General features: G+C 36.9%; 2 protein-coding genes across 3 annotated transcripts; both read left to right on the top strand.

The window, feature by feature from the left end:
* The first annotated feature begins 19,185 nt into the window (after window positions 1-19,185).
* On the top strand, window positions 19,186-20,432 carry LOC122604309 (protein ALP1-like). Its single transcript, XM_043777196.1, has 2 exons — window positions 19,186-19,878; window positions 20,412-20,432. Exons 1-2 carry the CDS (start codon window positions 19,186-19,188, stop codon window positions 20,430-20,432), a joined length of 714 nt encoding a protein of 237 aa, XP_043633131.1.
* A 2,350-nt stretch (window positions 20,433-22,782) lies between these two features.
* On the top strand, window positions 22,783-39,557 carry LOC122605457 (probable transcription factor PosF21). Of its 2 annotated transcripts, none has more exons than XM_043778410.1 (5): window positions 22,783-22,974; window positions 23,196-23,878; window positions 34,886-35,018; window positions 37,323-37,407; window positions 38,983-39,557. In XM_043778410.1, exons 2-5 carry the CDS (start codon window positions 23,247-23,249, stop codon window positions 39,342-39,344), a joined length of 1,212 nt encoding a protein of 403 aa, XP_043634345.1. In that variant the 5' UTR covers window positions 22,783-22,974; window positions 23,196-23,246; the 3' UTR covers window positions 39,345-39,557. The 2 variants fall into 2 exon arrangements, with proteins under 2 accessions (XP_043634345.1, XP_043634344.1); XM_043778409.1 differs by having other exon boundaries at window positions 23,188-23,878.
* The last annotated feature ends 32,532 nt before the right edge of the window (window positions 39,558-72,089 follow it).

The following is a 72,089-nucleotide window of genomic DNA, read 5'->3' as shown; positions in this document are numbered from 1 at the left end:
TTTTATAAACATTGGGTAATTAATTTCTTAAGGATTTATTATCGAAAATACCGATAATTGAACTTGAATCTGTTTTGTAAATGGCAACAAATCCTTCACAAAACATACACCAATCGGCTTTCAGGTCGATGCTAGAAAGAGAAAACTTTCTGAAACCAATTTCAATGACTGTTTTTGTCAATAGAGAATTGTTCTAAGAGTTGAAAAGAAAACCGATGTCATTGAAACTCAGATACCGCTATTCCTAATGCGAATGCCACTGCTTTGCAGTTGGAAGCATAAAATACTCGGTACAATAGACATATTGAGGTTGCTTATTTGATGTTAGAAGCATGTCTCCTGAGCTTCAAAAAGCAATTCGGATTGCAACTGCAAGTGATATGATCAAATAACTCAAGTCTATGTACGGAAAACAAGTTGGAGTTGAATTACTTTAGCTAATTAAGTCACTCCATAACTTGAACACGAGTATGGGAAACCGGTAAATGCTCATGTACTCAAGATGAAGAGTCACTTTGAGCATTATGGAAAGGATTAAACTATGTGTATCTTCTGTCAATTCTTATTGGTATAAGAGATAATTGCAGATTTGCATAGTTGGACTTCATATCAAGTTGATTGAGTATGAAGAAAACCTTCCAAGAAATCTGAGATACCTCAAGTTCTTATGATCAAGGGGGGAATGGTTTAGAAAGCAAAACAACCGTAAAGCTAAAGGCAAGAACTTAGGTAAGAGGAAACAAAGTGTTTAGTCTCAAAACCTTAAAATACCCTTTGGAAAAAGGAGCATACGGCTAAAGACCAGGCTTGTCATCACTATGCTATAGTGAGACACTGGAAGATGAATTGTCCTAAGTATCTAGCTGAGTTGAACAAGAAGAAGAAGCAAGTTGGTTTAACCAGTTCTTCAAGTATCTTCTTAACTGAATTATAAGTGTTGATGAGATTCAAATGATAATTCAATAGCAAAAGAGTCAAGTTAACTTGGACTCTATCTTTACATGGTCATCTTGTTTAATTTTTGTCAAGAAACGCATTTAAAGACTTCAATGTGAAGATATCTTACAAATCAAGTGATGAATCATTTGATAAATGCGTGTCTTCGGCATTATAAGTAGCAAGAAACGCATTAAAAGTCTTCAATGTGAAGAGATCTTACAAATCAAATGATGAATTGTTTGATAAATGTGTGTCTTTCGAATTACCGTTAGCAAGAAAAGCATTGAAAACTTCAACGTGAAGGGATCTTACAATCAAATGATGAATCATTTGAAAAATGCATATCTTGTATTTTCGGCATTATAACAAGAATACCCTTTCCGCATAAAACCGGAGAGGGCTAAGGAACTACTTGGACTAATACATATCGATGTATGTAGCCCTTTTAGACATATGTCAAGGAAAAATGCTAGCTACTTCATTATTCTACGGATGATTTCAGTCGTTATGGTTATGTTTACTTGCTTAAACATAAACATGAAGTCTTTGAAACATTCAAAGAGTTTAAAAATGAAGTAGAAAATCAACTCGGTAAAACCATCAAGATACTTCGTTCGGATCGAGGTGGTGAATACTTAAGCCAAGAGTTTAAGGATTATCTTAAAGCATGTGGAATTGTCCAACAGCTTACTCCTTCATATATTCCTCAGCATAATGGAGTATCTGAAAGGAGAAATCGAACCTTGCTAGACATGGTGAGATCAATGATGACCCGTACAACTCTCCCATTTTCGTTTTGGGATTATGCTCTAGAGACTGCTGTACGCATTCTCAATATGGTTCCAACCAAGAAGGTTGACAAGACACTGTACGAATTATGGCATGGTGATGTCCCTAATTTGTCTTACTTAAGAGTCTGGGGATGTGAAGCAGTTGTGAAGCGCGATACGCCTGACAAACTTGAACCCAGGACTACTAAGTGCATCTTTGTCGGATACCCTAAGGAAACGATGGGTTACGACTTCTATGATCCCGCCAAAAACACTGTCCGTGTTACTCGATATGCTGAGTTCTTTGAAAAGAAGTTAGTTCAAGAGAACAGTGGGAGGGTTGTAGAACTTGATGAGACTCAAGATTAAGATGTGCCACCTTCTGAAGATACTAGCAATCATCAACTTGGGGGGGAAATGTTCAAAGTGATGAACCTCAAGTCGATGATAATGAAGCGATTCCACTTCGTAGGTCCGAAAGGACTAGACGTCCTACCAAAAGACTATGTCTGATGGTAGAAGAAGACGTTGTTGGAGATCTCGATGAGCCTCCGAATTTCAATGTTGCATTATCAGATCCGGAATCTGACAAATGGCTTGAAGCTGCGAAGGTGGAAATGAAATCCATGAAAGACAATCAAGTCTGGAGCTTGGTTGATCTTCCACAAAAAGCTCAAACTGTTGGGTGTAAGTGGATCTTCAAGAAGAAGACGGACATGGATAGAAATGTACACACCTATAAAGCTCGTCTCGTGGCGAAAGGTTATACTCAACATTTCGGTGTTGATTATGATGAAACCTTTTCTCCAGTTGCGGACATTAGAGCTATTAGGATTCTCTTAGCCATAGCTGCGTACTATGACTTTGAGATATGGCAAATGGATGTTAAGACTGCCTTCTTAAATGGTTACTTGGATGAAGAAGTCTATATGAATCAACCGGAAGGTTTTATTGATCCAAAACATCCCAACAAAGTATGCAAGCTTCAAAGGTCCATTTATGGACTAAAGCAAGCATCAAGAAGTTGGAATAAGCGGTTTGATGAAGAAATCAAAAATTTGGTTTTGTTCAAAATCCCGATGAGCCATGTGTATATCGCAAAGCTAGTGGAAGTAATGTTACTTTCCTTGTCTTATATGTCGATGACATATTAATCATAGGAAAACACATTCCAATGTTGCAAGATGTTAAATCTCATCTTGGAAAGTGTTTTGCCATGAAAGATTTAGGAGAAGCGGCATTTATTCTTGGAATCAAGATCTACCGAGATAAATCAAAGCGGTTGTTTAGATTAAGTCAAAGTGCTTATATTGATAAGGTCACTCATGCAAAGACTTAACTTATCTAGCAAGAACAGTGCTTCTACACCTAGTGACGTGGAGCGTATGAGTAGAATTCCTTATGCTTCGGCTGTGGGATCTATTATGTATGCGATAAGATGCACTAGACCTGATATTGCGTTCGCGCAAAATATAGTTAGCCACTATCAGCAAAATCCTGGATAGGATCATTGAATTGCTGTAAAGAATATTCTTAAGTACATATGTGCTACTAAAGAGTTATTCTTGGTGTATGGAAGAAATCCTGATCCAGAATTCAAAGTGAATAGATACTGTGATGTTGGATTTTAGACTGATAAATGTGATTCAAAATACCAGTTGGGATACGTCTTCATTGTTTAAATGAAGGCACGGTGGAATGCTATGAGCTAAAAACCACAGTTTCCGTATCTGCAACAGAATCTGAGTACATTGCCGCCTCAGAAGCCGCAATGGAAGCAGTCTGGATAAGGAATTTCACTAGCGGGCTTGACGTGATCCCCTCGAGTGACTTAACCAATGATATGTACTGTGATAATACTGGTGCATTAATCATTGCCAACGAACCCGGAGTTCAGAAAGGTGCCAGACATTATTACTCAAAGTTCACACAGATTTTAACTTAGCTGATCCTTTCACAAAAGCTTTGTCTAGGCCCAAGCTTGAAAGGCATGCCGAGGGCATAGGACTTAAATTAGCTAGTTATTTCATGTAAATCTGTTGTTCGGTATTTGGATAAGGGATGTTAAACAATTTATATTTTCCATAATGAAATAAAGTATTTGATATGTTTGATTTCATTCAATATTAAATTGTGTCCTATATTTGCATGTTTAATCCTTCAATATTTCATTTAATATTTTATATATTATTAAATATTCTAAATTGTCCATTGTCGATTAATTATATGGGAATATAATTAAACGAAGACAAATGTGAGTGATTGGTTATACTATTGGAATATGTAATGGATGGATCCCACCAAACTCACATGATATCCATAGCGGATGCATATCGGACTACCCCACTAACGAATTATCACTTTATGGATCATCGTCATTAAGTGAAATTCGCAAATGGTTACTCTTATTGATCCTTTGACTTGAGATACAAGTAGGTCAGCATATATGAATCGCACTTATTAGATATAGTTCTAACTCACCTGAATAAGGGGGTACATAAATGGTTATTTTCAGAAAGTGTCGTGAAGTATGATGACTGACACGTGTAGTCAATACATGATTTGTTCCTTCAATTTAAAAGTTGAAGTATGATACCGTTTGACGCCCTCATGAGGACTAATTAAAGATGTTTGCATGGCCGTGCCTAAATAAATCCAGATTGTTCTTGATTATATTTGGTAATCATTAATTAGTTATAGAATGAGAAACATAATCGTTAAATTATGAAATGACCTTGATCCATATTCATATTTAAACTATACTTAAATATTTTCAGGAGCATTGGCATGTTGCTAGACGCTTACCAATGTTATTACCTTCATTCGTTACGAGCTCAAGTAGGAGCTGTTAGAATATGATCACGTAAAATGAACGTATGTCCGAAAAGTATTTAAGCCTACGGGGTCACACCTCAACGTGAATGTAACTGTAATTAATTGATATATTAAATGTAATTTATTAATTAATTAGATCACGAAAAACTAACGGTTACTAGTTAACGGCGTTAGTTAAAGGAGGATTAAATGTGAAATTAGGAAATTAGTGTTGGACCTTAATTACCTAGTAAGGGGGCCAGTTTTAAGAGGCCTTTTAGGGGCTTTGATTAACTTGGTCACCAAGTCATTAAAACCCTAATTATTCCCTATAAATACAGGGTTTAATTCAAGGGTTTTATTCATTCATTCACATAAGAAAATATCTCTTTTTTCCTCCCTTCTATTTGGCCGAAAATTCTCTAAGAGATTTTCGTTTTGTGCCATTCGATTCTCCATGTGCAACTTGCATAAATAATGCTTTGCATTAATTGTGGTTGATGTATTTTGTGAACAACAAAAGGTTTACGGTTCAAAGGGGTTTCGACATTAGGGAGATAAACACAACGGGTTTGTGAGTTCGAGATCAAGTACTAACATACATACGTTCCAACGTTGAGTGTGCAATCGTAGAGAGGTTAATTTAAACCTTGTTCTTGTTTTAATATCTCCATTATAAAGTACATATTCTATACTTTGGTTAATTAATTAAACTGCATAGATCTTGTTTTCCGTTGCATGCTTTGTGATTTGATTTGATTTGATAATAGTTATATAACCCAGCATTACCCACTCTTCCTCTCTCTCTCACGTTCATATACACACTCACACAACACTCTTCTTATTTTCTCTCTATTTCCAACACACACACACACATGCAAACTCTCCCTTCTCTATGCATATTCTTGGCAGAATTTTTCAGGCCAAAAACACCCCAAAATACCACTTTCAATCATCAAATAAACAAGAGATCATCTCTATAATGTAAGGAACAAATCTATGGAAGGTTGGAGCATGGATGAGGCTCCAAAATCAGCCCCCAACGGCCTCAAATTCGTGACCAGGAGGCTGTCTAAACAGCCCTGGTTCTTCTCCATTTACGGCTCGAATAAGGAAGAAAACAAGAACATAAATTAATCTAATCTATATTCATAATAAGGGTTTATAAAGGATTAATCAAGGGTTGATTCAAGTAAGGTTTAAGGGTTATTTCAAGCTTGGATTAAGGGTTATTTGGAGCATATGGGTCACAAAAATCTGCACTAAAATCATCTTCAAAACTGAGTTCAAGAAGGGTATAACTCATCATCTCTTTGTTTAATCTATATTGTTTTGCTTATACTAAAAGATCTTTATCAAAAACCATGTTTTTCTTCTTGATTTAAACTCAATGAAGGCAAGGTTGATAGATCCTTATCTCACATGTTCATGCATGTAAAGATCTAAAGAAAGGATTCAAGGATTCAACACAAATAAGATCCAAGAGTTGTTGTTGTAAGATTTGTTGCTAAATGGGGTTATGGATATGATTAAAACTGATTTTTAATGAAATAAATACCCATATATTCTGGGATTTTTTATAAAAATGGTGTTTCTAAAAAGAAGATTTAAGTTTGTAGCTTGATTATGTTTAAAAAGGGTAGATCTTGTCATGCATGTACATGATTTGTGTTAGATTAGCTTGTTAAGAGTTGGATTTGAGATGGATCTTTGAATGATAATCTTATATATTCTTGGATGTTAAATACATGATAATAATCTGGATTTAAAGGAAATATTACAAGAAATATGGATTTGATATGAATCAAGGCAAAACTATGTCCAAAATCACAACTGGAAATCACCAAGAACTAAGTTATTCATTTTGTTGAGTGAAAGTTCAAGTATAGATGATGATTGATGATTTTGAAATTTATAATAATCTGTATATTGATGTTAAGATAATACAAAAGGAGTGTTAATCTTGTAAGTGATAAATTAGGGTGTTAATTAAGCAAAAAAGGCCATTGCTTGGTTGTTTTAATCAAAATACACTCTGACAGAATCAGTTTTCTATCTTGGGACGGATAAACTGGGCATTTGCGAGCCGTTTTAAGAAAATCTTTCAAAATAAACGTTGTAGACAAATGAGTTAAGTTTAATCTCCAACTGGAAGCACTCAAATATCCTGAACCAAATGAAAGATTGATTTTCTACTGAAACTGGTCAAAAACTGTAATTTGGTATGAATATTTTACAAACTTTAACAATGTTTATCTCTTAATCCATAAGGTTCTAGGAGGTCATACTTGGTGGAAAGTAATTTCAATGTATCTTGAACTTAAAAAAAAATCATGGGATTTTTCTAACAATCTAAAAAACAAAAAGAACTTTTATAAAACTTCTGATGTCGCAAGCAGTGCCCATTCGGGATATTTTGTGTTTGGATAATTTTGAAGGACACCAAAAATCATCTAAAATTCACCAAAAATTCAAAAAAATACTAGATACATATAAGTCACTGTGTAAAAATCTTTAAGGTCCAAATAATTCAGCTTGACCCCAAAATAGTAGCCAACATTTCATAAAAATCTGAATTAAAAACAGAAAATTTAAAAGGAAACTAACCATTTGTATAATGGGCTAAAAGGTGCACTAAAGACCATAATGGGCTAACCCGGCCCAAATACTAAACCCATAGAACCATAAATCAGTAGGCCCACTTGGCCCAACAAACCATAAAGTCCAATAACCAATATAACCCATTAAGCACATAACCCAAATAAGGTTAAACCCAATAACTAAATTAAGCCCAAGTCACTTAAAAACCCATCACATTTTGGCCCAATTGATAATGGCCCATAACACTTAAAAGAATTTCATGAGATAAGTGTAATCAAAATAAAACAAAGATAATTAAGTGAGATGGGCATAGGTAATTATGTTAACCAAGCTATATATTGATATCATAAATGCTAATTCGCGCTAAAATTGGTTACACAACAAATGATGAATAAGGATAACATAACTTAATATGGCATTTCTATATGATAACCTAATATATCAAGTGAAACCACAAATGAAGCCAAGTTATCGAAAATCTAACGACTTATAACTATGCATGTAATGAAAGTAACCTTTCTCACCATAAATCTCTACAACCAAAACGATGTGAATGATAGCAATATACTTGGATCCCACAATTTATAGCAAAATAATGAAAGTGGCATTTCTAGGTAATGGCTTAAGATAGGAACTTATGTATATTAGTCCTCTCGTAGGGATAGTCTTGGCTTTGAAATGTGGATGAGGACCATGATGGAATATATGATCAAGGAAGCAAGAAATGGGAAGTACCCATTTTAGATAAATAGATATAATGCTCGGCATATCAAGGTGAGTCATAGCCCCCTTTCAAACTATTTTATATGTTTTACTTTCGGGGTGAAAAACATGATAAATAAAATTGTTTTCTTTTATGAAATGATATTTTGAAAGGATGTTTATGATAAGGAATATATGTTGTATGTTCAATGTGATCTATGTTATATGATGAGCTTGAGTACTATCAAAGTCTAGTCCCCGCTACATTACTATTAACTCATTGAGGCCTGTAGTTAGAGAGTTGCGCAACTAGGATTCGTCCCCTCACTCACATCAGCGGTGACAGGTTGTTTGGCCGCCTACGTGGCCGCCTTCAACGGTGTCGGTCGTGGGGTGCTCTAATCTACTTATTATTTAGTCGTCTCCATGACACGACTCCTTTATTATTAATTATTGCACATGATTGACAGCATGTGCCTTTATATCATAATCTATCGGGGCAAGTTATTATTATCATTATTTGGACGTGAAAGGGTCTTAGTAGTGGCTCAAGCATTTAATCATCAAATTATGCCTTTGGCTAAATGGGAAATTTATATTATTCATGGATGGATATTATGTTTTAACATACGGTTTGGGTATTGGACCCTATATGGAATTTTGAAAGTTGTTGAAATTGGTGACATTGAAATATTGATAACCGAATGATTTTGGTATGATATATGATTAATCGATATATATACTTTTTCTCTCGTGATGATTTGACAAATGAGAACTTTGTAAGTTACCATGTATTTTTCCAAGTCTTGAAATGACATCATGGTATTTGGAAAACTTGATATTTGGAGATGAGAATTCTGCCGGACATATGGTTTGGGTATGTTAATATCTAATAACCTGTTTTCTAAGTGTTGAAAATGTTTAGGCAGTGAGATTTACTTAGAAACCTATGCACTCATGTTTGTGCACCGGATCACGCTAAGGATGGATGGGGGAGGTTTGTGGCTCTGATTATTAGCGATTCCCTGAAGGTAGAGTGTAAGCCTCTTTACGCCAATCAAAGCCGGAGTGTTATATGTATTTCTCATCTCATCCCGTCTCCTTTATATAGGACGGAGAGTTCTTAGGGTGGAAAAACTCCCTTGTAGATAGGTTTTCCCCGTTTTTAGGAATAGATTTAACTTCCTAAATTAGTTGGAACCGATCGTCCTTATTCTAGGGAAGAAGAGATTTAGGTAATCCTTTCTTTATTTGAGTATTATTTCCAGTTGGGCGCCTTTCACACACAGGTTCTTTCGTAGCGCTGCGGGTTAACACTTGTTTGTTTGGCAGGCCCTTTGTAGCGTAGTGTGGATACGCCATCAAGCCCCCCCCCCCAGTCCAAGGGGATGATTCTTGCCAAATGGTCATTCCCTTGGACTATTCTAAATTTTGGTGTCTACCAGGGGTTATATGGAAAATTGTCTGAATCCTAATTAATCTTTGATTTGAAAGGTGTTAATCAGTATTTTAAAAGTGGTAGTTCGGCGCGTATCTCAAGGCACGATTTCGATGGTCCTGATTAGCATGCAACCTTCCATATAAAGCCGATTTTTATCTTCATTTAGATTTTATTTTCGACTTTCCACTTTTTTTATTTTTCAAAACAAAATCCCTTTTTTCCTAGGGTTTTTTCCGACCTTGTCATCTCCGGTCATCGCAGTAGGTACATCATTCCTTCCCTTTAATTCTTATTTTTGTTCATCGTTTCTCTGTTCTGATGTCGAAAGAGGGCATAAAAGTTACTGAGTCCACCATTATCCGATCAAAGCTAACTGCTTTTGTCGATAAGTTTTTCCCTGGTAAAATATCTCTGTTTAAAATACCGTCAGACGGTGACACCGTTTTGACCCCTCCTGATGGGTATGTAGGTTTTTATTTTGCAGTCAATATCTGAAGGCAATGTTAGGTACCCTTTTTCTGCTTTCATGCTTGAAGTCCTTGACTTTTTTGAAATCCATATTTCTACCATCACTCCTTTAGGGTTGTCTAGGATTATTGCCTTTGAGGTGATGTGTAGGGCATATGGCGGAGAGCCGTTATTAGATTTGTTTAGGTACTTTGTTCAAACTTGCCCCTCTGGTGACTGGGCTACAGTGGGCAATCGCTCTAAGGCGGGATGTTTTAAGAGGGGTGGGTTGGATATTCGTGACTGGAAAAGTCAATTTGTGTTCATGAGATCATCGTTAATCCCTAAGGAATACGAGTCTGTCACCGATAAAAAGTTACTGTGTGTCCATGCCAAATATGACAACCCTTTCCTAGACTATGCCGTTGATGCATTGTATCGAGAAATTCGGTTGCATCCCATAACAGTTGTAGCATATCCTGATTTTGTTTTGTATAAAGCCAAACTGATACCATCTCTGCCTGGTGGTGTGAATATTGATGGTAAGTATCGCATCATCCTTTTTACCTCTTTTTTGTTAATACTTTAGTTTTTGATATCTGTTTTTGCAGATATGACTTTTAAAAAGTTTGTAAGGAAAGGAGTGAAGGAGGTTATTGTTGTGCCTCGCATTGAAGGGCAGAGAAGTAGTACTGCTGATGCGCCTTCCCAAAATGCAGGATCTTCTGGCATCCATAACGACAATCCTAAGGTGCAAAGTGCTGCAAACCCACCAATCCTGAATGTGGATTATTCTGATGTTGAAGTTCTTGAAGTGTCTGCTACTGATAAGAAGAAGAAGAAGTCAGCCCCAAGTGCAAGTGTCCCTTAGTCTGTTGCAGGTCGATTGAAAAGAAGGAAAGTAGGCGATGAAGCAAAGGATGCTGAGTTCCGTAAGCCCTCTTCCCCTAAGACTGGTATCTACTTTTCTGTATCCTACTTCATTATCATTTTACTCTGTCAATAGCTATGTATTATTTAGTGGCTTCATTCTCCTGACATGCTTGTATTTTCCCAAAATTCTTGCTTGGTTTTTCTCTTTTTGCAGCTTTGCATGATCAAGAAATTCTGAATTGGTTGAATGGTGATAATATGAATGCTGAGGATGTTAAGAAAATTGACAACATGGACAACGAGACCTTCCTGAAGGTTTTCAAAAAGGATCGCCAGTTCCATGCTTACCTTGATGCTGTTGCTGCTAGGCGTTTTACCAGAATGGCTATTGATCTGAGGTCTAAAAGTTTGGAGGTGCATTCGTTGACAGCCACTATTGAAGATTTGAAAGCCAGGGAAGCCAGGTTCGTGACCACTGTTGAAGCATCCGATTTGGTTCAGAATTTGAAACAGCAGCTGAACATGTTGAAGGCAGATGCCGTTGTCCATGAAGAATCTTTGGCCAAACTCCAAAAAGAAATCGATCAAGAAAAGGAAAATAACAGTTTGCTGCGTAATCAGGTTGATTTGCTGAAGGTTGACAGAGCAAGGGTAGTGACCGAGGTGATCCCGTATGTGAGCAAGTCCTTGCTTTATAGTGATGAGGTTGGGCAGCTTCTGGGTGATTTCACCTCTGCTGAGAGGGCTGATGAGAGGTCCACTGTGTTGGAGGAGTTCTCAGCCGAGGGGAAGTGTGACCTGACATGCAGGGGTGATTTTGTCCCCAATGCCTCTCATGAGCTGGAGGTAGCTGATCACAAATGGAAGGAAGCTGTTATTCCATTCTTGGAGAAAGTTGTTGCTGACCCTCATGCTGCTGTTGAAGACTTGCTTAAGATTGTCCCTGATGTGATTCAACCGGAAGACAATGAAGGACCCCAGTGATCAGGCCTGCGTGCCTTGGTATTTGGCGTATGTGCCAACTCAGACAATTTCATTTTTAACTATGGTGCCTGTGGATTTGAAACAATTATCATCTTTCTACAGTCTTATATGGCTGTGTTTATGGATATTTTGTGCAGCTCCTATATTGCTGCAGTTGTGAATATAACGCAGGGTGGTTATGACTGATGTCTACAGTTTTTTGCGTAACTGTTTGCAGCAGATTGGGTTTGCGTTGTACTATCTGCGAACCGCTGTGTGGTGTGACATACCATTTTTGTATGGTTTGAGAGCCATTTGCTTTTATATAATTTTTCATGAAAGAAAAATTTTCTTATATGGTTTAGAAACCATTTTTATTTTTACATGGTCTAGGAACCAAAACCCTTTTTTATCGGTAAGCAAATTATATATTGCTATAAATGGTTTGGGAACCACCTATGCGTAGCAAGGTACTTTATGCTATGTGCGGTTTGAGAACTGTCTTAGCATGCTTTACATGTCAACGTCCGTTGTGGCGGACGTTTGCAAATTTCCCCGGAGATTTTTTATGCATTTATGGGTGTCCCCATTTTTTCATCGTATATGAATTAATGTCGTATCTCTTTATCCTTGTATGTTTTTTAAATTTATGCGCAAATCTATGCACTTCCATTTAAATACGAGGAGAGATACACAAATAAAAGGAACATAAGCCTTTATTTAATAACACATTTGAGATTACATACCATACCCTCTAGGCTTTTCAAAATAAAAGATAATGATTAAAAAGATTTTCCCTTACTAAAATTGCCTTGTCTTTGGTAGGTGGTTTAGTATCCATCCATGCGGCCTAGGTAAGGTCCTTCGCTCCATGTCAGGTAATGTGGCCCATCCTGGCCTTCTTCAGATAGCTATTTGTTCTTTGTTACTAAGGTTCCGATGCCTCTGTCCGATTGGTACTTGATCATGCCATGGATGACAGATGGGATCATTTCAAATTTTTGTATCCCAAGTCTTCCTAGGATCGCCTGGAATGAGGAAGTCCCATTGACTACCAGAAAACTAATTTTCTCAGTTCACTTCCACCTTCCCTCTCCAATAGTCATCTTAACCGATAGCTTTCCCCATGGGGTTACCTGTCCCATTGTACTGAAGCGTCTGTCCTCTTGAGGTTCATTCGTGACACAAGGTGTAACTTCCAGAACGCTTCTTCGTATAGCACATTACATTCACTCCCTGTGTCTACCATTATCTCCTTAACTTTTGATATTTCCAAAAGGGCAGTGATTACCAGTGGGTCACGGAAGACCTTGTATGTCGAAGGAAATGAAATATTGCTTACATCGCCCCGGTACATCTTTGGGAGCGGGCGCTTTTCCACAGGTTTTTTCTTCAAAATAGCATAGATAGTTTTTTCTGGGCCTTTTTTCTTTTCTCCTTGTTCATCCTCCTTTTTGGGGTTTTGTTGCCTCACACTTTTAACCAGGTGTGCCAGCTTTCCTTCACTAATAGCTTCTTCTATGGCATTCTTTAGCTGCCAGCAGGTGTTAGTATCGTGACCGTAGTCCTGGTGGAACTCACAGTATTTGGAAGTGTCTCGTCTGCTCCTTGGGTTCAATCGGGGTGGTGTGGAGAAACTCTTTGCTACGCTTTCGGTGAGCAGGATTTCTTTTGGGGTCTTATTCAGTTCTGGTAGAATAGTCTTGTGGAATCCCCTATCTTCCTTTTGGTACGGGCTATATTTAGGTTTTTCTCTATCATTTCCCCATTTCCCCTTTTTTGCCAAAGCGTCTTTGTCATGTGGGGGACTATTGCCCCCTTTAGAAGCTATTTCCCTCGCATCTAAGAATACATGTGTTCTCTTTTGGACTTGCTCATAAGTATTTGGAAGATCCCTATATAGGAACTCTACCAGTGGTTTGTGTCGAAGGCCGTGAATTAGTCCTGATATCCTTTGGGACTCAGCGAGGTCTACTATATCCTCTGTCTCCCTGGTAAACCTGTCGATGAACGATCTACAGCTTTCCGTCTCTCTTTGTCTTATCCCGTGGGCTGCCACGTGGATTTTCTTGTGTTTCTTCTACTAACTGAATCGGGCTCTGAATTTTTCCTTGAGGTCGTCGAAGCTAACAATTGACCCTTTCGTCACGCTCTTTAACCATTCTCTGTCATCCCCTTCGAAGGCGTACCTAAACATTTGGCACGCAATGGGTACGTTCCATGCTTTCATCTCTGCCACCCCCTCGAATGCTTCCAGGAAATCATCCGGGTCGCTTTTTCCTTTGTAGGTCCTAAGGTGGGAAGGGTATTTCAAGTCTGTTGGGAGGGGGTAACTTTGTATCCAAGCGACGAAGGGTGAGTTTTCGACGCTCCCTCCAACCATGCTGAGTTCTAGGGCATTTTGGTACGTTGTGGCCCCCCAGTTCTGGGGCCCATATGGTCTTGGAATTGGTGCCGACCCGAAGGTCTGCGTTGCAAATTGGGGTGCAAAATACTGATGTAAGGGCCCCACCGCCTGATTGCCATATGGCTGGGGATGATATTGTGGGCCGCTCGTGTTTCCATAACCCTGCCCCGCGTATCCTTAGTTATATAAGCCTTGATACGTTTGGTCCAAAGGTCCTGTGATGGTTAGCCCCTGAGGTCTCTGATAGGTGTAACCCGGAGGTTCCTGGTAGGTTTGGCCCGAAGGTCCTGTGTTTGCTCCCGAAGGGATGTTATGACTTCGAGGCGTACCCCGTGATGGGCCATTGTTGTTATCTCTGGGATTTTCCGTAGTGTGCTGCGGGTTTCGATCTGGAACGGGCTGTCCCCTAGGTACTTCGGGACGTTGATCCTCAGGTCCTGTACCCCTAGTGTGGGTGTCGTCTCGAATCCTTCCTTCTGGGGGCAAGTCCCTGTGTTCGGGGCCCTCGGGCCTTCCTCCTTCTAGGTGACTTCGAGGATCTTGGCGTGAGAGGCCCCCGCTACCTAGGTCAAAGCCGTATTCGGCTCCGGTTCGAGATCTTGAATTTCTAGGATATCTCCGAAGTTCTCTTGGTGGAGTTTCTGCATCATAATCGTCATCTGTCTCACCATCAAAATCTAGCACCCTGCTGGTGCAGCCCAATGCTTCGGTTCTCCTAAGATGGCTAATAGTTTGTCGGATATGACCGTAATTTCTGATGATATAATCAAGGTCAAACAACATTGGGTTTCTTGTCGGGAATCCCTGTGAAAATCTACCGCGGCCTTCGGGTGTTTGGGTAGTGCGCTCTGTGCCGCCTTCAACGAGGGAGCCTGTTTGTCCATTACGCCAGCAGGTGTTGCAATTGCTGGTCCAGAAATGGATGGGGTGTTCCTAACAGGTTTGTTTCCAGTCGATCGCTGAACTTGTGATTCGAAACCTGGTGGTACGTCAGCCATTTTCCTAGCCTTGATTCGGTACAAGAAAGAACAGGTTTATGTGGTGTTTTTTTTTTCAGGATCAAAATGCGGGGTCCCACAGATGGCGCCAATGTTTGTGCACCGGATCACGCTAGGGATGGATGGGGGAGGTTTGTGGCTCTGATTATTAGCGATTCCCTGAAGGTAGAGTGTAAGCCTCTTTACGCCAATCAAAGCCGGAGTGTTATATGTATTTCTCATCTCGTCCCGTCTCCTTTATATAGGACGGAGAGTTCATAGGGTGGAAAAACTCCCTTGTAGATAGGTTTTCCCCGTTTTTAGGAATAGATTTAACTTCCTAAATTAGTTGGAACCGATCGTCCTTATTCTAGGGAAGAATAGATTTAGGTAATCTCTTCTTTATTTGAGTATTATTTCCAGCTGGGCGCCTTTCACACACAGGTTCTTTCGTAGCGCTACGGGTTAGCACTTGTTTGTTTGGCAGGCCCTACGTAGCGTAGTGTGGATACGCCATCAACTCACCAACTACGTTTTCGTAGTTGACACTTTTTCTTCATGCTTTTCAGGAAATAAGCTTAAGCTTTGAGGATTTATATGCTTAATGATTATTTGCATTGCACTTTGGAATCAAAGATCAAACCTTGTGATGGGCAATGGAATCCGTCTTGATCATTGTAGTATACTACTTCATGTGCTTGTTATTTGTTTCGTGAACTTAATACTCAATTACGGTGGACGCATTTGTACTTGGAAATTGGTTTACATGCTTCTACATTTGTAAATTCTTTTATCAAATAAAACTATGGTGAATGTTATTTATAATCCTTTGTTTTGAATACTCGACTTTCTGTACATCTTATTGTTCCGCCTTAGTTCGGGTGTTACAGCTGATGAGTTGTGACGCATGTTTGTTGACATATCCAGTGACATCATGCTCAAACAAAACGAATAAGCTCGAACCAGTGGCATCCTGAACTCGCACCTGAAGCTTAATCTTGGAATTCAATAGGTGAACATTAACTATATACAGAGGCAACAAAGATTAGTAGTCTAAGTTCAAACTAAATAAAGTAAATAACTTGTAACATGGTTTTACTTGGGATAAACATCAGTGATCACCCCGCATTTAGCGCATTCAAACCTTGCAACACCCTCATTACTTGAATTCTCATCTACCAATTCATAAAGACGTTCAACCTTTTTCGAGCACTTTGAGCACACATGATAGTACCAGCCATTTTCGGCCTGAATCCTAATAACGGTGGCCACCACAATACAACCAGTAGCCTGGCCGATGTATACAAGAATTAACCAAGACAAAATATGAACACAATGAGGAGTACGCAGGTTATAACTGAAGTTTGGTAAGGGTATATAAACCTAAATTTAGTGCATCAGATATAACATATATCATATGTTAGTTGTGACATGTATTTTCTGAATTGAAATTGTATCTTGGAAAGCATAATTTAAAGCAATGATCACATAATAACCTAAAATGCAGGTTCCTATGAGGCTACAAGATGTTTAAGACAAATCTTTTAGTGTCACTAAAATGAACTGCATCAAGCAATTATTAAAGAAAAAAAAACACACATTCTGACCAACTCATCAAATCTCATGTCACTAAAAATGCCACACGACGTTTCACATTCATCTGACAACAGGTTCCTCCTAGGACAATAGGTTCCTAGGAGGCTATGATGGCACTATAAGTGTTTGAAAACCACATTTCAATGTTTATTACATAACCAAGGTGGCTCGGTATAATATCGTTTACCCAGGATAACCTATATGGCTATACCAAGCCGGTAACCAGGATTTCAGAACTCTCAAGGTCAAAATTTTCTTAAAAAAGTTAAGAGACTCCCAAATAAAACCGATCCCTAAATTTTACTACGCAAACTGTTAGACCCAGAACCTAATGGATCATGTGAAGACACTAAAGTTGACATATATAATAAGGTGCAACCGCTCAAGGCTATTGTCACAACAGAAAGCATGTTAGTACCTCTTTGATGTCATCAAGCTCATCAATGCTCTTCACTTCAAAACGTTGCTAGTAGTCTCCTAGATTGGAGTAAACGGTGCTTGCAGACAGTATCCTATCTTCTGCTGGTTCAACATTGACAATGAGCAACCTAAGAATATACATATGTCATGAGTACGCATACATATATAAGATGAACAATGAATATTATACATGTATGATGTAATCTTAAAACTATAGTGCAATTTATACATGTATTTCAAACTGTCATATATATTATTAAAACCACAACATTAATTGTTGGGAAAATAAATTATACCTTTCCTTAAACTCTGTAAAGGCAGGTAAATCAGCATTAATCCACACTTTGCAGCCAAACAAGGAATTTGAGATTTGTGTCTCGTCTGTCAAGGGAAAGAATAATTAAGTACAATAAAGACAGGTTTGAACAGAGTGGGGTGATCAGTCAGTCACTTACTTTCCCGTTCACCGATCTTAGCAAACTGGACCAGCATGAAGATACGTCCATCCTCCCTATTTGGATCCGCCAAAAAGTTGTCCAAAGTTGTGGAATGCTCATCCCACAGAGCACAGTTCAACTTCATTCCGCTGATAGAAAAAAGGAAACATATAAACTCCTACTTTGTGTTCTTATATATGAAACATAGTTGCATCCAGTTTTAAAAAAATAAATACAACATATAATAAATAGCACACGTACCCCTCATTTTGTAACTGGAGATTTTTGACATGCCTTTCCTTTCCTTTCGTGGTCATAACCTTGGTATCCTCGCAATGAATAATTTCGCCAATGACATCTGAAATAGTTTTCTTATATCAACGTATTATCAATAAAAAGAGCATAAGATAAGAGATTAGTTTGTACGTACCAAAGGAATACACAGGTTCGATGTTCTTTGTCAGAATATCATCAAAAGATAGCAGGTGAAATGACTGATCCAGACCAGCCTAGTCGTTAGACAATCTAACACTGGTGTTAGGGTAGAAATTGATCTTGCACGGATGCCTTGTGAGTAGAAACCTCCCCTTATTCTCCCCTACCCCAAAGTTTGAGATAACACGTACCCCTCCTTCCTCTAGTAAGGCAAAAAACTTCGGAATCAACTTATGTTTGACCGTAGCCTGGATCCTTGATCCCTGCATTGTTAATAAAAACCATTTTCATATAATAATTGAAACAACAAATTTATAAAAATATTTTTTTTATTTTTGATATTAATATTACCTGCTCGTCAATCAACACCATGTCAATACTTAAGACCACATGAGGATTGTTGGTGAAAGTTTATTTCCACAGCCTTATGATCTTCACTTTCAATTTCCATGGTTGGTCTTCACCATTGATTTCACTGACGAGTGACATGTTTTCAGCAGCCATAGGAGTTATTGCTTTTAATATCAAAAAGAAATATAGAAGTCGTAATGAGGATGATTTGCAAAAATGTCAGTATATATATAGGAGTTTAACCTAAACTTATCAAAAAGTTAGTTACAATGAATTTAACTCAAAAAACAGATATATGAAAAAAAAAATTTTAAATACAGATAATGATAATAATATAATATAAATCTTGAATATTTTGAAATCTGTAACTAATTAATCTGACTTTTAGATAAAAAAATTTTTAAAATACAGATAATGTAATGATAATAGTATAAATATAAATATAAATATAAATCTTGAATATTTTGAAATCTGTAACTAATTATCTAATAAAATTTTTTTTAATTGGACCCAAAAAGTATAAATCTTTAATATCTGAACCTTGCGTGATATCATTGTTTTGAATCCATGTTTTCTAAAACTCCTCAATTTATAAATCAACAACATTAATAAATCAACTAAATTTATATCATCGCACCTTAATATAACAGTTTTTATGAATCAATAAAATTTATATCATCCCAAAATTTTATTTCATCCATAATATAGATAGATACAGATAGATTGACATACCTAATCGAATAAAACATGCACCTTTAATTCTGTTCGTCACTGATCGAGATCCGAATTGATGTTCTCACTGAATGATCCGAATTTAATATTAGGTAATTCATTAAAAAGTTTGTTTATTGTCATGTTTATAGAAATTCAAAATCTGGATCTAAAAGAAAATAAGAGAAAAGAATAAGAGGTGATAAGAATAAGAAAAAAATTGAAAAGAAAAGAGATTTAGGAAGGGTAGATAAAACTCGGTTTGTGTGGGGGGGTTTTTGAAACATACGGGCCAGCTGCCATGTGGCAGATTGTTGAAGGGGGCTTTTTTTGGGATCCTGTTTTATTAGGAAAAGGGATTTTCGGTTTAATAAATGTGTTTATAGGGAGTCTTGATTGTACACACTGGGCTTGGGATAATTGTCCAGTAGCTTGGCGTGGTCAGTACATGCGAGGTGAGCATCATGGGCCGACGATATCACTTGAAGCAGTTACGTCACAGGATTGTTGGATTTGGCACGCATACTTTGGTGTTGCCGGTTCAAACAACGAACTTAATGTGTTGAACCAATCTCCTTTGTTCAATCTTTTTGAAGACGTCACAGCACCGTTAGTTCCTTTCACTGTAAATGGAACCGAATATCAGTACCCGTATTATCTCGTGGATGGGATCTACCCAAGATATGCGATGTTTGTGAAAACGATTTCTCATCCAACCGGTGAGAAAAGGATTCGATATGCTAAGGCACAGGAGGCTGCAAGGAAGGATGTGGAGCGAGCTTTTGGTATTATCAAAAAAATATGGAAAATACTTAGAGAACCGGCACGACAAATGGAAGAAACCCTCATCCGTAAGATCATGTATGGGTGTTGTATTCTTCACAACATGATTTTAAAAGACAAGGACCACGCTATAAATCCTGATTACATTCCAGATCCCCCCGTTGCGCCACAACTATCAGATGAACGTCTGGCAGAGATACATAACCCAATCGTTCACGAAGATCTTAAGATGGATCTCATTGACCATATTCATCGCACATTCATCCCGGGCATCGATCGCTAGTTCATTTATGTATTGTGTTGTCGTTTCGTTTAATATTGTAGTTTGATGTTTTATTTTGCTGTTTGTTTTATTTTTAATATTGTATTAGTTTTAATTATTAAATAAAATGTTTTAATTTTAAAAATAAATAGATAAAAAATTAAATAGAAAAGGGTGGGGAGGGGAGGGGAGGGGTGGCGAGGTGCTCCTAGCATTAGGGGAGGGGAGTGGAGGAGAAGAAAAATCGGGGAGGGGGGGGGGGGCTTATAAATAAATTGATCAATATTATATGTCAATCCGTAGTATTTATTTATAATTTCAAAATATATATAAAAAAGAAACCTTAATTCATAGTTGGAGAAGTATGAACCCTTAGATCAAGTTCAACTTTTAATTAGAGTCATTTAGATCAAATGATGATGTCATATACCTGATTTAACTTTTTTGATTTAATTTTAATTATTATTATTTTCTTATTCAAGTTTTTAGATAGTAATAACTAATGTTTTTATTTAATGATATAGTTATGGAAACTAATATTTTTATATTTTACGTCATTGTTTATCTTTAAAATTAATTTCTAATTTTTTAACAATAAAATTTTCTTTTTTAATGTAATACGTTTTTATTAAGTTATATTTTTGTATAGGATTTTTATTATATTACGAATAAAATTTGGTTACAAGGTTTTTGTATAAGACTTTTATCATATATCGTTTTTATTAAATCAATGTTTTGGACTAAAAAATAAATATGGAGTCTATAATAAGCTATCACAAATATATATCACAAAAATAATTGTATAAAAATTGCAATGATACCAAGCGTAATTTTAACATAGATTAAAATAACATGCAATATATATATATATATATATATCTATACTGTTTATTAAAGAAAATACCCCATGTTGAAAGTTACACTGGAGGAAATGTCTAAAATGCCCTTCCATGTAATATTTTCATTTACCACCCTTAAACTATACTATTTATTATAAAAAATACCCCCATGTTGAAAGTTACATGAGGGAAAATATCTAAAATGTCCTTCAATGTAATATTTTCATCTACCACCCTTAAGATATGTAATATTTTTACTTAGCACTAAAATATTTTTTCTTACACTATCCCTTAACATTAATGATTAAGTTATATTATCAATCCTTTATTTTTTAAAATGTCCCCATTAATAATCTACATCAATCGACGTCTCATCTACCACAAATAGTCGCATCTACCACCACATCCTCGCCGCCACGACTACCGCCGCATTGCGCGGGTAACGTGCTAGTATATATATATATATAATTAAGTTCAGGGCCGGATTTGAGAGTGTTTAACACTCACAAACAAACAGGGGCTAGTTTTGTTTAAAGGCCCAAAAGTTCATTTATTTGTTTGCTAATATTAAATATTCATATTATAATATCCGACGATTACAGTTAGATATTATGTTTCTGTTTGAAGTTTCTCTTTATGAAAAAGATATTTGTTTATAACGAGATAATACTTAAATGATATCGATAAGCTTTTAAATATGTTTTTTTTTTATTTTAGTATAGAAGAACTTGTCCATATAAAATTCGGTTAGTTTGTTTGCATATGTTATCACTATTATGAGCTTAACAAATATAAATAAACAAAAAGATTTCCACAATACCTTTCATTTAGTATAATTTTTATTTTATTAAAGATCCTTATATTTATTGGACCTATACAATTCATGAGACGACCCTGATTAAGTTGCTTAACAATTTTATTGTATAACTAAATTATTCGAGAAAGACGTTAAAATACAAGTACAATGACAATACAGACACATTTGGATGAATGAAATACATCTAAAGAAACAAAAACCTTGCTCAGCAAAACCTCTAATAAATGATGTATTCATTTTTCAACTGTCTGATCACTGTTAACCGAAATTTAAATGACCACTAATGTAACTTCATGTTTTTTTAGTGGTTTAATTCTTATTTGATTAAATATTTTTTAACTTATGATATTATAAAACATATCATTAGTTATATATGTTTTTCACGTATTACGCTGATAATAATCTAGTATGATGGATACAAACAAAACTTTTTTAAATAAGTTGGCAAAAAAATTATATGAATAATTTTATATATTATCATTATTTGATTAGTTGTATCACATATCAACTATCATTAATCCACATCATATTGATCACCTATCACACCAAAAAAGAATTTCTTAATATAATTAATTTGTTTACTAATTTATTCAATCTCTTCTCTATAAAATTTAAAAAAAACATAGCTCTAATAACTTATTCATCAAACACGATAACTACCATATATTAGTGGATAAATATACAAACAAAATATACAAACAAAATCAAAGAACCCATCTTGTGAAATTCTTTTACCAAACTTATGAGCTAGGCCATCCGGAGCAAGGCGTTATTTTACCTTTTTTTTTGTCAAGAAGCCTTATAAAGCCATGTACATTGCCTCAAGGGGCTTTATTGATTAAAAAAAAAATACTCCAGACGTGTTTTACAAGACGCTTAAAAAAAAGAAACGTTGTGCAAGATTCCAAACGGTTACATGCAAGATTCCAAAGTTTTGTTAAACAAAACATAAAACAAAAAAATAAAAAATACATGTTTGGCCCACAAAAAGGGCATTATGAAGAAGCCTTGCTCCATGTGAATATGGGAAAAAACCCCTTAATGACTAAATTAACATTTGTCAAAAGATGCTTCTAGAAAGGGCTGCCAAAAAAGCCGGCGACCCTGACTCTTCTAGTTTTTATTTTAAAAAGTTAGGGTTTAAATTTAATAAGTGTCTGGAAGGGCTTTATGATGAAGCATTTCTCCTGCTAGCCTAAATCATATTGTTACAATTTTCATTACGTGTAGCATTTGACTCCCATGTGACCGAGTAGCTATACCCACGGAACCTTTTCTTACAATCTTCTTTTCTCTGTCTCTCACATATTCTTTTGAAAATCGAGTTTCAATACAACAGAGATCTACAATTACATTACATTAAATTACAATACCCATCACACATTCTATGTAAGTTTCTTTACCATTATTTTGTATTTTTATGACATTCAAGAATTCTTGCTTAATGATGTTAATCTTTCTTTCCATTTTAAGTCCAGTTAGATCTTTTACTTGTTTTCCTTCACTTGTATATATCTTTTTTACGTACTAATAGTTATCAACTTACTAATTATTTACCGGTTTTGGATTGGATTGAAGTATTTCTTATTGGGTTTTTTTTAGGGTTTCAGTTTGAAGATAAAAGTAAGAATTTTTGCTGAAATTTGAGTTAGGGTTTGGATATGGAGAAAGAGAAGTGTTTGAACCCAAGTGGGAGTTTACTTCCGCCTTCGGGTAGGCATTTGGTGAAATCGGAGCCATTAGGGTCAACTACGTTGCCTCCCATTGGACCAACTGGCACTATTGAACCCAGTCGATTTGTTGCTGGTCTTGGAATGAATTCTGATACGGGTCGTTTTAGTCATGACGTTAGCAGAATGCCTGATAACCCACCTAGGAATATGGGCCATCGACGGGCTCATTCTGAGATTTTGACTCTACCGGATGATATAAGCTTCGATAGTGATCTTGGTGTTGTTGGTGGGTTTGAAGGACCTTCTTTTTCCGATGAGACTGAAGAAGATTTGTTTTCCATGTATCTTGATATGGATAAGTTTAACACTTCATCAGCAACGTCTGCATTTCAAGCAGGTGAACCATCTGGTGTCCAGGTTTCAGCTGCTGATTTGATGCCTGGGCCTGAGAGCTCAAATGATAGGCCTAGAGTTAGGCATCAGCACAGTCAGTCAATGGATGGGTCTACTACAATCAAACCAGAAATGCTGGAAGAGTCACCCGCTGCTGATGCTAAGAAAGCTATGTCTGCTGCCAAGATTGCTGAGCTTGCTCTTGTTGACCCGAAGAGGGCAAAAAGGTACAAATTGGATGCTTTTTACTTTTGATATTTATACTAATTAAGTACATTCTATTTTATATTTGCCATGTTATTTTTTAGGGCTAATTAGTTTTAAAGGTATGGAAGAGTGCCATTTTTATTATTCTGAGTGCGAGCGGTTTTTTTCCCCCCGCATATAGTGGGTGTTATCGTGACGAATCAAATATTTATATAGTGACTAAAGCCGCTATCCGGTTTTAGTCAGTTGGTGGTTGTCTGTGTAGGCAAGGTGTTTCTAGAGCCTGGACATCTGACTCTCGCTTCACCAAAAAAGGGCGGGATGCCGGGATGAAGTTAGAGTTGACTAGCTTTGTCATTTAATCAAATAAGATATAACTACAAATTAGCATCCTATTTATTTTCCTTTTCAGTGAAAATCAAATAACAATAACAACTGCAAATTCATTCATTCTCATTTTTCTGTAACCCAATTTAATATCTTCAAAATTCAATCGTCAAATTCAATTGCTATAACGCAATCCATTGAAGTCATTTCAACAAAAATCCAGCCCCTATAAATTCAATTCCAAATCTACTTTTCTTAATGACATACAAACATCAATTTGAAGTTAATAAACAAGAAATCTGGAAAAATAAATAATATAATCTTTTATTTTTTATCAAGAACAAAAAAGTAATATATGGTAGATATATATAATCTATGGCGTAGTGACTGCGGTGTGTGTGTGTGTGTGTGTGTGAGAGAGAGAGAGTGACAGCGGCTGCCGGAGGTGTGGTGGTGGAGATGGCCGACACTTTGTAAAATTTGTACAAAATACAAGCAAAAGAGAAGATTGGTTTTGATGGGTTGTGGGGATGATTTTCGTGATGTTTTGGGGTGTACCCTGTTTTTCCGGGGCGGCGGTTGACAGTGGCGGAGAGAGGGAATTGTAAAACTGAATGTTTGTATTTGTGCAAAGTAGTAAGAGAATGAGACCATATGCATCTTATCTTCTTTTCTCTTTTTATTTAATTCCTTATTTATTTATAAAGAGAGGCCAAGTAGATTCTTAGGTGGCATGTCCACATGTACCAAACCGCTTAACGTGGCGTAAAACAACTATCTAGTATTTTTTATACTCAAAATAGACGGTTTTTGTCATGATATAACCCATATTATTGGGAAAAAAAAAGAATGGTACTTATATTAGTAAATACGTCACTTCAGTACCTTTAGAAATATTTAGCTGTATTTGTAATATTCTATAACTACAAGAAAGGAAAAAGTACGAGAAAGCATGTACATACCTGATAGTAAGGTGGTGAAATGTGCGGATAAGCTTACAAACCTAACTATTTAAATTAGATAAATGGGTAGGACATCTTGGGTTTATCGGAAGGGCACTGATAAACATAGCCCTCAGGGATATATCTAAGATGTTAGTGCATGCATATAAGGTTGTGCATTGGCTATCAATCCGTAAATAGAGAAGGTTGTTATGTTTATTGTGTTGGGTGTGAAGTCCCTTGCTTGGGCCTGTTTAATTAGGGCTAGTTTTCTAAATAAGCCTTAATTAAGGTCGGTTTTAATTAGGTTTCTTGGGGACCAAGATTAATCTACCCTAGCTGTTCTATATATATCTCTATATACATATATATTAATATATATATATATATATTCCTCTCTATAGTAGTTTCAATGATTGTACTGAGCATCAATAAAATTCACTAGTTGCGGCCATGGATTAAGTCACACTTTGTGTGAGATACCACGTTATATTCTCGTGTTTTTTATTTTCTTCTTTATTGCTCCGTTGTGCAACCTGATTTTCTGCGGACAGGTCTTGGGGTTATTAACAGTGCAATTAAGTTTGCATTGTTTATTAGATACGATTACTAACAAGTGGTACCAGAGCCACGGTTGCTGAGATTAGTTCGATTGAAATTCGATTTTTGCTGCTGATGTTCGAATTATTTTAATTCGATTGCTTCTGTTGCTGCTATTCGTGTTTTTTGATCTGTTCTGTTCTTGCTGCTGTATGCTGCTCTTATTAGGACTTGCTGATTGATGTTCAATTGTTGCTGCTGTTGAAATTATTTCAATTCGATTGCTGCTTCTGTTCGTTTTTTGATTTCATCTGTTCTGTTCTTGCTGCTGTAAGCTGCTTTTTTAGCACTCGCTGCTGTTTGCCTGTTTTCTTGTTCAGTCAGATCAGTTCTTGAGCTGGTTTGCAGCTGTTCTGCTGTTATTACATCACCAAACAGCGGCCGTTGTTTGCAGCCTATTGCTGCTGTCATCTGCTGCGGAGTGGAACTCGGATTAGGGTTCCCGTTTTGGGTTTTCTGGTGGTGTTGTCTGATTGTTTGGAAGATTATTTGGTTGTTCTTATTGGTTTTTCTTGTTTGATTCTTGTTGACGGGTGTTAATCAACTATGTTGAAGCCGGGTAACTTTGGTTATTTATTTTTCGTTTGCCATTATGGCTGAAGACGGGAAATTTGTTATTGAAAAGTTTGACGCTTCATATTATAGTTGGTGGAAGATGCTGATTGAAGCATTACTTGGTCAAAAGGATCTGGACATGGTACTTAGTGAAAAACTGGAGAAGATGTTTAAACAAGAGGAAGCCCTTTGGGATACGAAGGTTAATAAAGCCAAAGGGATTATTATACTAAATTGGACGAGAATCATAAGATATAATCAATATAAACAATAACTACATTAATGTTTTAAATGTTACATGAAATGTTTTAAATGTTACATGAACGTAAGACGTAATACATCTTAGTGGATAACTAGTTATTGTACCTGCGCGTTGCCGTGAAATACACTTTTTACATGACAAAGTTTTAGACCCAAATTTATGTCAAATATATGAACCCAAATTTAAAAAAGACAGCTAAACATGTAGCAATAACAATAAAAAATATGTAAAGAATAATAAGATGTATAAAGCATAAACAATAACTATATTAATGCTTTATATGTTACATGAACGTAAGACGTAATGATTATGAAAGTTATTATATGTTAAAAACATTATATATATAAAAAGACGGATGACAATAATCAAAACCAAATGTTTAAAAGTAAAACCATAACTGCATAAAAGTTGTTCGATGAAAACATGAGAACCTAAAAGTATAGTGTCAAGAAAATGAAAATGAAAATTTTGTTGTGAGGCAAAAGTTAAGAGATAGAAATTTTAAAGAGTTAAAATGAAAATTGGTAAAAATTATTATGTGCTATAAGAACTTGTACATCTGTATATTAGTATATACATAATATAATGGAATAATACACTATATTTTTTTATTCAGGTAATGGTTAGCCTCATGAAATTATATGACAACAACAAGCTCAATATGTCAAGTACAAGCCATGTAACTTTGAGTCACATTAGTTATATATATATGACATATATATGACATATATTAGGGATAATGACATCGGAGTGTAACCAACTATGACCAAAAGGTTATGTGATGTAACCCACTACTCGACTAGTTATGTAGTGTAACCACCTTTGTTTTTGAGTTATGTCATGTAAGTTACCAGCTACTTCAAGTTTTCATCCAGTTAAGCCAAAAATAAAGTTAGGAATAATGACACCGGAGTGTAACCAACTATGACCAAAAGGTTATGTAGTGCTATGACCAAAAGGTTATATAATGTAGTGAACTATTCGACTAGCTATGTAATGTAATCACCTTTGTAATTCCACTAACAAAAATAAAGTTATAGAATTATTCATTTCTTTTGCTCCTTTTATCATCTTCATTTCATCACACGGACTATGCAACACAACCCAAAATGAGAATCTAAACCCAAATATATTAACCCACCCGATTTATCATATCATCAATCAATATATCTTCTTCTATCTATCCCTATATATCTATATCTATATCCATATAAGTTTCTCCTTCATCGTCGTAGACAAATGGTTTCACCACACCGATTCATTCTATAATATTAATCACCACAGTATATGTTACATTATATATTTGATACTTAGGTTAAGGTTAGTTATGTTATTTTTCTATTATGCAAGGGGTGTTAGTGTAACGTGATTCTCTATATATGTGGATCGTATGAATAAAAGAAGGCACTATATTTGATCAGATCTTTCTTCTCTTATAAGATTCTTTTCTTTTCTCTGGTAAAACCCTATCAAGGGTATCAGAGCCATCGGATTTCCCCTCGTTACCATGACGAATACTCGCAATTAGAAGGTTGAGACTACACTCAAGAATCACGATAAGGCAATCTCAGAGATTCAAGCTTCAAGCTGCTCTCTCGGTGCTAATGAAGCAACAAGAACAATTAGCCAAACAGCAAGAAAAGATCTAAAGATCTTAAAGGTGTAGAATAAATCAGGTCAAGGCAGCGGCGACGGGTTTACATCGGGCTCTTTCTCCTCGAGTGGCGGTGCAGAGTCTAGGGGTAACCGAACCATACGGGTCGGGAAGATTGAATTTCCTAAGTTTTCGGGCGAAGATGTGGAGTCATGGGTACATCGTTGTCAACACTTTTTTGAGATTGACGAGACCCTAGATGGGATGAAGCTTAGACATGCTCTTATTCATCTGGAAGGAGATGCGATACAATGGCACAGGGCTTACATGCCTACACGCGGGGCAACTGTATCTGAAATCTCGTGGGAAGACTGTACGAGCAATTTCGACCCGTTTCTCTAATGCTATGTTTGAGGACCCTTTGGAAGAGATGGCTTTGCTCAATCAAACAGGTACACTTCAGGAACTCAACACTGCCTTTGATTCGCTACTAAATAAGGTAACTTTGAGTGAAACCCAAGCTGTTAGCCTCTATCTTAAAGCCCTTAAGCCCGAAATTAGGGGTCCTGTAAAGATGTTTAAACCCAAAACGTTACATGAGGCTTATGGGTTAGCAAAAGTTGAAGCCCTCAATAATGATAACTTAGATGTCAATTCGAAGATAGTAAAAACAGGGGGATCTTCCAAGACAAACCGTGACGCCGCCAAGGTTACACCCCCAACTAATGCTACTAAATTACCTCTTTTACCAACACCTCCCAATCGCATAGCAAGTGTGACCACCAAAAACACTGTTACCAATCCCCGACGTCTCTCAAGTATGGAACGTGAACTTAAGAGGTCAAAAGGGGAGTGCTTCTGGTGCACTGAAAAATTTGTACCAGGTCATAAGTGCAGTTCTAAACAACCGTTTCTCATTGAAGTGGAGGACGAGGACGATAGGGTTGAAGATGTACAAGTAGAAGTAGAGCAAAAGGAACCATTGATTTCTATACATGCGATGACAGGGTTGCTATCATTCTCCACAATGCGTATTCAAGGGGTGATGGGTACCCGACAGCTACACATTCTTATTGACTCTGGTTCCACGCATAACTTTATTGATGTCAAACTAGTAAAGAAGCTTCAATGTCCAATAAGTGATATTCCACTTATTCATGTTGGCGTGGCCAATGGTAAGCATCTTACTAGCAACCTAATTTGTAATGGTTTCCAATGGGCTATGCAAGGTCACTGGTTTACCACAGACTTTTTACTCGTTCCGTTGGATAATTATAATATGATTCTTGGTGTTCAGTGGCTTCTACCTCTTAATGATAGCATATGGAACTTTAAAAATATGACAATGGAATTTACTGTTGATGGTGTAGCTTGTATGTTGAAGGGTATACAAAATAATAAGTTTTCAATGTTTTCTTTAGAGAAAATGGGTTCCATGCTACAGAAGCAGTCGACTAATGGTGGGGTGTACTTATTTAGCATGCACCTAGCTAATAGCTCTATTAAATTTACAAGGGGATCAAGAATTCTGTCTGAAAAAGACAGTTCGGGTTGGCAATGTTTCATTAAAGAGTTTGAAGATGTGTTTCAGGTTCCCACATTGCTACCGCCCAAGAGACGGTTTGATCACAAAATCACACTTAAGGAGGGCACGAAAGCCATTAGCCAACGCCCTTACAAATATCCCACTGTACAAAAAGATATTATTGAGAAAACCGCCCAAGAGCTGTTAGACACAGGTATCATTCGTAACAGTAGGAGTGATTTTGCTGCCCCTGTTGTCCTAGTGAAAAAGGACGGACAATGGCGGATGTGTATGGATTACCGTCGGTTAAACGAGGCAACCATAAAGCATAAGTTTCCCATACCTCTAATTGAAGAACTATTGGATGAACTTGGAGGGGCAACAATCTTTTCAAAGTTGGATCTGCGATCAGGATATCATCAGGTCCGAATGAATCCCGAAGATATTCACAAAACGGCGTTCAGAACACACGAGGGTCATTATGAATTTTTAGTTATGCCGTTTGGCCTCACGAACGCTCCTTCTACCTTCCAAGCATTAATGAACCATGTATTTCGTCCACTATTAAGAAAGGGGGTACTTGTCTTTTTTGACGATATACTTGTCTATAGTCGTGATATGGGTCAACATGAGCAACATCTGAGAAAAGTTTTACTCTTCATGAGAGAACATCAGTTATTCGCAAAAGAATCTAAGTGTGTGTTCGGGGGTGAAGCTGTGGAATACTTGGGCCATATTATATCGAAAGACAGCGTGAAAACAGACCCATTAAAGAATGAGGCAATCCAAAATTGGCCGCCCCCAAAGACGCTTAAGCAATTACGTGGGTTTTTGGGTTTAAGAGGGTACTATAGGCGGTTCATACGCAGTTCATACGTTCCTTTGGCCTAATTGCAAAGCCGCTCACGGATCTATTAAAAAAGGATGCCTTTAGATGGAGCGGTGAGGCCCAAGCCGCCTTTGAACAACTCAAACACGCCCTTTTAGCAGCTCCAGATTTAGCTCTCCCTAATTTCTCAAAAGAGTTTATAGTAGAGACAGATGCATCGGGTTAGGGGTTAGGAGTGGTACTCATGCAAGAAAAACACCCTATTGCTTTCATCGGTAGGGCTCTCTCACCAAAACAACAAACCCTATGGGTCTTTGAAAAAGAACTTCTCGCTATTTTATTAGCTGTCAAACAATGGCATTATCTTATTGTGGGACACTTTATCATTCGTACTAATCAAAGGAGCCTGAAGCATCTTTTAACCCAAAAGGTTACTACACCATTGCAACACAAATGGTTGGCGAAGCTTATGGGTTACAGTTATTCCATTGAGTACAAGAAGGGTCAAGAAAACTTGGCGACTAATGCGTTGTCTCGAGTACACGGGACCACCTTATTCACCGTGTCTCTTTCTACCTTGGAACCGTTATTGTTACAGAAGGTGATTATGAGCCAAGAATCTAACTTAGATGTGCAACAGTTCGCAGATAAGATAAAAAAAATGGTAATGTAGTTAATGGCTATGCATGGAACGATAATTGGTTAACCAAAAAAATAAGATGGTGGTGGGTCGTGACTTGAAATTGAGAGAAGGAATAGTGAAGCTTTGTCATGAATCACTAATGGGGGGTCACACTCAGGGGTACACGCTACGGTTCAACGAGTAAAGGGAATGTTTTATTGGAAAGGAATCTCAAAAATGGTACGACAGTTGCTCTGAAAGTGTGATTTGTGTATGAGAGCCAAGCACGAAAATGTAGCTTCCCCGGGCCTCCGAAAGTGTGATTTGTGTATGAGAGCCAAGCACGAAAATGTAGCTTCCCCGGGCCTGTTACAACCCCTACCTATTCCTGACACCATCTTTACGGATATTTCCATGGATTTTATTGGTGGATTACCGAAAGCAAAGGGGAAGGATACGATTTTTGTGGTGGTTGACCGACTCACAAAGTATGGCCACTTTATGTTGCTTAGCCACCCATTCACAGCTAAGGATGTAGCGCAGGTGTTCCTGGATAATGTGTATAAATTACATGGGTGCCTGAACTCCATTGTTTCAAATAGAGATCCGGTTTTCCTTAGTGCTTTTTGGAAGGAGTTCATGTCTTTACAAAGCGTTGCCTTGAACCTTTCAACTTCGTACCACCCCCAGACAGATGGCCAAACAGAGGTGTGAATCGGTGTTTGGAAGGGTATCTTCGCTGCTTGATTATGGAGAGGCCCCACACTTGGGTTAAGTGGGTCTCGTTGGCGGAATGGTGGTATAACACCACATTTCATTCGTCGTTGGGGAAAACGCCATTTGAAGCTTTGTATGGTTATCCGCCACCCTTACATTTTCCTTACATACCGCGAGATGCCACTGTAGGAGAGGTAGATGAGCTCCTGCAAGAGAAGGAAGTTACCATCAGACTCTTGAAGGAATCACTACAAAAGGCTCAAAACCGCATGAGACAACAAGCTAACAAGCATCGTTGAGAGAGGTCGGTCGTTTGAACCAGGTACTTGGGTATATCTGAAGCTTCAACCTTATATGCAAAAAACACTGAGGGTGCACAAGCATTCAAAGCTGACACCAAAATATTTTGGCCAGTTTCTGGTTGAAAAGATTGGGCAGGTTGCTTACCGTCTAGACTTGCCAGATGAGTCCCAATTTCATTTTGTTTTCCATGTGTCTCTACTAAAACATGCAGAGGGTCCTCCTGAGAAGATTATTCCAGTACCGGTGGATTCGAGGTTCATTCTCTAACCAATGAAGGTGTTAGAAAAGAAAATGGTTAAAAGGGGAAGTCGGGCAGTAGTTAAGGTGTTGGTACAATGGAAGGGTCAATCGGTTTTGGACGTTTGGAGTACTATGATGAGTTTGAAGCTGCGATTCCCTCAATTGGAGGAGCTGATGAGCTTACTTCTTGAGGACAAGAAGTTGGTTAAGCAAGGAGTATTGTTACATTATTTATTTGATATTTAGGTTAAGGTTAGTTATGTTATTTTTCTATTATGCAAGGGGTGTTAGTGTAATGTGATTCTCTATATATGTGGATCGTATGAATAAAAGAAGGCACGATATTTGATCAGATCTTTCTTCTCTTATAAGCTTCTTTTCTTTTCTCTGGTAAAACCCTATCACTATACCCACACTATACCATGATCAAATAGATGGGTTTTGCTTTATTGGATTCCACAACTATTGTTAAAGATCCGAATGGCAATGGCTCAACGAAGGATACAAAAGCTCAAAAAAAGTCCGATCATGTCGAAGGAATGTGCTGATGTTCTTCAATGTTGCCGGAATCTGATGTTGTTCTTCACTATCGATGGAATCTGGTGTTGTTCTTCCCTCGATAAATATTCATCTTTTAATCTATCCATCTATACACAAATTTGATTTCTCAATAAAACCCACAAATCTTCGAACTTAAACTGATAGAAAAGAGAGGTCGCTTATTGCCGGAATCTTCAAAATCAAAACCGCTGCCACCATGATCAATGTGGTGTATTTGATAGAGAAAAGAGGTGTATATATATATTATTGTTTATATATAAATAATTAGAAAATATATATATTTTTAATATATGTGACACGTGGCCCTTTTTTAATAGAAAAAGAATAAAAATGAAAGTGGTAACCGACAACTTTTTTCCCATCCAGTTGCTTATATTATATAACCCAACAAACAAAGCTGGTTACAGTACATAGCTAGTCGAGTTTATATTACATAACCTTTTGGTCATAGTTGGTTACACTCGGGTGCCACTATCCCATAAAAATGAAATTGGTAACCGCAACTTGTTTTGTATCCGGTTGCTTACATTGCATAACCCAAAAAACAAAGTTGGTTACACTACATAGCTAGTCGAGTAGTTGGTTACATTACATAACCTTTTGGTCATAGTTGGTTACACTCTCGTGCCATTATCCCTATATATTACTAGCTATCATAGGTAACAAGAAAAACAGCGTTGCAAAAGTACTATCTAGTAATGGCAGTAATTTGCAGTGTAACCATGCCACCTATTTGTGGCTTCTTTATGTGATTATCTTCATGTCATGAATGATTGCTTAGTCGGTTGGTTGTACTCGATCACCCATGAGCAGAGATTGTGATAGCTTCCATTTTGCCAACCTTAGTGTCAAGAGTTTTAGGTGAACCGCCCTCACAATAAGATTGCAAAGAAAGTATGTAGAGGCAGCAACCAATAGATTCCCAACCACACTCCCTGCTGTTTGATTTGCTGGCTATTGGGAGCACCCATTCAACAATGTCGGGCCAGTTTTGAGAGAGTTCAATATTTGCTTCTTGCTTGATGTTGGTCCAAACCCTTAAAAGAGCAAGAACACTTAAAAATAAATGAGCATCTGAGTCGGGTTCAGCTTTGCATAGAGGGCAAGCACATAAGATTCATGTTATTTCAACCCCCTAAAATCCCAATGTCTTAATTTATCCTTACTTTTCAGCTTTCGCGCATGACCAACCACATGTGTAACGCGTGACGTGGTAACACGTGACAGCTCAACCTGCCTTAATGTGATCGAATCCCATAAAATGGCTTTTAAGAACCCGTTTTCATTAAAAGCCAAGTCACGTCAAAGTATTGCATCTTTGTTATTAGCCTGTATATTAGGAACTGGTATGTTAACAAGGAGAGGGAAGGTACCAGGCTTAGCCATATCCCTTCACCATTTCTAACCATGTCAGCCAATTTTGCATATAAGTACCGCATGCATTAAATGTCTTGGTATTATATATTGTCTTATGGGGCAATGAGAGTTCCAAGAGTCGAACCAAGCATGAGTATCACGGCCATTTCCAGTACAATGCCATATGTAGGGTGGATAGTGTGGCGCATTTGCCTTCATCAAAAGTTATGATGGTGAGAATGGCTTGTTTTGTGTGATCAGCCACGTGCCCACGTTACAGATAAACACGTTGCTCTTCATCAAGCTAGGAACAAGTCCCGAGGTTCTCTCGAACTTGTCTAAGGCATCCATAACCAGCTTAGCCGAACTAGCTTCACCCCTAGGATAATCCAATATATTGTATTTTGGTATCGTAGTTCATAACAAAATACATAACTACATATGCAACTTTAATATTTTTACTGTATCAGAATATATGTTTATGCATGTTTATCTAGGAGTGTTTACTATTTGAATGCTGTTGTTTGAAAATACTGCACTTTGACTTGTTTTTCCATATATATCCTCTAAAAATGTCTTTTGTCTTTTATATTAGGATATTGGCCAATAGGCAATCTGCTGCAAGGTCAAAGGAAAGAAAGATGAGATACATTGCGGAGCTTGAAAGGAAAGTTCAGACACTGCAAACTGAAGCAACATCGTTGTCTGCTCAGTTAACACTTTTACAGGTTTGTGAACTCTTGTCTCTTACTGAGTGTTGAGTCTCAAGTTCAAAAGATCTATTGGATTGTTGATTTACGTACGATTGGGTCGCTTTCGGTTATGTTTTAGATAAAGATTGAATGGGTTATTGATATGGACACAAGCTGAACACAGAAAAGAGGGACAAATAGTGGATAACACAAAGAAAATGGAAGTTGTATGATAGATAGATAACTAGATTCGAGTCTAGCAACTCCTAAACTGGATTAGAGTTCTAGCCACTCCTAATAAGTTCAAAAAACCAAACACAAAATAAGCCCTTCCCTAATGGTGGCTCACAGGCCTTATTATTAAAAAGAGTTAATTACTTAAATGGTACCTAACATTTACGCGATATTGCTGGTTTAATACCTTTTCTTTCGATGTTATGCGGATCATACCCTACGTTTCCAAAAATCCACTCGGACCATACTAGAACCTAACGCCGTTTGATGGCCGTTAAAAACCCCCCACGTGACTTGCACGTGAGGGGTAAAATTGTATTTTCGCGTTTCTAAATTACTGAAAGGGTACCTAACCTTTGCACAATATTGTTGGTTTCATACCTTATGTTTAGTTATTACTTTTTTAAAAAAATTTTTTGTATTTTTTTAATTTTGAAAGATGAATTTTGCTTTAAGCTTCGTGTCGCGATTCAAGAGCACGTCTAGTATACATTGTCTTTTTTGTTTCGAACGACATTAATTAATATATAAACAAATAAAATGCTAATCTTGGATTACCGGTATCGAATCTTGGAGGAGGCAATTCTGTTTCGAACGAGCTTTCTAGCGCGGACCCAGTTAAAACAACGTATGCTATGTTGGTCCATCAACAAACGAGTTTTTGAATGCTGAAATTATTACTATAGAGACCCGTTCTATTCACTAAGACACGAAACTTAAAGCGAAATTCACCTTTCAAAATTAAAAAAATACAAACATTTTTTAAAAGATATTAATAACTAAACATTAGGTAGCAATATCTTGCAAACCTTAGGTACCCTTTAAGTAATTTAGAAACGCGAAAATACATTTTTACCCCTCACGTGCAAGTCATGTTGGGGGGGGGGTTGGGTTTAACGGCCCTCAAACGGCGTTTGGTTCCCGTGGTCCGAGTGGAGTTTTGGAAACGTTGGGTATGATCCGTGTAATATCGAAATGAAAGGTATCAAACCAGTAATATCGCGCAAACATTAGGTATCATTTAAGTAATTAACTCTATTAAAAATAACCTAACTTGGTGGGAATGTAATGACTAACAATAAAATATCGGAATGTGACACTTACTACCCTTGACTTCTAATTCATATCATTACTCCCGCCCCAAAATACCTTGAGACAAGGTGTTGCTTTAAAAAGTTGGCTTCAGTGTTTCCAGGATTCCATGGTAGTCATCTTCGTAATGAACTTCACTTCCGATGCCTTTGCAACTATAACTCTTCTCTAATGGCCCTTGTTTTTGCTTCTCAAAAACATTTGTTGCAACATGTTTCGCATCAAAAATCTTTGTGGCTGTTACTTTTGGCACAAGTGAACAACCCGAAAGCATTGATTGTGACTTGTGAGACTTGCTACCACAAAAGCAGTCGCCTCGGGCTCTTTGCTGATTTCTTTTAAACCTTGCAAGACCAACGGAAAAAAATTTCCACCAATTTTTCTAGGACAACTATTTAGCAAGGCAACCTCAGTAATACATCATCAGTGTCTTCAATAAACCTATGCCCTAAATCTTCTGACATCGGCATGGTCGGTGTTGTTGGAGCCGTTTCCTCATCATATGGAGTAGCCATAAACTCATATGTACCAGTACCATATTCGTCACTTTCTTCTCAGTCGTAGGTGTGATAGGATCACCATTAAACTGAAAACAGTGAATCAGTGATAGGATCACCATTTAACTGAGTTCTCGTGAGAATATTTTCCTGGTCACTCCTATTCCCTGATTTCACCATTTGGACAGTTGACACCCTTAACTTCTAATCCATATCAGTTATATTCTAAAAGATCTGACAAAAAAAGTAACGGTGTCCTGTTTAAAAAAAGAAAGTAAACCAGTCAAATGCGTTTGACTGGGTCAAACAGGTCTAATTGTTCAAGTTCATTTAAATTTATTCAGTATAAATGTTATATGAACCGCCCATTTTGTCAACGCTATGATCATCACTAGTTCCATATTTTCATTATTAGCACATCTTAGCTAATTTTTTTTTTATCATGAATGAGTGGCCTGTATTGATTATTTGGTTTCTTCCAGACAATAAAAGTTTGCTTCTGATTTTTCAATTTTAGAGGGATACAAGCTGTTTGAATGCTGAAAACAGTGAACTGAGGCTGCGTTTACAAACCATGGAGCAACAGGTGCACTTGCAAGATGGTAAGTTTTACTTGATATTGCAACTGAATATCACAGATAAGCATCCCGGACTTTGATGTTGTGTGAATACCTAACTTACATTCATTTGTAGACCATACGTTTTCTTTTGCCTGGCTATGTCAACCTTGACATGAAGTTTCTCTTCACATAATCTAAAGTTCTATTCCTATAGGTTAACACAATATAAACTTTTTTTACTCCATGCCGAATTAACTGTTGAATCCTTTCTAGCAGTAGAAGGATACTGGACTACCTCGCTTCCAATTTTTTTATTTTTTATTTTTTTTTAGATTGGTGTTGATCACTTTGACAACAGTTCTTAATAGTCTTGGCTGCAATGTCATAATAATGTTTAGGCAAAAAAAAATGTTAGGGCTGAAATATTTATTGCTATAGAGGGCATGAAGTTAGATAACTAGTTTGGCCCTATTGGCGTAATATGATGAATGAACTGGCGGCAAAGATCAAAGCACCTTCCGACAACAAATCTCTCTAAATCTGAAGGAATAGCAAAATTATGAAGCAATGGTGAATGTATGGAAATAAGAGGATTGGATATGGCACAAGTCAAAATGTGTTGCTTATAGGTACATTTCAAAACGGACTGGGTTGATTAAAACACTGCTACTGGATGTTTAGGGCTAACCCATGTTATATTTATTGCCGCCAAGTATATTATTAGAATAATAGTAATTCAATATGCTAAATAGTAATCAAAAAAACATAAACCAAAACGACCCCATCCATAAGTAATGGCTATCATAAACTACTTGCTTTTTAACTTGTATTGAAACTCACGTTTTTGTGAGAAATCTGCTAGAGCGTAATTTCTTTTTTAGGGGTATTAAAATAAATTATTGCATGGTCTGCCGGAATCTGTTATTTGATTCTACGATATCAGTTTGGGTGGCAGATTTAGAACTTTTTTTGTGCGGAAATGAAGCTCTTGATGCAACATTAGTGAAATATTTGGCCTGCATTGTTATACCCTTACGCTGTATTCACATCTGTTATGTGAAGTATGTGGTTGTTAATACATCATACCCACTTATTTTTGTTTATCTTAAACGAGAATACTAAATTTACCAATGAAGATAATTTGATGAGCTTGTTGCTAGAACATTTGATGTTACCAGTAAACGAAATAGTCATACTTGTTTGACCAATTACATTAGAAGCTGGAAAAATGGACTGCTCAGGTGTGTTGTGTACCTTGTTGAAAGAGGTGAACTTTTGGTGCTGGTGGAAATGGGGTGACTAGAATACTTTTTGGTTGGTATATTTTCATTAAAGATTTGATCTGATAAGTGTCATTGAATGAATTATACTTTTTGACCAGAATGAGAGTAGATTGTAATTCTTTTGGCAATTCTTGACCCATATGGCCTATTATCCTTTTTACAACAAAATCATACCCTTAATCTGCCAATTGGATATTCAATACCCACTTGATAATATAATTTTATTTCCATTAAAAAACTAAAAAGAAAGAATGATTTAATTGTTTTCTTTTATCAGTTATTCAAATGTACATAACCCAACATGTTTTCTTGTTATTCTCATTGTGGCTTGTAGCTTTAAATGATGCACTGAAAGAAGAAATCCAACATCTTAAAGCCGTTACAGGGCAGAACCTTTCTAATGGTGGATCTTTGATGAACTTCCCTCCTTTTGGATCATCAAACCAGCAACAGCAGCAGTTTTACCCCCAAAGTCAAGCCATGAACACGATGTTAACTGCACAACAATTTCAGCAACTCCAAATTCAGTCCCATAAGCAGCAGCATCAGTTTCAGCAGCAACACCTTCACCAACTTCAGCAGCAGCAGCAGCAGCAGGAACAGCATTTGGCACAAACGACTGATCTGAAAGCAAGAAGCTCCATGAGCCTAAAAGAACATGGTTTGGATGTCAACCCCCATGGGTCCAAGGATTGAGTAGATAAAGTTGGTTTGGTTGGTTACTGTGCAAAATCTTTGGTTAAAATGTGGTGTCATCTGCAGATAGATTAGTTTATTGTTTATATGCATCATCTTTTAAAACCTCCAGTTTAGGCTCTTTAAACTAGATGAAGTTGAAGCTTATTATGTGTATGTGTCTATTATATAATTTAGAGTTTTCGTCAAGAGCTCATAATTATTTAAAGAGTATGTTTATGTAGCATTAATGGTTACCGAAGTATCACATGCCATTTGAGTGTTGTGATTTCTCATTTTGGGTCACATCAATTGGCTTGCTTTGCTATAAATTTGCGATATCAGTTAGTTTTCATGGCTTTGGGCGTATTAAGCTAGAAAGTATAGGTTCGTGACACCAACGTGGAGTGTTTCAAAAAAAAAACATATGCTTGCATGTTAAGATCAAAAGCATAACATTCAACCCTAATATAGCCTGGTGATCGTCGATATCTATATATAACATAAGGTGCTTATAGCAAGCTTACTGTTTGCTGATACCACTTAACATGTTAAGACCAGTGGTTTTGAAACCGGATAGGATGTTAGACCAGCATAGAGCGGTTCAATGTCTAACCGGTCGGACCTCACAAAACATTTGGGCCTCATTATTTTATTAATTAAATTACAATTTACCCAAAGAAAGTGACGGAACTGCTTTAATTAATGTCTTAAAAGGTTAGGAAGAGCTACAACAATCTAACGACACGTTATATGGAGCTTGACAATTTCCATTTCGAGTGGGCAGTGTACTAGGTAATTAGGTACTGAACAGTTTAACAAATACAACAAAGTAGATAAATAAACTAAACAACGCAATGTAACTACTAAAATACATGAGTAAAATTGGTGAGGCACAATATAATTTTCAACTGTATTTTATTTGTAATGTTAAATAAAATACATTGTCGTTTGAACCAAGATAATATAAATACATGTAAATATCCTAATACTTATGAAATACAAGTGAACTATTACTTGGAAATTCTCTTCTATAATCGAAACACTTAAAGTTGTAAAATGTTTCTTTTTACTATTAAGAAAAAGGGAAATGATCCCTACACAACCCAATTTTACCATACGCAACAATATACGCATTAAAAGGTTGTACAATACAATTGTCTAATGCATGTATTGTCGTACAAATATAGTTGTGATCATTTAAAGAATTGCATTTAATTTCTTAACATGTTATTGTTTAAAGTAAGGTATAAAGTCACATTAGATTAGATGTGACATGTCTTACTTAAACTAACCACTTTTATATATTTTTGTATTTTCACACAGACAAATAAGAAAATGTCTTTTTAATTTAGTGGCCATAAATTAAAGTTGAAAATCATCCAACGATTCTTATTTTATTTATAATTATAGAAAATGTCTTTTTAATTTATACTTTCTTGTTTTTCATCATTAATTTACACTTTCTATCACTATTATTTAATTTAATAGTGATATATTTTGAATAATCATCTAAAATGCGAGGATAAATATGGTCTTTAACCAATTAAGAACTTAAAGAATATGATCTAGTAGTCATAAATGAAAGTTTGAAATCATCTTTATTCCTTTAAATATTATTTTAGGACCCAATATATATATATATATAGATTGGAAAACTACAAAAACAAAGACACAAAAAAATAGAAAGAATTAAGGGTCTCTTTCACTCATCAAATGATGAGCTATATAGCTAAAAGATAAAACGAAAACCAAAAAGTTGTTGAGAACTAGTGCACACTAGATTTTCTTGCCATCGGAAGAATTCCTGCCACAACCGAGTCCCAATCGTGCCGAACATGAGTAAGTTCAGCTTTCACCTTAACACAATTCCAAATCTGAAGCGAGAATGGACATTCAAAAAAGAGATGAGTATGTGAATCTGCTTGAGTTTCACATAGTGAGCATGTAGGAGCAATCGAACTATTAAAATCCCATTGACTCATCAAATCTTGGGTCTTCAACTTTCTTCTAAAACTCAACCACAAAATAAAAGCATGTTTAGGAATATTCTGACTAAACCAAACGATTGAAGACCAAGCTACCAGGTTGTCCCTTGGGCGCACAACTTCCCATACTTCAAGAACAGAAAAATCTTTCAAGTTGTTGTTATTATCTTTCCATAGCAATTTATCCCTTTCCACACTTAAAAGAGGAACCTGAATATTCATCAACCGAGTATTCCATTCAACATGCCATTTCCAGCTTCCATTTTCAATAAGATTAGCCACTGAAGCATTAAGTTGAAAGCCAGCATTCATAATCTCTCTTGGAGTTAAACGATCGGCTAAAGGACTAACAGAAGTCCAAGAATCATACCATGCAGAAACGCTAATACTATTACCAATGCAAAACCAAAAATAGTTACGAACCTGGTTCCTAAGTTGAAGGATTTTGCGCCAGCTCCAAGTGACTGAGCCACGAAGCGGTATATCCCAAAATGATCATCCTCGCAACTTGTAAGTATGAATCCATCGTACCCACAGTGTGTCTTTGCGAGCCACAATGTTCCAAATATGAGCTGAGATGAGGGCATTGTTAAAAGAATCAATACGACGCACACCAAGACCCCCTTCCTCTTTTGGAAGACAAACTATCTCCCACGCCACTTTAGATTGCCCACGTTTCAAGCTCCCACCACTCTAAAGAAAGCCTCGCATTAGTTGCTCAATTTCATGAGTAATTCTAGTAGGAAGAATGAACGCCGACCAAAACTTGTTTTTCCAATCATTTAAACACATCTGCACTTTCTCAATAAGTGAGTTACAATCCCGGTACTTTAATCTGGAAGACACCAATGGTACACCCAAATATTTGACCGGTAAAGTACCTTCCTCAAAAGGAAATACATTCAGAATATCCACCTTCAAGTAATTACCCCGAAACTTGCTTAAATTCATCAAGAGCTCTAGAGATAATTCGTGCTGAATTTACATCCCCACACATAAACAAGAATAAATCATCGGCAAAACAGAGATTGATTATCTCATGATCTTCACAATATCGATGATATTTAAGTTACCTGCTATGCGCACCTGCCTTTTAATAATTAAAGTTAAAACTTTCATTACCAAAGTAAACAAATATGGTATAGAGGATCACCCTGTCTGAGTCCTATTCTTCCTTTAAAATAGCCGTTCAAAGAACCATTATTAGACAGAGAAAAGGTAGAGGTTGTCACGTATTCCATAATCCAAGAAACCATACGCGGATGAAAACCAAAGCCAAGGAGAATTCTTCGAAGAAAACCCCAATCAACTGTGTTAAACGCCTTCTGAATGTCCACCTTAAAAGCACATCGAGGGGGTCCTCTATCAAAGTGATAGTTATGCATAAGCTCTTGAGTAAGAAGAATATCATCAGTAATTCTTCTCCCTGGAACAAATGCAGACTAATTTTCACTAACCAAATGATTCAAGCAGCCTTTCATTCTAATAGACAGGATTTTCGTGATGCATTTGAACAATACATTGCACAGCAAGATCGACCGGTAATCAATAACAAGTGTTGGAGACCTTACCATGGGAATTAAAGCAATAACCGTATGGTTAAGTTCCTTTAGCAAGTTTCCTGTAGCAAAAAATTCTTTAACAACACATATAATATCACTTCCAATAACATTCCAAGCTGCTTTAAAGAAGCAAGCAAAATATCCATCCGGGCCAGGAGATTTATCATCTCCCATGGAAAAGATTGCATCCTTTACCTCCTCATCTGTTACATCACAAACAATGAGGTTAGCTGTTTGTGGAGACAGTTAATGCCGAAAAAGATCAATTAAGTTTAACCAAGAAACACTTCCAGCTTGACCAAGAAACTTAGAATAATGTTCAACAAAAGCATCCTTAACACTTTCACCATCAACCAGGTTCCCCTCGGAATCAGAAACCATATCAATTCGGTTGCAAGCTATCTTACTCTTGACAACTTTATGAGAGAACGCAAAGTTAGAATCTCCAACCCACAACCATTCAATTTTGGCTTTTTGCTTCAAAAACCGTTCTTCGTCAAGAATTGCAGCATTATATGCATTAAGTTAAGCCGGATGATCTTCTCTAAGCATAACATTAAACGGGTCTTGATCAAGTGCCTATTGCGCTTTATCAAGCTCGTCTCAAAGAATCACAACTTTTTTTTTTTTTTTTTATGTAATTCACCTTTATCAAATAACATCTGCGAAGAGGCTTCTTTAGACTCCACTAATTTTGTCCAACATATTAAACAGTTGGATAACTTAACACATTTATAATAAACATACATGCTCAAATCTGAAAGTCGCAAGTACAAAGGTTTAACACATTTGAAAAACACAAACAAAACATGTGACCAACCCAAAAAACACATATGCAACACATTAAACATGTGGGCAACTTAACGGAACATGTGTCCGACATTCTTGTACAAATGTGGATCAACCGAGTTTTGCCTAAAAGAGTGTTGCATAAGATTACACTGAACAAATTAATTTCATCAAATCGTCCACAAGATTACACGTAAGAACATATGTTATCATCACTTTACAGGAATATATACTCGGGCATATATGTTATAGCTTTACCGGGTCTGCGGCCCAATTTATTAGGGGAAAAAACACAAAAAAAGGCTTGTGTCACTCCTAACAAACAAATCCTCAGGAACATATGATATAACTTACAGTAACAAGTGACCTAACTAACAAAAAACAATAAAAATCTATTAACAAATCCATAGATAGTATTGATGTACCTTCATCGGAATCGCCGATTAAATCAAGATCCGTTTCCTTTTTATTGGTGTATTTGCTAAACGATTTCACCATCTTTACCCAGTTCCTTCCTGTCACTCATTCTGACTCTTAGTACCAACGAAAGAAACAATAATAGAATAAGAACCCACTATTAATGAAACACATATAAACAACGAATAAAAAAGAAAAGAATGTATTCTCCATCATACGGGATGTAAAACCTAATATTTATAATATCAAATAATCCCGGATTATTAGTAGAACACACATGCACTATGAATTTTAGCTCCATTCGCTTATTTTGTATTAATTTTCGGAGCGTATCGATCTTCATTGAAAAGAATAAATAAGGTGAGAGAGTTTGCAGAATAGTTTATTCTCTGACGCTTGATGAGCGATATTTGTTAACTTAAATTTCTAACAAGTTTTAAATTTATTTATTACAATGTTAACTTTTATACTAAACTCACTAACGGGAAGTGGACTTGATCGTTTATGGTATAGCAAATAGGTAATGAAATAAACAAATTTAAGCTAGATTTGTGCAATTTATGGAGTTTGTGTGTGAAAAGGTGTTTGTATGTGTATGGAGGTTAGGGATGAAGATTAGAGAGAAAATGTGTGGAATGTGTGTGTTTTTTAATTAAGAAATGGTAAAAGTCTTACAAATTAGGTGTGGAAGGGGGTATTTATACCATAAATCTAAGATTTCACTAATGCTCCTTCCATCTCTAAAATATTACATTTTAACACCATTTTTAGGTCTAACATTCTTCCCCTTGGTGTTGAAATGTAATTCAACGTCTTTAAATACGAATTTGTTGATGAAGGTCTTCGAAGCTTTCTCATTGTCTTCAAGATCTTCCATCAAACTAATCTTTTCAGAGTAAATGCACTGCGGAAAATGGATTTGGCTCTTGAGCTTTTAAAACACTTTGCGGAAGCTTGATCTTGGCTCTTTTAGATTTGAACATGAAAGCATCTTCTTGACAATCTTAACTTTGTCACACTTCCCCTTGATTAATGAATCTCTCTCTTGAAGCATTTAGACAAACATTTTTCTTCATCAGAAACTTCCCCTCGATCAAACAATCATATTTGCGTACAACCAACGCTTATGTATAGGGTGTACCCGTGGCGTACCCACCACGTTAGCGATAACTATCTTCAAAGAATCAATTTGGGGGTCATCCTTATCAACAATCAATTTGGGGGTTCATCCTTATCAACAATCAATTTTTCTTCCCCTCAACTGATGAATTCTTCTTTCTCCTCATCAAATTTTAATAAAGCACACACACTTGTACACTTGTTCCGACTTCATTGTTCTCTTTCTTCCCCTCATGATGAATGTGTGGCTACATGTTCATCATGTCTCTTTGAAGTCGAAACTGGAGAATCAACCATTATGAAGTAGTAGTCCAATAAACAACATCTTTAGCCCGGGTTATACACTGATATGTGTATACGCCATCTTCACCGGATCACTTACAAACAACCTTTGGGACCCATTTTTGTGTAGGCCCACCGGTTTTTGTCTTGACAGTCCATATGTAAGTATCATCAATCCGGCGAATTGAGTTTGAAGTCCACGGAGGATGAAAACTTGAAGTCGTTGAAAAGTTGAGTTTTCGTGGACGCAGTGGAGATGCAAAGACATTCTCTTTTTGCACTGCAAAAGGTTTTGGTGCAAGATCATATAACTCCCAAAAAGAATATTTGAATGTCCTTGACTCAGTTGACTTGGGCTTATAAACTGACTTTGGCAACTGAGCTTTTGCTTCGGAGATGAATTTGGTATTGTCTTTAAATGACAAGAATGGAATTAGAGTATGTGTTCCATCAATAGTAGGCTTCGAAGAATACTTTCTATCCTTGAATAAGGCATAGCTGGTAAATTGAGAAGCTTTACGTTCAGCAGGTGATGAAACTTTGATCTTTGAGCTCTTTGGGATTGACTCAGTGCAAACTTTCTTTGGATCATCAAGTTTAGTTGGAAATTCTGGACTTGTATCATGATACACTGATTCATTATCACTTTCAGTATCATCCATCTCAACTTTGTTAAAGTCTTTGAAGACTTCTCTCTCCTTGCTTAATAAAATAGTTGTCTTATCTTGCAACTCATGTTGAAGATTTGAAATGGTTTGTATCAAGACAACTTCTTTCATTTGACTTTCCACAATGTGTTCATCAAGCCTTTGAAGTGAACTTTGCAACTCATTTGTCAATGTAGAAATTTGAGATTGCATCTCATTTGTCTTCAACTTATAACTCTTAACAAGCTTTGAATGTTTTGTTGTTAAATTCACAAAATCATTTAGATGACCAATGCTGCAAGATTCAAGATCGGTATTCGTATCTTGTAGGCTTCTATTCTCATCTTGCAGTTGAGCATTCTTTGTTTGAAAAGCAATCACTTCTTCTTGAAGTTTAACATTCTTAGCTTGTAATGTGACTATTTCCTCTTGAAACTTGACATTTTTAGTTGCAGTTGAATGAATCAATATCTTCATCACTTGACAGGGACTTGGATAAGGTTTCGACGAACAACATGAACACAGTCCATCTTTATGAAGTTTTACTTCGGATAAAGTAGGTGTCGTGGGTGAGGAAGTTAACCACAAATTGAAGATGAAATCATTTTTGACTGAATTTAAAAACCTTGGATATGACATTTTGTTTAGCAAAGGGTGAAATGAAATGAAAGGTATCTGTGTTTGAAATTGAAATGAAGAATGAAATTTGGGAATTTTTGAATTTCAGGTTTTCCCTCCAAATTTTCGCACCGAAAATGTTCTCACGAAACTTTGGATTTCATGTAAACTTTGGATATTATGATCATAGGAGCAAAAAATATTTTTCCTGCCAAAAAATATGACATTTTTTTTTTTTTTTGTATTTTCTGAATTGGAATGATCTTGGTTGAAACGATCTAAATGAAGATCGTTTTAGGATTGGAAATGAAACGATCTAAAAGGAATTAGGAAGTGAAACGATCTTGAAAGGAATGAAAGGTAGAATGATCTAAAAAGAGGTCGTTTTGGAAACTTGTAGGTGAAACGATCTAATTTAGATCGTTTTGGAAAAGAGATCGTATTGGAATCACAAAAACTGAAACGATCTAAAAGAGATCGTTTTGGTTTTAAGGGCTGAAACGATCTAAAAGAGATCGTTTTGGTTTCAACAAAACTGAAACGATCTAAAAGAGATCGTTTTGGTTTCTTATCAGAATTTTCAAGAAATTGAATTGACCAAAACCAATCCAAAGGATCAGTTAGCCACAATCAATTCTTCACAACACAACCACACTTGTTAAAACGATCTAAATTGAATCGTTTTACAAGCTACAATCACTGAAGTAAATATGAAGTATGTAAAACTGAAACGATCTAAATTAGATCGTTTGAATTTCACTTCATCTTCTCCAACAGTTCAGTTTCAACATAAAACTCCATTGATGAACCTTAAAACTTCAATAACTTTTGATTTTCTGGGAATTAGAACATGAAACAACTTGCAAACAGTTTGTTTTCACCTCAGCAATGATCCGATTAACACAATTTAGCTTATAACACAACAGAATCAAATCGCAAATTTTAGCGCCAAAAACTCAAAATCTGAACTTTTGATCCAGATCGAATTAGAATACGAAACTTGAGAGGATTATGTTATTAACTATGAGGAATCGAACGGTGAACAAACATTTGTGATTTTATGTGATTTGAGAGGTTAATTTTTGGATTTTCAGTGAAGAACAAAAACGAACAGAAACAGAAAAAAACAGAATTAAAGGTGATTTTTGATGAAATGTGATTGAATTCAGTTATGGATCGAGATCAAAACAATGTTTTGCTCTGATACCAAATGAAATAAACAAATTTAAGCTAGATTTGTGCAATTTATGGAGTTTGTGTGTGAAAAGGTGTTTGTATGTGTATGGAGGTTAGGGATGAAGATTAGAGAGAAAATGTGTGGAATGTGTGTGTTTTTAATTAAGAAATGGTAAAAGTCTTACAAATTAGGTGTGGAAGGGGGTATTTATACCATAAATCTAAGATTTCACTAATGCCCCTTCCATCTCTAAAATATTACATTTTAACACCATTTTTAGGTCTAACAAGTAAGACCAGGATCATTCTCAAGGACTATGTCTAAGAATGCAGCTAGGTGTAATTCTAAGACTGTTGGGGGTTTGTCATGAGTTAATTAACTAAAACTAGCAAAAGCTTCCAACTGTTCTAGCGAGGAAACACGAAAATACTTCAAAAGTGAATCAAAGATAATAATGATGGAAACAATACATGTACTTGGACCTGTTCACATGCCACCTAGATCATCTACTAAATTACTTATAACTGTTGAATTTCTAAACACGACCAAGCTTCCTGTTAAGGCCCCCGGTCTAAATGGTCAAGATTCCTGTTAAGTCACCTAACCCTTTGGTTAAGCTTCCTGCTAAGTCCCCTAATCAAGATTATAAACTAAGTTTGTTTTTATGACCTAACCTTTATAGTTCAACGTGATTCCAGTTAAGTCACCCAAGCAGTTTGGCTTTCTGTTAAGTCTCCAACCTACTTTAACTATAATTTCATATTCATTCAAGTATTTAAATCTAAACAATTATGATCGACGGTCAAACATAAAACAGTTTTACAACTATAATAAATTATTAGTATCACTATATTAGCATGATCACTGATGCATGGTTATTTTTAGTATTTTAAATTTGTGTTGTACAAGTAACTATCTATCCTAAACACACTTAATGAGCAGAGAACCCGGTCAGTGTAGTATAGCCTAGTGGTAAGTTACAGGATCGTTCGTAGTGACGTGTTGCATTACCAAATCTAGTAGTATGTGTAATTCTAGTTTGTTCGGGGGTTTGTCACTAACTCCTAATAAACTACTACTTTTAACAGTAAAATAAAAATCTAGCCGCAACCGCTTTTCAACGAGAGACTAATCTGAAAAAACAAATTCTACTGGTTTGCTAGTCTGTTGGAAAAAACAAATAACAGTAATTAAATTAAAATACTTGTTTGGCATCTCCGATCTCAAGATGCGACCAAATATTATCCTACTGGTTTGCTAGTCTGTTGGAAACTTTATCACGGTTCAGATTCTTGTTAGATTCACTTTGCCTAATTAGTAGTGCTGTCGCTAGACTCACACTACCCTTTAAAACAAATTCTCGATAGATTCATTGTTTTAAGCATTAATGACCTAAAGTTTTTGTTACTATTTCATCTTTTAGTTACCCGTCTCTTAAGCCATGACCAGATATAATTCCCTCCGGTAACCACAGTGCTCGGTTACAAGTCAAAGGATCACGTCTGGCATTGTTAAGTTTGATGTTCAATTCATCCTAGTTACTATGGTTCTGGATCCCCCAGTTACATGTGAATCACTTTTTACTTCTAGTTATAGACCGGCTAGTCGTTTTCTGTTCTAGCATATTAGTCCTAGTGTATAATCATAGATAACCATTAGAATTAAACTAATATGTTCAGATATAAAACCAATAGCAACATGAATTACTAATAGACATGGATCTAAGATAAACGGTAAAACACATTCCAACAGAATCTAAACAAACACAGTAAAACAATAAGCATCTACATGACAACGGTGATAGGTCGGTGGTTCCCAACGCGCAGAGCGACATAACTTGATGCATTTATGTAGATTTTACTCGTTATTAGTTCTTTGAACTTTTATTTAATCTACTGATTGCCTTTCTTTAGATTTACTATATTATTCATGCAATAGACATTATCAGAGATCCCAGATGACTCATAATCCTACTCCGCATGCAAATAGTTCACATTAAATAGTGTAAAAATTAAGGTGAACCATACATCTAAACTAGTTCCTACACAAGCACGTATATTAGTCCAATTAATACACCTATGCTAATGACTAGAAAGCTCTAAATTGCTAGGCATATTAAAGTCCGGTTAAGTGTGCTATGGCAAACATAATCGCATACAGTTTCAGTCTAAGCTCTAATCCAGTTGGAAACATGAATAGCCACAAATCTATAGTTAAGCTAACAATTCTAACTAACCGTTCATCCTACCAAGCTAATATTGCTCAATTATCATCATCTTTTGTCTACTTACAAAGCTTATATTCTCAAAATAGTTTTCATACACTTAAAAACTTAAATTTGCATGAAATAAGTAGTAGAAAACTTGTTGAAATAAAACAATTTAGACCAAGGGTTTTTCCTATTCCATCCCCCCACACTTAAATTGTACAACGTCCTCGTTGTACTACGCCTACTTAACAAAGGGTAAAAGGAAAAACACGTAAAAATGAAATAGAAACAGGATTAACGAAACTTCCTGGGTCTAAAGTTGCATGTTTGTTGTTGAAGATGGCATTTGTGGAGCGATTTGAACATGATGAGCTTCTGATAACATCAATCGTTTCTATTTGATGGCGATCCATGGTTGCGTCTGCATCTTCTTTTCTTTTTGGTATTTTCTGATTTTTTTTTTTTTTGGATTTTCAAGTTTTTTAGATTTTTTTGGTTTTTTAGTGATCTGGTGCGCAGAACGGAGCTGTAAACGGAGCTGGTGGAGCGGGTAGCGGCGCTGGTTGAGGACCAGCGACGCTACTGAGGTGCCTAGCGGCGCTCGATGCCATTCCTAGACGAGGAGCGGCGCTGGGTGGTGAGGAGTGGCGCTAGATCTGCACAGGTGTTCGTCCAGCGGTGCTGGTGATGGTGCCAGCGGCGTTGGGCTACCCTGATGCAGTCCCAGCGGCGCTGGAGGGTCTCTAGCGGCGCTCGTAACTCCTGTACGTGTTCCGAAGTCTGATTTCTTCAGTGATTTGATGCTCGAACTCCCCCGCACTTAGCTTTTGGCCAAATGCATGGTTTTCTTCAGACTACAAAGCAATATACTCCTGCACACTTCAATCATAATATAAAAAATAGAAAAATACGAGCTAAAACAAAAATGAAAAATAAAAACAAAATACGATTACAATAAGTTACTTGTTTCCTTTGATCCTTGAAAGCTTGCATCTGTGATACTCAAAACACACTCATAAAATATCACAAATGATAAAATTTAAAACAATTACTTAGTTGCAATTAGTCACAAATTCCTAAAAATGAAAAATAAAAATAAAAATAAAAAGTACGGCTTGGGTTTCCTCCCAAGAAGCGCTAAGTTTAATGAGTTTTCAGCCGGACTCGGCCTAGGAACTAGGTTGAAGACTACGGGTTAGGCCTAGGGCTGGCACCCGTCGGTGATCGGATGTAAAGGTCTTATTTATCCCTAAGGTGTGATTCTATCCCCCTTTTCTTAGTTTCCCACACATAGCTCCTGGTTTTGCACTTAGTTCCAAATGGGTTGGATTCACTAATGTCTTCCTTAGTGAGAACTACTTGGTTGTATCCTAAGGTCATGGTCATTTTCCTTGCTTTCACATTGACGGATGATCCTACAGAAAGCAAAAACGGCTGTCCTAAGACAATATGATCCCTTGTAACCGAATCATCTTCGACTATGAAGAAATCAGCGGGGATATCTAATCGTTCTATGCTAATTAGCAAGTCTTTAATGGAGCCTTTGGTTAAACCCTTTGCTCCTCCTACCAACTTAATTTCTAATTCTTCCCATTTAACCTTACTTCCAGAATTCCTTACAAGGTTATCGTGAATTCCTATAGGTAAAATGTTGGAGGTGGATCTAAAGTCTATATAGGTGTTTTCAAAACAGACAAAGTTTATGTAGATGGGAATTTGAAATATGCTAGGGTCTCCATAAAACTTACCATGGGGTTCTCTAGCCATTATTTCGTTCATTTTATCTCTTTCTAAGTCGGCTACACGCTCCTCCCACTTCATGTTTCCTAAGATCTTCTTAATCCTTGTTGCTATTTCTCTACCATTCCTTAGTTGTTCCTATACTTTCTCCTTCTTTTCTTTTAGTTTCCTAAAGCACTCATAAGTCATTTTACTCTTATGCTTTCTTTCTAAGGTTACGGTGTTGGTTATTACTTGTTCACTAGGGTTTTGGCCGTTATTGCTTATTTCCATTCTAAGACTCTCCTTTAGTCAATCCAACTTCTTCTTCAAGGTCGGACACTCTAATCCTATGTCTACCATCGAATAATGATATTTCCCGTTTAACAACATGGATGGTAGCATCCGCAATATGCAGAAACGGTCGACCTAGAATTAAGGGTGTCACTATCTCATGTACCGAATCAAGAACAACAAACTCAGTCCATAATTCTAAATCCTTATCCATAACATGGACTCGTTCGACAATCCCCTTGGGGCATCGGTAAGTCTGATTGGCTAACCGAATTCTCATGTTCATGGGTTTTAGCAAACAAAGGGTAAGTTTCTCATAAATCACAGTAGGCATACCATTAATGCTTGACCCTAAATCAGCTAATGCACTAAAAAAATATAAATTATTAATAGTGCAAGGGATTAGAAAACACCTGGATCTTTTCTTGCTTGCGGTAGCTGCTTTTCGTCACCCGGCGTGTCGGGATTCTCAACTTTTTCACTTCTGTCTGAATCGTCTCCATCCTTCATTTTGCATTTGGATGCGAGTTGGGTACCTAGGTCTCCTTTTGAAAATGAAGCTTTTCGCGAATCTGGACTAACGGACTCCTGAGCGGCTCTGGTGAGCAATGAGCGGTGCTGGTTGGCAACCTGGGGGCTACCAGCGGCTCTGGTTTGCACCTGGCCAGCGGCACTGGTGAGTACCCAGCAGAGCTGGTTGTAAGCTATAGGGCTTCCAGCAGCGCTGGAAGTTATCCCCAACGGCGCTGGTGTGTTCTGGACAGATTCCAGAATTGCCTTTTTGTCCGTTTCGTCTCCATTTTGCTTCCGTATGACTTGTACCTGATTGGAACTTTCACAAGAATCATTAGAAACCACAATAGAGTCATTACCTTCGGTGAACACGGTGTTCAAATTCTCATTTCGCCCGATTGGTGGTTGGTACTTTTGACTCGAGCTAGGGTTTGAGTTTGAGCTTCCTTGCAAGATCGGCCTTGGCGACGGACTACTCTCCTTCCTCGTATTCTGCTCAATCCATCTATCTATCCTCCTTTCTATATGCTTGATTGTGGCTTTTTGATTTCTTTCTCCTTTGTCAACCTTTTGATTGAGATTGCTTATTTTCTCATTGAGCGACTTCGTGTAGCTTGCCAAGGAGTCATGCCTTTTGTCATTCATATCCATGTACTTCTCCATCATATTGGTAAGCTTGGCAATCGGATCCTCCTTGACTTCACTTTCCACATTTGGTTGCTCAAGTTGACCATTACTCCTTTGCCACCTATTTTGAAAAGAACCAAAATTATTTCTAGAATAATTTGCATTAAAGTTAGAATTATTCGGGATTTCTTTGAAATAGTCCTCGTTGAAAGCCTCCTTGGTATTGGTTCTGAACAAAATTGACTTGCTTGGTAGCTTCCTCTTGACAATCTTCGGTATAGTGCATTCCCCCGCATTTGTTGCACGCGTGTGCAATCACCTTGAGGTCTTTGTCCATAATGTCCAACCTTTCTTCAAAAGTAGAAAAATGGTTAGAAAAAGCTTTAAGTTCATGAATTACCTCATTGTCGGAGTTGCCCTCGATGCTAGCCACGGTCCTTCTCGGCTTCCTTTCTCGATCCTTATCGTCCATATCTCGAGCTAAGCTAGCTTGCACCATATCCTCCATCATTTTGTACGCGGCATTAGTAGTCCTGTACAAAAAATTACCACCGCCGGCTAGGTCTAAATCCTTTTAGGAACTCTTTGTCAAACCATAAAAGAAGATTTCCATGATTTCATCCTTGCTAAGTCCATTCCCATGACAGTCTGATCATTTCCCTCAGCCTTTTCCATGCAATAACTAGTGATTCTCCTTCGTCTTGCTTGAAAGCCTTGATATCTCGAAGCATTTTCCTAGCTAAACTCGGGGGTACGAATCGCGAAACAAAGTCCTCGCGAAGTTGATTCCATGTAGTGATGGTACCTTCATCGATCTCATCGAACCAAGCACGTGCCTCTCCGATGAGAGACGACGGGAATAAGCTAAGTTGCACATTGTCATCGGTGACATCTCCTCCGTATTTGAACATTTTGCACAAACTGTTGAACTTGCTTACACGCTTATGGGGGTCGGAATTGGCTCGGCCGTCAAACTGTCCTGAATTAACTTAAGGTGGTGTCCTTTGACTGAAAACGAATCTCCTAAGTTGGGTACGACTATGGCCGATCCTAGCGTTGGTGCTCCGGCCCTCGTCCTTTCCATCATTGGTCGGTCGAAATCGTCAACTACACCTCTAGGGGATTTGGGTTGAGACATGGTTTCGGTTGTTCCTACTAGGTCTTCTAAATTTCCTACGGGGAGTGATGTTGATCTTTTAAAACTTGTCCTACGTCTGAGTCTACTTAGTCTTGTTGAACTGCGTCTTAAAACTGTTTCGGATCTAAACGCACCAATATAAAGCTAAAAATGAAAAGCTAATTTAAACTACTTAAACTAGAAATGAAAATGAAATATTTTTGGATTTTTGATTTTAAAGAAAAATGAAAATGCAATCTAATTAAGCTAACCCTAATTTTAACCTAATTTAATACTTAACCTAATTCGACCTAAAATGAAATACTGAAAAGTAACTACTTCGTGTTGAACTACACTACTAAACTAAGAATGCGTCGCGTCCCCGACAACGGCACCAAAAAGAACTGTGATGCGTGTTTATTTTTTGTCTTTTAAATTTATGTTGTACAAGTAACTATCTATCCTAAACACACTTAACGAGCAGAGAACCCGGTCAGTGTAGTATCGCCTAGTGGTAAGTTACAGGATCATTCGCAGAGACACGTTGCGTTACCTAATCTAGTAGTATGTGTAATTCTAGTTTGTTTGAGGGTTTGTCACTAACTCCTAATAAACTACTACTTTTAACAGTAAAATAAAAATCTAGCCGTAATCGCTTTTCAGCGAGAGGCTAATATGAAAATATTTGGAAAAGCAAATAATAGTAATTAAATTAAAATACTTGTTTCGCATCTCCGATCTCATGGTGCGACCAAATATTATCCTACCGGTTTGCTAGTTTGTTGCAAACTTCATCACGGTTCGGATTCTTGTTAGATTCACTTAGCCTAATTACTAGTGTTGTCGCTAGACTCACACTACCCTTTAAAACAAATTCTCGCTAGATTCATTGTTTTAAGCATTAATGACCTAAAGTTTGTGTTACTAATTAATTTCATAGCACAAGCTGTCAATCAAGTGCTTTATTCATAAATAGGGTCGTGCCATGGAGACGACCATTTAAACTTAAAGTAGCTAGAACACCGCTATGGTTGGACTGGAAGTGAAGGTCATCACAAAGGCAACCAACCTTCCACCGTTACAGTGTGGGTGGGTGGACAACTCCTAGTTGCGCAACTATCTAGCTACAAGCTTCTACTTTCGGAGTAAATAGTAGTGTACCTAAAGGAAACGGGTTGACAGAACTCAAGCTCATCATAAAATATTTACCACATTGAACATATGAAACCATTCCATTTCATAATCATAATATCAAGAATCATTTCATATATATATATAAAGAAATTTCATTTATATATCATGTTTTTCACCCCGATAGTTAAACACATAAAATAGTTCGAAAGGGGGCTATGACTTACCTTAATATGCCGCATATTATACTCATCTATCCAAAATGGGTACTTCCCATCTATAGCTTCCTTGACCATATATCCATTATGTTTCTCCATCATATTTCAAGCCAAGACTATCCCTATGATAGGACTAATATACGTAAGTTCCTATCTTAAGCCATCACTTAGAGATGCCATTTTCATTATGCTGCTATCAATTATGGGATCCAAGTATATTGGTAACACTCGCATCATTTTGGTTCTAGAGATTGATGGTGTAAAATGTTACTTTCATTACATGCGTAGTTATAAGTTGTTAGGTTCTCGGTAACTTGGCTTCATTTGTGGTTTCACTTGGCATATTAGGTTATCATATAGAAATGCTATATTAAGTTATATTATCCTTATTCATCATTTGATGTGTAACCGATTTTAGCACGAATTAGTATTTGTGATATCAATATATAGTTTGGTTAACATAATTACTTATGTTTATCTCACTTAATTATCTTTGTTTTATTTTGATTACACTTATCTTCAACTCGTATATTTCTCGATTTGTCTTGCGATTACTTGGTTCATGAAATTCGTTTAAGTGTTATGGGCTATTATCAATTAGGCCTAAAGTGTCATGGGCTTTTAAAAGTTTTAGCTTACATTAGTTGTTGGGCTTCACCTTATTTGGGTTATGTGCTTAATGGGTTATATTGGTTATTGGGCCATATACCTTATTAGGCTAGGTGGGCCTACTGATTTGTGGTTTTATGGGTTGGTTATTTGGGCCGGGTTAGCCCATTATGGTTCTTAGTTCATTACATAGCCCATTATGCCATTTATAAGATTACTTACAAATTTTCTGTTTTATACTTTATTTTTACGAAATGTTAGCTACTATTTTGGAGTCAATACGAATTGTTTGAACCTTCCTGATTTTTGTGTAGCTATGTGTCTTATAGTTTTGTGAATTTTTACTTAATTTTTAGACATTGTTTGCTTCCTCTAAAAATTTCCAAACTAAAACTGGTCAGAATGGTTGCTAGTGTGCGACTTGAAATGTTTTATATAAGTTCTTAATGATATGACCTTCACTAAAATAACACAAATTTATTTTAAGTCATCGAGACATTGAAATTACTTTCCACCAAGTATGACCTCTTGGAGCATTTTGGTTTAGGAGATAAAAATTGTCAAAGTTCACAAAATATTCAGACAAAATTACAGTTTTGACCAGTTTCAGTAGAAAAATCATATCTTTCGTTTGGTTCAGTGTTTTTGAGTAATTCCAGTTGGTGGTTATTCTTAACTCGTTCCTCTACAACTTTTATTTTGAAAGTTTTTCTTGAAAATGCCCTCACATGCCCAGTACCCGTTACAAGACAGAAGATTAATTCTGTCAGATTGTTCTTGATTATATCAACTCACCAATAGGCTTTCTTGCTTAATTTACACTTTATTTCACCTCTAACATGTTTGATACTCCTTTTCCTATGATTTTAACACCAAATACACATATTTCTTATCAAATTCAAAGTCATCATTCATCCATCTCATAACCCAAATCAAAATCAACCAAAACTAGTGCAAATCTTAACATGCATGTGATGATCTAACACTTTTACACTAAATTCATTATTATCTCTTGCATTCTTGTTAGAAATCCAAAAATAGTGATTAATTGTGATTTAAGTTATTGACTTACTTGTTGTTAAGTCATAGATTAATAATTGTAAGGTGCCCTATTGTTGCGTGGATCGTAATAAGACGTAATTCGTTATGTCAAGAGTGCGGAATCCTCTGGAGATAACTAGATTACTATTGCCTTTCGTTGATTAATGAGCAATTAACAAACCCAAGGAGATGCACAAGGCTTGTGGTTCGTGTAGGAGATCACACGAAGGAACAAATAACCTTAGATCGTTAATTCGTGAATAACTCTCAAGAATTCGTCAATTATTCAAAACGATTAACCTAATTCCGTAGATTAGGTCTTGTATTTATACTAATTGATATTGGGTTCGTGTGGGCTTAGGCCTTAATTGCGTAATTAGGCCCGAACAATAACTAATTGTTCTGCCTCGTGCTGACGTCAGCACGAGGTTCATCCTTCATACTGATGATGTCAGCACGAGGGACGACCTTTAGTTCTTTGTTTGACTCGTACATAACATCCAATCACCGTTTAAGTGTTCTACGACACTTATAAACCTTGATTCTATGTTCTTGTACCTGCAAAACCAATATATAACACACAAACACAATACAAAACATAAACAGATATAATATAGAATTCCAAACGTAATCATTAAATATCAACACTAGTTCTTATTTAAATGATTACAAACAAGTTCCTAAAAACGTAAACGATAATCAAATCTATGTTGCGATTGTCACACCGAATCTGCATCTACAGACTCCCCCTTGACGATTGCAACTAGATCTCTTTAAAGTTTTCAAAACTTGAACTTCAAAATTATCCGTTAAACAAAAGTCTGATGCTATTAGCATGAATTCTCTCTTGTAAATAATGAGCGAGAATGTTGCGATAGCGTCTTTCCTCAACTCTCCAAAAATCCACAGCTGAGCAAGGTGTATCCAAAAGTCTTCTTTGATGACCTCTTGACAAGTTGACAACCTGCATTGGATCATACATGCGTAACATCTGTTTCTTTGAATCATCAATAAACATCTGTGCTTCGCCTGACTTGATATCTATCTGCCAAAATGTCATCTCTGTTAGCATATCTTGATCCCATCTGATAGCGGGAACCTTCTTAACACATTTAATTCTCTTCTGGACAAACGGAAATGTGTCATCTGAATTCTTAATCTTAATAGAGCTAGATCATGCTTGTATCAAGCACTACCAGATGAAATCTATGGCTCAGTTGATTCTTATGAAACCGCAAAGGAGATATGGGATGAAGTGGCTAGACAGATGAAAGGAGTTGACATGACTTCGACAATCAGATTGACCAATGTTTGGACTGAGTTTGACAACTTCAACAAGTTACCAAATGAATCTCTTGAGGGTATCTACTATAGGTTTTGCAATGTCATAAATAAACTGAGGAAGAACAATGTCAAGAAAACAGAGATTGAGCTGAACATCAAATTCATCAAAGCTCTTGGTCCAGAATGGGATGATTTTGGAACTCAAATCAAGCAACACCAAAATCTGACCAAGTTCACCATTCATACTCTTTATGAATCCTTCAAACTCAATGAAAACCAAGTTCTAAGCAAAGCTTCATCAAGCAAAATGCCAGAAGTTGTATCTACTGATCCTTTGGCATTGATTGTTGAAAGGAAGGTTTCTGAAGCTCTTAAGAAGCAAATGGTAGTTGTTTCTTCATCTGATGAGGAGGGAGATGAAATGATGGCTCCAAGAAATGGTGTTTCAGATGAACTATATCAAGCTCTTGCCGCGGTAACAAAGCATTTCAAGAAAAAGTTTTACAAAGCGAGGCCAACAAACAATAATCTCCGCACTTCTTCCACAAGTGCAATTCCCAAGAAGGAACACTATCATTCCAAGAGTTATGAACAAGGTGAATCAAGTGGAACAAAGCATGGTGAAAAGAAAGAAGGCTATAAGAAACAAGTTGTTGAGAAGGGTAAAGCATCTGACAAAAAGTGCTACAATTGTGGAATTCCTGGTCATTTTGCTATTAATTGCAAGCAACCTCGAAAGCGGAACTATGAGTACTACAAGCAGAAGATGTTGTTAGCCAAAAAAGTGGAAGCCGGTCATGCATTGCTTGCTGAAGATGACAAATGGCTATTGCTCTCCGATGATGAAGATGAAGATGAAGATCTCTCTGCTAATGTTTGTTTTATGGCGAGGTTGGCCAAAGACAAGGTTTTTGAAGTAGAAAGCACTGATGATGAGTACCCGGATGATGAGGTAAATTTTGACTTTACTTTTTCATTGATTAAAGATAAGGAGTCGTGTAGATTAGCTTTGTCAAACTTGACAACTCATATTAAGTCTTTAGCCAACAAAAACAAAAAGTTGAAAAATAGTATTTCATTTTCTAAAAGTGAATTTTCAAAACTTCTTGAAGAACATTCAAAATTACTTTTTGAACATGATGCTATTAAACAAGACTTTCAATCATATATAAACAAAGTGTTGGTTAAAGAATGTGAGTTGAATGCCTCTCCTGATTCTAAGTTATTGAACAAATGTCATAACTTGAAAAGACCATTCATGATCTTGAAAAAGCCAATCAAGATCTTGAAATTCAAAAGTCCAATGAATGGCTTCGGGCAAATGCGAGACAAATGGATATTGATATTCTTAATAAAAAGCTCTAAGAAGCTAAACCAAACAATGTTGAACTCGAAAGAAAGATTTCCGACTTAAATCACACTTGTTTTCTAAAATGCGTTGAGATTGAAAATCTTGAAAAACAAGTTGAGGAATTTAAAAAGAACATACTTTTCTATCAAGAGAAGTTATATAAAGTTGAACAAAACCCTCTCTTGGATTTCACTGCCTATTTCAACAAGTCAAAAATTGACAAATCGGATCTTCTTCACGGGTTGGGATTTGAGAATATCACTCCATTACAAAAAGCCAAAGACGAAACTGAACCTTTGTATGATGAAAAATTTCTTCGACTTGGTATGGTACAACAATTTATTCGTCCATTGGATAACGAATTTGAGACCGATGAAGTTGAGAAAATACCTAAAGATGAATTTTTGGTTGATTATGATGCTATAAATGCTTCGTACAAATCTAAAGAATCTTCAATTTTTAAATTGGAAGAAATAACATCAAATTTTCAAAATCAAGAGTCCGTCGGTAATTCACCTAAACTAACTAAAATGTATGTTCCAACCACAATTTTCGATAAACAAATTGAAGGTTTGCAACAAAAGGTGGAATCTCAACAAAATGTAATTAATCACCTAAAGTCTCAAAGTCCGAATTCAGAGGATGAATTTATTGTTGTTGATACTAAGAAAGTTTGTGTGAATGTTTCTACTCAAACTGACCTAAGTTCTTTAGTAGACCATTCTACACAGACTACTTGTGTTTCATCTACCGATACCTCCACTCAGACCTTGACTGATTCTCTTAAGTGTACTTGTCAAAATGCTGCTACATTTATAGCTGATGATTATGTGCAATCTGATTTATCTGATGAAGAACTTGCGCTTAGTTTAGTTTTGATATGGTACTTCTATAAGTTTTTCACATGTGATACTATTGATGAGTTAGTTGTTCACCCTAAGCTTAGTGCTAGTATAGGTGTTGATACTTGATATGTCCATTTATATGCATATTCCCATATCGTTTCTAAGTCGTTTTAAACTTAATTATGTGCAATTTACATGTATATTCGATGCTTTGATGGTATTGTTAGTGGTGTAGGCTTAGAATAGGTGAAATGGTTAGAAACAGCTTTCGGATGATTAGAAGATGCACTAGGATGGTTCATGGACGCATACGAGTGAAGACGGAATGGAAACTACAAGTTCTGGCTGAAAACCGAGCAGGTGCGTCGCACCTAGTAGAGTGGTGCGGAGCATTTTCTTCTCAGAAAGTTGGAAGATGTTAGAAAGCAGGCAGGTGCGACGCACCAACCCTGTGGTGCGTTGCATATTGGGCAGAATAATTTTTGGAAACAAGGCCAGATGCGCCGCACCGGAAGCTTGGTGCGTCGTACCTGTAGGTCGGTTTGTGAAGAATTTTTGTAAACTCTATAAATACAAGACCATAACCCTCCCATTTGATATACAATCACTTCTAGTCGATTTTAGGGTTCTTTGGGCTATTCTCAGCAGCTATTTTGTCCATCAAGGTCTAAGGGTTGTTCGTGAGCTTCAAGGCATTCGGTTATCGATTTTCTTAGCGTTTACTTGTTTTCTACACATTGGTACAATATGTTCTTCTATATTTTTACTCTTTGTGCTTTGTTTATGATTATGAGTAGCTAAATAATTCGTCATCCACTGAGATGAAGTGATACATTGAATAATGGTTGCATAATCTTTTGAATTCAAGTTGATTTGATTTAACGTTGTGTCGTAATCTTAGCTTATTAATTCTTTGTTATTTAACTCTTAATTGTGGATAGTTTTTGCATGATCTCAGTGGTAACTTAGGTTGTGTAGAAGTTATTTTGATTGCTTGGTTAGAAGCAATTGTTTCTATGACGGGTACGGTAGAAAGTAATTAATAGTTAATAAGGGTTAACGGGTTAATGGTTGGGTACAATCAATAAACACAATTGTTATCTAAATAACCAAAATAATTAGTTGACTAGGAAAGTTATGAAAGGCGTCTTGGGGTACCGGTCTTAGTAATGGAACTAGTTAATTAAGAGAATTGAATAAAGTAACGAACTTGACGGGTACGGGGTGAGTCTTTGTTTAGTCCTCGGTTATAAATCAACATATTTGAATTGGTTCTCAAGTATATGCAACCTAAATAATGTGTATCATGGAGTCGAAGTGGATGATCTTCTCATCCTATTTGATTTAAAACAATTTTCTTTTCGATAAATTCTTAGGAATTTCTAACTCTTTCAATCAACTAACTTTTAATATAAAAACCAAGATGACGTGGTGTCTTTAAAAAACCAACCTATTTTTAGCTACTTAAAACTCGCTAGCTCTTTGTAGTCTCCGTGGAACGAACCTTTACTTACTTTAATCTATATTGCATACGAACGGGTCCACTACCCGACTGTGTGTGGTATTCGATTCGGAGTATTTTTAAGGATTTTAATTTAACTAGATTTTCACACATCAAGTTTTTGGCGCCACTGCCGGGGACTAATTTAAAAGCTCTAGTTTGAGATTTCGTAGTTGATCCTTTCTTGTACTCAAGTGCAATAAAGTTACTTGCTTTCTTAGGTTAATTTTCGATTTTTAGTCTTAATTTTCTGTTTTGTTTAGTTTGTGTAACTTGGTGCGTTTTACGGTTTTCTTTGTTTGTGTTTTCAGGTTTGTTTCTTAGTTAATGACCACAAGGGCTGCCGGTATACCACTAGTAAGTCCTCAATCTAATCCGGGAAAGATGAAGAGAAGAGGAAAGAAACCTTCTAAAATGATTAACCTTTCACCTAGCAAAATAGATTCTTTAAACTTAAACGTTGAAGCCGAAAGTTCCACACCACCGGAAAATAAACAACCAACTCCACCGAAAACTTCACCTAAAAATTCACCAAATTCAACACCAAACTCCACTCCACCTTCTACACCTCCTACTACACCTAGAAACATGGCCGAAGACATGGTTCATCCGTTTGATAGGACTATTGGGGAAATTACTCGAGTCATTGCACCTAATAGGGGCTCGGCTATTCGTCCTCCAACCACTGCTCCGAATTTCAATGTCAAAGGTAATCACTTGTCTCGGGTTGAAGAAAATCAGTTTGACGGGGTTGTTAAGTGGGATCCGTATGATCATGTGGAGAAGTTTGAAAAGGCTTGTCGATTGTTCAAGTATGGGGAGACTCAAATGCCACATTTTAAGCTTGAATTGTTTCCGTTGTCTCTCACGGGAGAGGCGGCAAATTGGTATAAGAATCTCAATGACAACATATTTGAGACATGGGAAGAGTTGAGGGAAGGATTCATTGAGAGGTTCTTTCCGGCTCAATTGGTTGAAACAATGAAGTTGGAGATTCAGGCGTTTAAGCAACTTAGTGGTGAGGATTTGGTAGACGCTTGGAAGAGATTGAAGGAGTTGATGAGATATTGTCCCGGGCATGGTATTCGATTGAATGAGCACATTCTTATTTTCTTCCGGGGTTTAGATAGTCGTAGTCAAAGGGAATTGGATTGGGCTTGTGGAGGTTCGTACAAGTGTGACTCGAGAAGCGGGTAGGACTAAACCGGATCTTGTGAAAACGGGAAGAAGAAGTGTGGCTCGGGTTGATAGTGGTGGAGGTAACGATGTTGTGGCTAAAATTAAGGCTTTGGCAAGTCACAAGGATAATCAATTTGCAAGCATGGATGGTAGGTTTGGGTTGATTGAAAAGGATTTGAAGACGGCAGTTGCGGGTTGTGATATTTGTGGTGATAGGCATTACACGGAAGATTGTGATAAAGCACCACGGAATGAAGAAGTTGATTATGTTCAAAATCAATATCAACCACCGTTTGCAAATCGAGGGCTATTTCAAAGGAATGGAGCTTATCAAAACCGGTACCAAAGTAATTCTAATTCTAATTTTAATTCTAATGGTGTAAGAAATCAAGAAGGTCCTTCGGTTCAACCGGTTAAAGTTATTGATCCTAATGCCAAGCTTAGGGATCTTGTGAAGAAGTTTATGGTTGATCAAGACAAGAAGAATGAGAACTACCAAACCAATATCACCGCTTTGAATGATAAGATGAATCAAAATATCAAAAGTCAACAAGCGACGATCAAGGATTTAGGAGTTAGGCTTGATAGAATGGGCAATTCTAATCGTCAACAAGGATCTTTGCCAAGTAATACCCAACAAAATCCTAAGCCTTCCGGTTCGAATGATGGAGTTAATAAGTATCAACACCCGAATGTTAGGAATGAGCATGTAAATGCCATTACTACTCGGTCCGGTAAGGTAGTTAATTCTCCTATCTCTTCTCCTATTTCTAGTGCTACTCATGTTCCTACACAGGTTGATAGTGAGGATGAAGAAGATGAAAAAGTTGATGAAGAGATTGTAATGGAGCCGAACCAAGCCGTGAAACCACCGGCCGTTCCACTTACATCTACTACACCGGTAGCTAAACCGACGGTTGTTGAGCCTCAAGTCAAGCCATATAAGCCTAAAGTTCCTTTTCCTCAAAGATTGAAGAAGGATAAGCTCAAGGAACAATACGGTAAGTTTGTAGACATGATTAAATCGGTTTATATTAATGTGTCTTTGGTTGATTTGCTTTCAGGGATGCCAAATTATGCCAAGTTCATCAAGGATCTTGTAACGGATAAGAGGAAGCTAGAGGAAGCTAAGGCTACTTTCCTCAATGCGGAGTGTTCGGCAATTATGCAAAATCAAATCCCTCCTAAGCTTGAAGACCCAGGGAGTTTTCTAATTACTTGTTTTCTTGATGCTAAGCTTACTTGTGATGCTTTGGCCGATATTGGTGCAAGCATTAATTTGATGCCTTTTTCGGTTTATAGGCGATTGTCTTTAGCGGCTCTTAAGCCAACTCGGATGAGCATTAGGCTCGCTGATCATTCATTTCAGTATCCTATGGGGATTGCGGAAAATTTGTGTGTTAAAGAAGGCCATATTGTCTTTTTGGCTGATTTTGTTATTCTTGAGATGGAAGAGGATGCCAAGGTTCCTCTTATTTTAGGCCGACCTTTCTTGTATACTGTCGATGCCATCATTCGTGTTAAGGATAAGATTATTTCGTTAGGTATAGGAAATGATAGAATTTCGTTTTCAATTGATAAAGCTTTGCAACATCCTTATTCTATCGATGATTCATGTTTTAGGATTGATGTAATCAAAGAAGATGAAGCTTTGGAAATGGAATTGATGAGTTTCTTGGACACGGATGAAGGAGAAGCTTTGCTAGCTTGTAGTGAAGAGGAGCAAGTGATGGTTGCGGACATGGTAAGAGAGATTATGGAGGTAAGCACGGATGAATCAACACCGGAGGATGAGACTTTTGAGGAAATTGAGAGGGATGGTTTGAAGATTGAAACTTCGGTGGACAATCCATCAACCGATTTGGAGCTCAAACCACTTCCCGAGCACTTGGGATATGCATTCCTCGAAGGTAAGTCACTTCTTCCCGTTGTTATATCGTCATCACTTTCGGATGATGAAAAAGGTAAGTTAATGACTGTGTTGAAGGCTCATAAAAGAGCCTTTGCTTAGCGTACAACTGACATACCCGAAATTAGCCCCGAATTTTGTAAACATAAGATTAATTTGCATGAAAATTTCAAACCAAGTGTTCAAAGACAAAAGAGGCTAAATCCGAATATGAAAGATGTCGTTAAGAAAGAGATAATTAAACTTTTAGATGTTGGAATTATTTATCCTATCTCTGACAGTCCATGGGTATGTCCGGTCCATTGTGTACCGAAGAAGGGGGGAATGACCGTTGTCACTAATGAACATAATGAACTTGTACCTACTAGAACGGTTACCGGGTGGCGGGTGTGTATTGATTATAGAAAGTTAAATGATGCGACCCGTAAAGACCACTTCCCTTTACCCTTCATTGACCAAATGCTCGAACGGTTAGCCGGAAACGAGTATTTTTGTTTTCTTGATGGTTTCTCCGGGTACTTTCAAATACCCATTGACATCAATGATCAAGAAAAGACGACCTTTACATGTCCTTTTGGCACGTATGCTTATCGTAGGATGCCATTTGTATTGTGTAATGCTCCCGCCACCTTCCAAAGGTGTATGATCGCGATATTCCAAGACATGTTAGAAACATCTATGGAGGTTTTCATGGATGACTTCTCGGTCTTTGGTGACTCTTTTGACAAGTGTCTTTCCAACTTGGATAAGATGCTTGAGCGATGTGAACGGGCACACCTTGTTCTTAATTGGGAAAAATGTCATTTTATGGTTAGAGAAGGCATTGAGATAGCTCATAAGGTGTCTAGTGTAGGGATTGAGGTAGATAAGGCTAAAATTGATGTTATTGCTAAATTACCTCCACCAACTAATGTAAATGGCGTTAGAAGTTTCTTAGGTCATGTCGGGTTCTACCGTAGGTTATTACAGATTTCTCTAAGATAACCCAACCTATGACCCGTTTGCTTGAGAAAGATGTGCCTTTTGAGTTTAATTCGGATTGTTTGAAGGCATTTGAATTGTTGAAAGATTGTTTGACTCACTCACCTATTATGGTTTCTCCTGATTGGTCTCAACCTTTTGAACTAATGTGTGATGCGAGTGATTTTGCAGTTGGAGCTGTTTTAGTGCAACGAGAAGGTAATCATTTTTGTCCTATTTACTTTGCTAGCAAGACTCCTAATAGTGTTCAACAAAATTACACCACTACTGAAAAAGAGTTGCTTGCGGTTGTGTATGCATTTGATAAGTTTAGGTCGTATTTGGTACGTAGTAAGACCATTGTTTTTACCGATCATTCAGCCCTTAAGTACTTGTTTGCTAAACAAGATGCTAAACCTCGTCTCATATGTTGGGTCTTGCTTTTGCAAGAGTTCGATATTGAGATAAAGGATAAGAAAGGGGCTGAAAATTTAGCGGCCGATCATTTGAGTAGGTTAGAGGATCCTCACCGTGAGGAACCAAAGGGGGATGATATTGATGATGCATTCCCGGATGAGTCTTTGATGAGTATTGAATCTAATGTTCCATGGTATGCAGATTTTGCTAATTATCTTGTTGCAGGGGTACTTCCAAAAGGATGGACAAATCAACAAAGGAAAAAGTTCTTTTCCGATGTTAAGCATTATTATTGGGAAGAACCCTATTTGTTTCGTGTTTATGCAGATGGAATGATTAGAAGATGTGTCGCGGGAGGAGAAACTCGTTTGATCTTGGATGGATGTCACCGAGGGCCAACCGGTGGTCATTATGGACCAATCGTTACTAGTAAGAAAGTGTTTGATGCAGGTTTTTATTGGCCAACGATTTTCAAGGAAGCTCAAACTTTGGTGGATACTTGTGATGCGTGTCAACGTCAAGGGAACATCACAAAGAGAGATGAGATGCCTCAAAACTTCATCCAGGTTTGCGAAGTGTTTGATGTTTGGGGTATTGATTTTATGGGACCCTTTCCGCCTTCAAATAAGTGTCTTTACATCTTAGTGGTGGTTGATTATGTGTCTAAATGGGCCGAGGCTAAGGCCTTGCCAACGAATGATGCAAGGGTAGTGATAGATTTCTTGAAACAATTGTTTTGTCGATTTGGTTGTCCTAAGGCCTTAATAAGTGATCATGGAACTCATTTTGCGAATCACCAACTTGCTAAGGTGTTGGAGAGATATGGTGTTCATCATCGTTTCTCTACTTCTTATCACCCGCAAACAAGTGGCCAAGTAGAAAATACAAATAGGGCATTAAAACGAATTTTAGAGAAAACCATAGGTGATAATCCTAAAAATTGGTCAAAGAAATTAGATGATGCATTATGGGCTTTTAGGACTGCATTCAAGACTCCACTTGCGACTATACCTTATAGGTTGTTGTATGGGATGTCATTTACCTTTAGAAATAGAGCATAAAGCTTATTGGGCTCTTAGAAATTGTAATATGGATTTAATTGAAAGAAGTGAATTAAGAATGTTACAATTGAATGAGTTAGATGAGTTAAAGAGTTGCATGCTTATGAAAATTCAAAGCTCTATAAAGAAGGAACAAAGGTTCGGCATGATCGTAGGTTGAGAAAGAAAGATTTTAAGGTAGGTGATAAAGTCTTGTTGTTCATTTCAAAGTTTAAATTGAAACAACCTAAATTGACTTCAAGATGGATGGGACCCTATGTCATTAAACATATTTATCCTTCGGGGTATGTTGAGGTGTATAAAAGGAATGGGGAAACATTTATTGTCAATGGCCATAGGTTGAAGATTTTTAATGAAGAAACTTGTGATGAGGGAGTTGAGGTGGATCAACTCTCGTTTTATGAAATTGATAAGTAATTGGGGATGTGAGTCTAGCTAACGACTCTTTAGTAAATTAAGCGCTTCTCGGGAGGCAACTCGTGTGTTTTTAATTTTAGTTTATTTCATTTTTCGTTCTTTTTATTGAAAAAACCCAAAAACATTTGAAAAATCGGAAAAACCAAAAAGATTTTTATTTTGTTAGTTTAGTTATGTTTATTTTTCGTTTTTATAGCTTTTAATTGAGATGTGCAGGTTCCGAAGTGTCCAAAAGTGTTACGGTAAGTCATAACGAGCCAAGGTAAGTGCGAAAGGTAAGTTTGGCTAGTGGTGCGCCGCACCTGAAGGTGATTCAGGAGAAGGGACTTTTCTGATAAGGAAATGCGACGCACCAAGTATGGGGGTGCGCCGCACCACCTATGTTTTTGATCAGATTGACCCAGTTTGACTTGCATTGACTTTTTGGATTGGGTTAGGATTCTTGTAGGGCCGAAAATCTGGGGAATAAGGCTAACAATTTGTTCTTTTCTCTTCTCCTAGCACGACACAAAACACACACACATTCATAGTATTTGTTTTTTTTTGCTTCTAAAAACTTTCAATTCTTAAAATCAAATTCCAATTTCTCTTTACTACTTCATTATTCTTCAAGATGGTTAGGGGATTATTCTCAAAGGTAACTGTTCTTCCATTGTTCTCCATTGTTCATCTCTAATCCGAATTTAAAGAAGATTTTCAAAATTAATGAGTTTAAAACAAAATTACTTGAACCTTTTGAATGGGTTTTGTGTTTTTCATTAATTACACTATCATTGTATCAATAATTTCGTTTAATTCAAAGAAATTCGGATTAGGGTTCTTGAGAAATTTGGAAAAAATTTGGGGGTTTTGTTTATAGATAAGTTAGGATGGTATGTTGATGCTTGAGTTAGTGTGTAATCGTTTCAATTTTGCTTAATTTTGTGTTGCATGTTTAGATTGTGATTGAGGTGTTTTTGAAAGTGACATATATTTGAAATAAAGAGGGAAGATTGTTTGTTTGTTCATGGAATTTCTGGAATCGATTTGAAAAGAAAAGAAAATTTTTTATGAAGAAGGTGCTTCGCACCATATAGGGGTGCGACGCATATCGGGGGGTGCAGGATTTTGAAACTTCAGGAGGTGCGACGCACCAGTATGGGGGTGCGCCGCACCTGGTTGTTTGGAATTTTTGTTTTTGTTCGTTTTTGTTTCCCGTGACTTATGCTTGCTTGCTTTGTTGTTTTTGTTTATTTTTGCTAAAAGGGAAGCAAGTGGAGGGTTCAAGTAGCAGTGAGGAATTCGTTCCCGGGATTAGGCGTGGATATGACTTCGGAGAACCTAACCCAAGTGACAACCCCCGCTTTAGAGATAGTGCGCTCACCTTGAGTGCCAAGACTCATCCCGCTGAACCACATGAGTGGTTGCGCTTTCCAGGAGTTATAGGGAATGAGCGCATTCATTACATGAACCATCTTCAGGACCTAAGGTACAAACATGTCATGGAACCCAAAATTGTTAGTTGGGGGGATTTTGTGAAGCTAAATATAAGAGACCCTGTGATGAAAATGATTACTTGTAAGAGTAGAAATGCAAATGGTGAGATAAATACATATAGGATGTGGGAAAATGTTTTTAGTTGTGATATGACACCGGTCCGTGAACGGTGTCTTGAGTTTTTGAGTACAATTAGAGTTGATACACATTTGAAGAGAGAGGAGTTCTATACAAGAAAAGTTATTCATTTTCGGGTAGGTGGGTTCAAAGGCATTCTACGGTGCCTGAATTTGCTTACTTGACTGGGATGGTTTCGGGAGCTGAGTTGAATCATATGGATACTTATGAGTTTTTGAGAAAGGGTGTGTATGACAAAGATGTTATTGGTTTTGATGATAATAAAACAACCAAGGATTTTTGGTTTGAGATTGGTGGTAGTGGTAAGTTAGCCATGACGGTAAGTAAGGTATCGGAAATTCAGGTACCTATTTTGAAGGTTATCCACCGTTCCCCTACTACTTTTGCTTGTGCACCTTATATGTTAGCAAAGTATCTTGCTACACATAAGGATCGTGTTCTTGTTTGTGGGAATTTTATTTGCAAGATTTTTGTGATGTTGGGGTTTGACACAAATAGGAATACAAGGAGTTTGGTGAAGGTTCCATGTAGTCGTTTTGGAATCAATGATTTGATTAGTTTTGGTTTGATTTTTGAGATAGATGGAAGGGATGTGTTTGTAGGAGATTTACCAGAGGAGCAGCGCCCGGTAGGAAAGAGGCGTAGGGAGGATGGCTCTAGTGCTCCCCAATTTGCAGTCGGTTCTTCTTCATCTTATTTTGACTCATCTTCTTTGTAGGGGGCTGTTTTTGGTTTACAGGGATCTACAGACATGTTGCTTGATAATGCTCGGATGGCGAATAGTATGCTTCATCGAGTGCTCGGTCAGCAAGAGCACTTCCGTCCAATGTGGGAGAGGCAATATGAGCAATTTCACCAGTAGCAATATAGTCAAGTTGATGAGGATGAGAGCCCAGAGATCCCTACTTATACTCCTCATGAGATAGTGCCTCCTAGTCAAGGTACTTTTGATTATCTCTTTCCTTCGCAGGGCTATCAGTAGGAGACATATTCGTATAGACCTCCCAAGTTTGATTCGGCTACTAGACTACGGGCTATGGGATGTATACCGGTGCTCCTAGATATGGGGGAGATTTTTTTAGTTATTCCACACCGGGTGGAAATGAGATTAGAGGTCATATGGGTATGGGTACTCCTCATGTTGCTCCAGGTGATGATTGGTTTGCTGCTGAGCGTAATCCTGATGGTGCTGACAGTGTTCCCTCTGTGTTCTCTTCTCCTTGATTTTGATGATGTGTTGGTGATGAGATGGCGGTGCTGGTTTCCGTGGGCATTAAGTCATCATGGTTATATTTGGTTCACTTTGGTAGTTGGATTATTGAAACATTGCACATTTTACTTTTCGATTTGGTTGTAATGCCTTTGTTGGCATCCTTAACATTTTACTTTTTCCGTAATTAGGGTAGTTTATTTGGTTATGTAGGGTAAACACTAAGTATGGGGGGCGGGTTGGTTGGTTATTTCATTTGACTAATATTCTAATGCTTATTATGTTTGAGTTTGTTTTGGTTGTATTTTATGCTTTTGGAAAGGAATAATTCATATGCATATGTTGGCAGTAAGTTCAGCACCCATTCATTTTTGACGATTCTACCTAGCTTACCAACATTTACAAACATCCGGCAAGTTTTCATTTTTCTTTTTCTTTTTATTTTGCTTTTACCTATTTTCACGTTAGGTTGTCTTTAGTTCATTATACAATGAGGACATGGTACAACTCAAGTATGGGGGGGTAGGTAAATAGGAAAAAGCCGGGTGAAATTGAGACTTTTTGATAAGATTGAGTAGATTTTTAACTTTTGATTGCTTGTCCTATAGTTTACTTACTTTGTCATTTAAGATTTAATCATATTAGTAAGTAATTGAGCTATATTCCCTCTGGTAAAAATGTTTTAAATTGTGAAATGTGTTTTGAATGATCGTTAAGGCAAATCCATTCGGATTGATTACATGACTAGCACACTCTACCACAAAACACCCAAATATGTGAGATCTTGATTCATTTAGAGATTTGATAGGTGTTACGGTTTTGGTTTAGTTGCCTTGTAAATTTGTCCCTCTCATAGGCTTTTGGATTTATCCGGAAGTAAAAGTCTGTTTTAGAGCTTTGAACTATGATGTGCAAGTTTGAGTTTAATTTATTCCATTTCC

Source organism: Erigeron canadensis, chromosome 6 (genome assembly GCF_010389155.1).
Source record: "Erigeron canadensis isolate Cc75 chromosome 6, C_canadensis_v1, whole genome shotgun sequence".
Classification (NCBI taxonomy): Eukaryota; Viridiplantae; Streptophyta; class Magnoliopsida; order Asterales; family Asteraceae; genus Erigeron; species Erigeron canadensis.
Note: the sequence above shows the minus strand (reverse complement) of the source record. Positions and strands in the feature narration are given on the sequence as shown.

Excerpts from the sequence above, each read along its gene's own strand:
- LOC122605457 (XM_043778410.1), top strand. The coding sequence starts at position 23,247 with ATGGAGAAAGAGAAGTGTTTGAACCCAAGTGGGAGTTTACTTCCGCCT. Across the intron at positions 23,879-34,885 it reads GACCCGAAGAGGGCAAAAAG|GATATTGGCCAATAGGCAAT; the intron begins GTACAAATTGGA and ends CTTTTATATTAG. Across the intron at positions 35,019-37,322 it reads CTCAGTTAACACTTTTACAG|AGGGATACAAGCTGTTTGAA; the intron begins GTTTGTGAACTC and ends TTTCAATTTTAG.
- LOC122604309 (XM_043777196.1), top strand. The coding sequence starts at position 19,186 with ATGTGGCAGATTGTTGAAGGGGGCTTTTTTTGGGATCCTGTTTTATTA. Across the intron at positions 19,879-20,411 it reads CAGAGATACATAACCCAATC|TTTTTAGATAGTAATAACTA; the intron begins GTTCACGAAGAT and ends TTCTTATTCAAG.